We start from the raw sequence: 72,089 nt of genomic DNA, 5'->3' as shown, positions 1-72,089 counted from the left end.
TGCCCATAACCGTAAGGCTCTCCAGAGGGTAGTGAGGTCTGCACAACGCATCACCGGGGGAAAACTACCTGCCCTCCAGGACACTTACACCACCCGATGTCACAGGAAGGCCAAAAATATAATCAAGGACAACAACCACCCGAGCCACTGCCTGTTCACCCCGCTATCATCCAGAAGGCAAGGTCAGTACAGGTGCATCAAAGCGGGGACCGAGAGACTGAAAAACAGCTTCTATCTCAAGGCCATCAGACTGTTAAACAGCTATCACTAACATTGAGTGGCTGCTGCCAACATACTGACTCAACTCTAGCCACTTTAATAATGGAAAAACATACGTAATACATTTATCACTAGCCACTTTAAACAATGCCACTTTATATAATGTTTACATACCCTACATTACTCATCTCATATGTATATACTGTACTCTATACCATCTACTGCATCTCGCCTATGCCATTCGGCCGTCACTCATTCATATATTTGTATGTACATATTCGTATTCATTCCTTTACACTTGTGTGTATAAGGTAGTTGTTGTGAAATTGTTAGGTTAGATTACTCGTTGGTTATTACTGCATGGTCGGAACTAGAAGCACAAGCATTTCGCTACACTCACATTAACATCTGCTAACCATGTGTATGTGACAAATAAAATTTGATTTGATTTGGAAGCTCATCACTACGCTAAGGACCCTGGGACTAAACACCTGCCTCTGCAACTGGATCCTGGACTTCCTGACGGGCCACACCCAGGTGGTAAGGGTAGTTAACAACACATATGCCACGCTGATCGTTAACAAGAGGGCCCCTCAGGGGTGCGTGCTCAGTCCTACTCCCTGTTCACTCATGACTGCATGGCCAGGCACAATTCCAACACCATCATTAAGTTTGCCACATCACAGACAACGATGAGACAGCCAATTGGGACGAGGTCAGAGACCTGTCAGTGTGGTGCCAGGACAACAACCTCTCTCTCAACATGATAAAGACAAAGGAAGATGATTATGGACTACAGGAAAAGGAGGACCGAGCACGCCCCCATTCTCATCAACGGGGCTGTAGTGGAGCAAGTTGAGAGCTTCAAGTTCCTTGGTGGCCACATCACCAACAAACTATCATGGTCCAAATAGACCAAGACTGTCGTGAAGAGAGCACAACAAAGCCTATCCCCCCTCAGGTGACTGAAAATATTTAGCATGGGTCCTCAGATCCTCAAAAAGTTCTACAGCTGCACCATCGAGAGCATCTTGACTGGTTGCATCACTGCCTGGTATGGCAACTGCTCAGCCTCTGAACGCAAGGCACTACAGAGGGTAGTGCGTATGGCCCAGTACATCACTGGGGCTAAGCTTCCTGTCACCCAGGACCTCTATACCAGGCGGTGTCAGAGGAAGACCCTAAAAATTGTCAAAGACTCCAGCCACCCTAGTCATAGAATGTTCTCTCTGCTACCGCACAGCAAGCAGTACCGGAGCGCCAAGTCTAGGTCCAAGGGGCTCCTTAACAGCTTCTACCCCACAAGCCATAAGACTCCTGAACAGCTAATCAAAGGGCTACCCAGACCCGAGGACCCCTCTTTGACGCTGCTGCTACTCTCTGTTTATAATCTATGCATAGTCACTTTAACTCTACCTACATGTACATACATATTACCTCAATTACCTCAACTAACTGCTGCCCCAGCACATTGACTCTGTACCGGTACCCCTGTATATAGCCTCCACATTGACTCTGTACCGGTACCCCCTGTATATAGCCTCCACATTGACTCTGTACCGGTACCCCCCCTGTATATAGCCTCCACATTGACTCTGTACTGGTACCCCCTGTATATAGCCTCCACATTGACTCTGTACCGGTACCCCCCCTGTATATAGCCTCCACATTGACTCTGTACCGGTACCCCCTGTATATAGCCTCCACATTGACTCTGTACCGGTACCCCCTGTATATAGCCTCCACATTGACTCTGTACCGGTACCCCCTGTATATAGCCTCCACATTGACTCTGTACTGGTACCCCCTGTATATAGCCTCCACATTGACTCTGTACCGGTACCCCCTGTATATAGCCTCCACATTGACTCTGTACTGGTACCCCCTGTATATAGCCTCCACATTGACTCTGTACCGGTACCCCCTGTATATAGCCTCCACATTGACTCTGTACCGGTACCCCCTGTATATAGCCTCCACATTGACTCTGTACCGGTACCTCCTGTATATAGCCTCCACATTGACTCTGTACCGGTACCCCCTGTATATAGCCTCCACATTGACTCTGTACCGGTACCCCCCCTGTATATAGCCTCCACATTGACTCTGTACCGGTACCCCCTGTATATAGCCTCCACATTGACTCTGTACCGGTACCCCCTGTATATAGCCTCCACATTGGCTCTGTACCGGTACCCCCTGTATATAGCCTCCACATTGACTCTGTACTGGTACCCCCTGTATATAGCCTCCACATTGACTCTGTACCGGTACCCCCTGTATATAGCCTCCACATTGACTCTGTACTGGTACCCCCTGTATATAGCCTCCACATTGACTCTGTACCGGTACCCCCTGTATATAGCCTCCACATTGACTCTGTACCGGTACCCCCTGTATATAGCCTCCACATTGACTCTGTACCGGTACCCCCCCCTGTATATAGCCTCCACATTGACTCTGTACCATAATACCCTGTATATAGCCTCCACATTGACTCTGTACCGGTACCCCCTGTATATAGCCTCCACATTGACTCTGTACCGGTACCCCCTGTATATAGCCTCCACATTGACTCTGTACCGGTACCCTCTGTATATAGCCTCCACATTGACTCTGTACCGGTACCCCCCCTGTATAGAGCCTCGCTACTGTTATTTTACTGCTGCTCTTTAATTACTTGTTATTTAAATTTTTTACTTGTCAATTTTTTACTCAACACTTATTTTTCTTAAAACTGCATTGTTGCTTTAGGGCTTGTAAGTAGTAAGGATTTCACTGTAAGGTCTACCTACACCTGTTGTAACAAATAAATGTTGATTTGATTTGAAACCACATGTTTGACTTGCGGTTCCATCTATTCCATTCCAGCCATTATAATGAGCCTGTCCTTAATGCTCCTCCCACCAGCCTCCTCTGTATATCACATATCCTGTTTACACATGTGAGGCTAAAAAGGAATTTTAATAAGTCTGTATTTACTCTTTGCCTACCATATGTGATGTCCTCCAGTGTTTGAAATCTAAGATCAGTCATGGAGGGAAAGGTTAGAAGGGTTGTGGGGGGGGTTAGGGAGGTTTTTGGATTCCGTGGATACCTAATACTCTGCGTACTCCAGAGCAGGCGTAAAGAAAAGGAGTACTATTCAATTAGATACCAAAATAAGACCGCTGTTTGTTTTAATCAGTCTGGTGACACAGAGAGCTTTTGAAAGCAGAGGGGGAAGAGAGTCTGGAGAGAGAGAGGGGGGAGAGGGGAGGCTGGGGTGAACAACCCCCCAGGGCTGGGCTAGATAGGGGAGACTGGGCCTGAGACTCAAGGGAAAGGGGGGGGGGGGGGGGGGGGGTCAGGGTGAGTGGCGGTCTGGGGGGTGGCTGGCCAAGGAGAGTTCACAGCCAGGGAACTCTCCTTGGGGTAGCCACTCACTCACACAACTAAATATGTGTTGAGTCTACCGCTCTTATGCTGAGCTCATCTTAGGAGAAGTGATGGTCACGGGGACAAGTGAAGACTGGGGAAACAGTGAAAGAAAGCAACAGTATTAATCAATCAACAACAACATTCGTGTTATTGTTTGTTTTTAAAAGAGCATCAGATCATTGCAGTCCAATGTAAGTGAAAGGATACAGTACGTGAAATCGTATATACGCACAGAATATCAACTGCCTCCTCATAGTCTGTGTGTCGGGTTACCAAAGGTTGTCCTTGTCTCAATCGCAAGATAAGTAGAGCCAACAGTGAGAGGCCTGGTAACTGAAGGTGGGTAAGCCTGGCTATGCTATTCTATGCTGTTATAAGCTATGGGTAAACTACACTGTACTTTGCTGTAATAAGCTATGGGTAAACTGTACTATGCTACACTGTGATAAGCTATGGGTAAACTATACTAAATTGTGATAAGCTATTTGTAAACTTTACTGTACTATACTAAACTCAGCAAAAAAAGAAACGTCCTCCCACTGTCAACTGCGTTTATTTTCAGCAAACTTAACATGTATGAACACAACAAGAATCAACAACTGAGACATAAACTTAACAACTTCCACAGACATGTGCCCACAGAAATGGAATGATGTGTCCCAGAACAAAGGGGGCGGTCAAAATCAAAAGTAACAGTGGGTATCTGGTGTGGCCACCAGCTGCATTAAGAACTGCAGTGCATCTCCTCCTCATGGACTGCACCAGGTTTTCCAGTTCTTGCTGTGAGATGTTACCCCACTCTTCCACCAAGGCACCTGCAAGTTCACGGACGTTTCTGGGGGGAAAGGCCCTAGCCCCCACCCTCCGATCCAACAGGTCCCAGCCGTGCTCAATGGGATTGAGATCCGGGCTCTTCGCTGGCCATGTCAGAACACTGACATTGTCATGCAGGAAATCACGCACAGAACGAGCAGTATGGCTGGTGGCATTGTCATGCTGGAGGGTCATGTCAGGATGAGCCTGCAGGAAGGGTACCACATGAGGGAGGATGATGTCTTCCCTGCTCAGTAAAAATGATGCTGTGACACATCGCCCCAGACCATAACGGACCCTCCACCTCCAAATCGATCCCGCTCCAGAGTACAGGCCTCGGTGTAACGCTCATTCCTTTGACGGTAAACGCGAATCTGACCCATGATTCATCACCCCTGGTGAGACAAAATCGCAACTCGTCTGTGAAGAGCACTTTTTGCCAGTCCTGTCTGGTCCAGCGACGGTGGGTTTGTGCCCATATGCGATGTTGTTGCCTTCCAACAGGACTACACGCCCTCAGTCTATTGCGGACTGTCTCAGTACTAATGGAGATATTGTGCGTTCCTGATGTAACTCGAGCAGTTGTTGTTGCCATCCTGTACCTGTCCCACAGGTGTGATGTTCGGATGTACCGATCCTGTGCAGGTGTTGTTACACGTGATCTGCCACTGCAAGGACGATCAGCTGTCCGTCCTGTCTCCCTGTAGCTCTGTCTTAGGCGTCTCACAGTACGGACATTGCAATTTAATGGACACATCTGCAGTCCTCATGTCTCCTTGCAGCATGCCTCAGGCACGTTCACGCAGATGAGCAGGGACCCTGGACATTTTTCTTTTGGTGTTTTTCAGAGTCAGTAGAAAGGCCTCTTTAGTGTCCTAAGTTTTCCTAACTGTGATCTTAATTGCCTTTATCTTTGAAAGACAGGGTCCTGAAAAAAGGGGTGTTTCTTTTTTTGCTTATTTTAAATTATACTACACTATACTGTGATAAGCTACACTGACAGAGACAACATAATACATCTGGCCCTGAAAACCGATCTCTGTTATTTTCATTACAATCACGCTATCTCTTCCTCCAATGCGTTGTGTTCAGTTATCCAGTCACACTGTTCTCTGTAGCCTCAGCTTGACAAACTAGAAGAGGCACTGAGGGCATGACTATGAGTTGTGTTGGCGACGTCTCCATCCCAGAAAGGAGATGGTCACAGGTATCACCATCCATTGTTGCTGATTCTGTGTCTCTCTCTCTGCGTGTGTCTCTCTCTCTCTCTCTGCGTCTCTGTGTCTCTCTCTCTCTGTGTCTCTCTCTCTCTGTCTCTCTCTCTCTATGTGTGTCTCTGTCTCTCTCTCTCTCTATGTGTGTCTCTGTCTCTCTCTCTCTCTGTGTCTCTCTCTCTCTCTGTGTCTCTGTGTCTCTGTCTCTTTCTCTGTGTGTCTCTCTCTGTGTCTCTCTCTCTCTGTGTCTCTCTATGTGTCTCTCTCTCCGTCTCTCTCTCTGTCTCTCTGTCTCTTTCTCTGTGTGTCTCTCTCTGTGTCTCTCTCTCTCTGTGTCTCTCTCTCTCTCTCTCTCTCTCTCAAAATCAAATAAAAGTTTATTGGTCACAAACACAGATTTGCAGATGTTATCGAATAAAATAAACGTTTATTGGTCACGTACACAAATGTGCAGATGTTATCGCAGGATCAGCGTTTCTAACAGTGCAGTAATATCTAGCAATAAAAAACAAACAACACACACATTATCCAGAAAAATGAAAATAGTTACAAGGGACATAAATCTGATTTTCTGGGTCTTGGCGAGGATGGAGTCTCGCGTGTGTGTGTGTGTGTGTGTGTGTGTGTGTGTGTGTGTGTGTGTGCGTGCGTGCGTGTGTGTGCACGCACACGCACGCCTCAAAGTCCCAATGCAGTTTACCATTTCCTTCTCACTCGCCTACATCCCCCCCGATCAGCCAAGCTAAAAAGCAGAACTATGATTTCAGATGCAGTATACACCCCTTACTGGAGAATAGAGTCACAGAGCTAGGATTAAAGATGCAGTATACACCCCTTTACTGGAGAATAGAGCCACAGAGCTAGGATTAAAGATGCAGTATACACCCCTTACTGGAGAATAGAGTCACAGAGATAGGATTAAAGATGCAGTATACTCCCCTTACTGGAGAATAGAGCCACAGAGCTAGGATTAAAGATGCAGTATACTCTCCTTACTGAGAATAGAGTCACAGAGCTAGGATTAAAGATGCAGTATACTCCCCTTACTGAGAATAGAGTCACAGAGATAGGATTAAAGATGCAGTATACTCCCCTTACTGAGAATAGAGTCACAGAGATAGGATTCAATATGCAGTATACTCCTCTTACTGAGAATAGAGTCACAGAGATAGGATTAAAGATGCAGTATACTCCCCTTACTGAGAATAGAGTCACAGAGATAGGATTCAATATGCAGTATACTCCCCTTACTGATAATAGAGTCACAGAGATAGGATTAAAGATGCAGTATACTCCCCTTACTGAGAATAGAGTCACAGAGATAGGATTCAATATGCAGTATACTCCCCTTACTGATAATAGAGTCACAGAGATAGGATTAAAGATGCAGTATACTCCCCTTACTGAGAATAGAGTCACAGAGATAGGATTAAAGATGCAGTATACTCCCCTTACTGATAATAGAGTCACAGAGCTAGGATTAAAGATACAGTATACTCCCCTTACTGGAGAATAGAGTCACAGAGATAGGATTAAAGATGCAGAATACTCCCCTTACTGGAGAATAGAGTCACAGAGCTAGGATTAAAGATGCAGTATACTCCCCTTATGAGAATAGAGTCACAGAGCTAGGATTAAAGATGCAGTATACTCCCCTTACTGAGAATAGAGTCACAGAGCTAGGATTAAAGATGCAGTATACTCCCCTTACTGAGAATAGAGTCACAGAGATAGGATTAAAGATGCAGTATACTATCCTTACTGAGAATAGAGTCACAGAGATAGGATTAAAGATGCAGTATACACCCCTTTACTGGAGAATAGAGTCACAGAGCTAGGATTAAAGATGCAGTATACTCCCCTTACTGGAGAATAGAGCCACAGAGTTAGGATTAAAGATGCAGTATACTCTCCTTACTGAGAATAGAGTCACAGAGCTAGGATTAAAGATGCAGTATACTCCCCTTACTGATAATAGAGTCACAGAGATAGGATTAAAGATGCAGTATTCTCCCCTTACTGAGAATAGAGCCACAGAGATAGGATTAAAGATGCAGTATACTCCCCTTACTGGAGAATAGAGTCACAGAGATAGGATTAAAGATGCAGTATACTCCCCTTACTGAGAATAGAGTCACAGAGATAGGATTAAATATGCAGTATACTCCCCTTACTGAGAATAGAGTCACAGAGATAGGATTAAAGATGCAGTATACTCCCCTTACTGATAATAGAGTCACAGAGCTAGGATTAAAGATGCAGTATACTCCCCTTACTGGAGAATAGAGTCACAGAGATAGGATTAAAGATGCAGTATACTCCCCTTACTGGAGAATAGAGTCACAGAGCTAGGATTAAAGATGCAGTATACTCCCCTTACTGGAGAATAGAGTCACAGAGCTAGGATTAAAGATGCAGTATACTCCCCTTACTGAGAATAGAGTCACAGAGATAGGATTAAAGATGCAGAATACTCCCCTTACTGGAGAATAGAGTCACAGAGCTTGGATTAATGATGCAGTATACTCCCCTTACTGAGAATAGAGTCACAGAGCTAGGATTAAAGATGCAGTATACTCCCCTTACTGAGAATAGAGTCACAGAGATAGGATTAAAGATGCAGTATACTCCCCTTACTGAGAATAGAGTCACAGAGATAGGATTAAAGATGCAGTATACTATCCTTACTGAGAATAGAGTCACAGAGATAGGATTAAAGATGCAGTATACTCCCCTTACTGGGAATAGAGCCACAGCTCAGTGCAACTATATGTTTCAACCAGTCACTTCCCAAAGATGCTGTGGTGGAGCGTCATGAGTCTGGCAAACGATACTATCGGAGTCTGGCAAACGATACTATCGGAGTCTGGCAAGCGATACTAACGGAGTCTGGCAAGCAATACTAACGGAGTCTGGCAATCGATACTAACGGAGTCTGGCAAACGATACAAATGGAGTCTGGCAAGCGATAGTAAGGGAGTCTGGCAAGCGATACTGAAGGAGTCTGGCAAGCTATACTGATGGAGTCTGGCAAGCGATACTAACGGAGTCTGGCAAACGATACTAACGGAGTCTGGCTAGCGATACTATCAGAGTCTTGCAAGCGATACTGACGGAGTCTGGCAAGCGATACTGACGGAGTCTGGCATGCTATACTAACAGAGTCTGGCAAGCGATACTATCAGAGTCTGGCAAACGATACTATCAGAGTCTGGCATGCGATACTGACGGAGTCTGGCAAACGATACTGACGGAGTCTGGCAAACGATACTGACGGAGTCTGGCAAACAATACTGACGGAGTCTGGCATGCTATACTGACAGAGTCCTCTATTTTCTAACTGAAACACAAAAGAAAGGATAAAAACAGTGGATTATTTTACTCCTCCTCGAGCATCGGCCACATTCCATGAAATACTGATGTTTTTAAGCTGTCACAGCATAGAGGTTAGGTTGATGTGTTTGTTGAAAGGTCTTCAAATGCATGGAGTGGAGTGGGCATCACAACTTTCCTATTTGCAGCTGCTTTATATTCTACAATGTGCAGCGTCCTTCTAAACAGTTTATTCTTTATTCAACCACTTCAGTACCCCAAGGTCTTTCTCTTCTCTGGAAAAAGCAGAGTTCTCACAACATGTTCTCTTCTCTGGTGAGGTCACTTAGTCTGATTCGTTTTGCTCTCTTTTCCTCCCCAGCTGAGTCCTAAGATGTGGCTTTTCATTACAGTGGGATGCAATTTCCTGTAACCCTGCTATCTCAGAGCGGTGTGGGGATATGTAGAGGAGGGTGTAGGGATATGTAGAGGGTGTGAGGATATGTAGAGGAGGGTGTGAGGATATGTAGAGGAGGGTGTGAGGATATGTAGAGGAGGGTGTAGGGATATGTAGAGGAGGGTGTGAGGATATGTAGAGGAGGGTGTGAGGATATGTAGAGGAGGGTGTGAGGATATGTAGAGGAGGGTGTGAGGATATGTAGTGGAGGGTGTAGGGATATGTAGAGGAGGGTGTGAGGATATGTAGAGGAGGGTGTGAGGATATGTAGAGGAGGGTGTGAGGATATGTAGAGGAGGGTGTAGGGATATGTAGAGGGTGTGAGGATATGTAGAGGAGGGTGTGAGGATATGTAGAGGAGGGTGTGAGGATATGTAGAGGAGGGTGTGAGGATATGTAAAGGAGGGTGTGGGGACATGTAAAGAAGGGTGTGATGATATGTAGAGGAGGGTGTGAGGATATGTAGAGGAGGGTGTGAGGATATGTAGAGGAGGGTGTGAGAATATGTAGAGGAGGGTGTGGGGACATGTAAAGAAGGGTGTGGGGATATGTAGAGGCGGGTGTGGGGATATGTAGAGGAGGGTGTAGGGATATGTAGAGGGTGTGAGGATATGTAGAGGAGGGTGTGAGGATATGTAGAGGAGGGTGTAGGGATATGTAGAGGGTGTGGGGATATGTAGAGGAGGGTGTGGGGTTATGTAGAGGAGGGTGTGAGGATATGTAGAGGAGGGTGAGGGGATATGTAGAGGAGGGTGTAGGGATATGTAGAGGGTGTGAGGATATGTAGAGGGTGTGAGGATATGTAGAGGAGGGTGTGAGGATATGTAGAGGAGGGTGTAGGGATATGTAGAGGAGGGTGTAGGGATATGTAGAAGAGGGTGTAGGGATATGTAGAGGGGGGTGTGAGGATATGTAGAGGAGGGTGTAGGGACATGTAGAGGAGGGTGTGGGGATATGTAGAGGGTGTGAGGATATGTAGAGGAGGGTGTGAGGATATGTAGAGGAGGGTGTAGGGATATGTAGAGGGTGTCAAGATATGTAGAGGAGGGTGTGGGGATATGTAGAGGAGGGTGTAGGGATATGTAGAGGGTGTGAGGATATGTAGAGGAGGGTGTAGGGATATGTAGAGGAGGGTGTGAGGAAATGTAGAGGAGGGTGTGAGGATATGTAGAGGAGGGTGTGAGGATATGTAGAGGAGGGTGTGAGGATATGTAAAGGAGGGTGTGGGGACATGTAAAGAAGGGTGTGAGGATATGTAGAGGAGGGTGTGAGCATATGTAGAGGAGGGTGTGAGGATATGTAGAGGAGGGTGTGGGGACATGTAAAGAAGGGTGTGGGGATATGTAGAGGAGGGTGTGGGGATATGTAGAGGAGGGTGTAGGGATATGTAGAGGGTGTGAGAATATGTAGAGGAGGATGTGAGGATATGTAGAGGAGGGTGTAGGGATATGTAGAGGGTGTATGGATATGTAGAGGAAGGTTTGAGGATATGTAGAGGAGGGTGTGGGATATGTAGAGAAGGGTGTAGGGATATGTAGAGGGTGTGAGGATATGTAGAGGAGGGTGTGAGGATATGTAGAGGAGGGTGTGAGGATATGTAGAGGAGGGTGTGAGGATATGTAGAGGAGGGTGTGAGGATATGTAGAGGAGGGTGTAGGGATATGTAGAGGAGGGTGTAGGGACATGTAGAGGAGGGTGTGGGGATATGTAGAGGGTCTGAGGATATGTAGAGGAGGGTGTATGGATATGTAGAGGGTGTGAGGATATGTAGAGGAGGGTGTAGGGATATGTAGAGGAGGGTGTGAGGATATGTAGAGGAGGGTGTGAGGATATGTAGAGGAGGGTGTGGGGATATGTAGAGGAGGGTGTAGGGATATGTAGAGGGTGTGAGGATATGTAGAGGAGGGTGTAGGGATATGTAGAGGAGGGTGTGAGGAAATGTAGAGGAGGGTGTGAGGATATGTAGAGGAGGGTGTGAGGATATGTAGAGGAGGGTGTGAGGATATGTAAAGGAGGGTGTGGGGACATGTAAAGAAGGGTGTGAGGATATGTAGAGGAGGGTGTGAGCATATGTAGAGGAGGGTGTGAGGATATGTAGAGGAGGGTGTGGGGACATGTAAAGAAGGGTGTGGGGATATGTAGAGGAGGGTGTGGTGATATGTAGAGGAGGGTGTAGGGATATGTAGAGGGTGTGAGAATATGTAGAGGAGGATGTGAGGATATGTAGAGGAGGGTGTAGGGATATGTAGAGGGTGTATGGATATGTAGAGGAAGGTGTGAGGATATGTAGAGGAGGGTGTGGGGATATGTAGAGAAGGGTGTAGGGATATGTAGAGGGTGTGAGGATATGTAGAGGAGGGTGTGAGGATATGTAGAGGAGGGTGTGAGGATATGTAGAGGAGGGTGTGAGGATATGTAGAGGAGGGTATGAGGATATGTAGAGGAGGGTGTAGGGATATGTAGAGGAGGGTGTAGGGACATGTAGAGGAGGGTGTGGGGATATGTAGAGGGTCTGAGGATATGTAGAGGAGGGTGTAGGGATATGTAGAGGGTGTGAGGATATGTAGAGGAGGGTGTGAGGATATGTAGAGGAGGGTGTGAGGATATGTAGAGGAGGGTGTGAGGATATGTAGAGGAGGGTATGAGGATATGTAGAGGAGGGTGTAGGGATATGTAGAGGAGGGTGTAGGGACATGTAGAGGAGGGTGTGGGGATATGTAGAGGGTCTGAGGATATGTAGAGGAGGGTGTAGGGATATGTAGAGGGTGTGAGGATATGTAGAGGAGGGTGTAGGGATATGTAGAGGAGGGTGTGAGGATATGTAGAGGAGGGTGTGAGGATATGTAGAGGAGGGTGTGGGGACATGTAAAGAAGGGTGTGAGGATATGTAGAGGAGGGTGTGAGCATATGTAGAGGAGGGTGTGGGGACATGTAAAGAAGGGTGTGGGGATATGTAGAGGAGGGTGTAGGGATATGTAGAGGGTGTGAGGATATGTAGAGGAGGGTGTGAGGATATGTAGAGGAGGGTGTGGGGACATGTAAAGAAGGGTGTCAGGATATGTAGAGGAGGGTGTGAGGATATGTAGAGGAGGGTGTGGGGATGTGTAGAGGAGGGTGTGGGGATATGTAGAGGAGGGTGTGGGGATATGTAGAGGAGGGTGTAGGGATATGTAGAGGGTGTGAGGATATGTAGAGGAGGGTGTGGGGATATGTAGAGGAGGGTGTGGGGATATGTAGAGGAGGGTGTGAGGATATGTAGAGGAGGGTGTGGGGATATGTAGAGGAGGGTGTAGGGATATGTAGAGGGTGTGAGGATATGTAGAGGAGGGTGTGAGGATATGTAGAGGAAGGTGTGGGGATATGTAGAGGAGGGTGTGGGGATATGTAGAGGGTGTGAGGATATGTAGAGGAGGGTGTGAGGATATGTAAAGGAGGGTGTGGGGACATGTAAAGAAGGGTGTGAGGATATGTAGAGGAGGGTGTGAGCATATGTAGAGGAGGGTGTGAGGATATGTAGAGGAGGGTGTGGGGACATGTACAGAAGGGTGTGGGGATATGTAGAGGAGGGTGTGGGGATATGTAGAGGAGGGTGTAGTGATATGTAGAGGAGGGTGTGGGGATACGTAGAGGGTGTGAGGATATGTAGAGGAGGGTGTGAGGATATGTAGAGGAGGGTGTGGGGATATGTAGAGGAGGGTATGAGGATATGTAGAGGAGGGTGTAGGGATATGTAGAGGAGGGTGTAGGGACATGTAGAGGAGGGTGTGGGGATATGTAGAGGGTCTGAGGATATGTAGAGGAGGGTGTAGGGATATGTAGAGGGTGTGAGGATATGTAGAGGATGGTGTAGGGATATGTAGAGGAGGGTGTGAGGATATGTAGAGGAGGGTGTGAGGATATGTAGAGGAGGGTGTGGGGACATGTAAAGAAGGGTGTGAGGATATGTAGAGGAGGGTGTGAGCATATGTAGAGGAGGTTGTGGGGACATGTAAAGAAGGGTGTGGGGATATGTAGAGGAGGGTGTGGGGACATGTAGAGGAGGGTGTAGGGATATGTAGAGGGTGTGAGGATATGTAGAGGAGGGTGTGAGGATATGTAGAGGAGGGTGTGGGGACATGTAAAGAAGGGTGTCAGGATATGTAGAGGAGGGTGTGAGGATATGTAGAGGAGGGTGTGGGGATATGTAGAGGAGGGTGTGGGGATATGTAGAGGAGGGTGTGGGGATATGTAGAGGAGGGTGTAGGGATATGTAGAGGGTGTGAGGATATGTAGAGGAGGGTGTGGGGATATGTAGAGGAGGGTGTGGGGATATGTAGAGGAGGGTGTGAGGATATGTAGAGGAGGGTGTGGGGATATGTAGAGGAGGGTGTAGGGATATGTAGAGGGTGTGAGGATATGTAGAGGAGGGTGTGAGGATATGTAGAGGAAGGTGTGGGGATATGTAGAGGAGGGTGTAGGGATATGTAGAGGGTGTGAGGATATGTAGAGGAGGGTGTGAGGATATGTAAAGGAGGGTGTGGGGACATGTAAAGAAGGGTGTGAGGATATGTAGAGGAGGGTGTGAGCATATGTAGAGGAGGGTGTGAGGATATGTAGAGGAGGGTGTGGGGACATGTACAGAAGGGTGTGGGGATATGTAGAGGAGGGTGTGGGGATATGTAGAGGAGGGTGTAGGGATATGTAGAGGAGGGTGTGGGGATACGTAGAGGGTGTGAGGATATGTAGAGGAGGGTGTGAGGATATGTAGAGAAGGGTGTGGGGACATGTAAAGAAGGGTGTGGGGATATGTAGAGGAGGGTGTGGGGATATGTAGAGGAGGGTGTAGGGATATGTAGAGGGTGTGAGGATATGTAGAGGAGGGTGTAGGGATATGTAGAGGGTGTGAGGATATGTAGAGGAGGGTGTGAGGATATGTAGAGGAGGGTGTAGGGAAATGTAGAGGGTGTGGGGATATGTAGAGGAGGGTGTGGGGATATGTAGAGGAGGGTGTAGGGATATGTAGAGGGTGTGAGGATATGTAGAGGAGGGTGTAGGGATATGTAGAGGAGGGTGTAGGGATATGTAGAAGAGGGTGTAGGGATATGTAGAGAGGGGTGTGAGGATATGTAGAGGAGGGTGTAGGGACATGTAGAGGAGGGTGTGGGGATATGTAGAGGAGGGTGTGAGGATATGTAGAGGAGGGTGTAGGGATATGTAGAGGGTGTGGGGATATGTAGAGGAGGGTGTGGGGATATGTAGAGGAGGGTGTAGGGATATGTAGAGGGTGTGAGGATATGTAGAGGAGGGTGTGGGGACATGTAAAGAAGGGTGTGGGGATATGTAGAGGAGGGTGTGGGGATATGTAGAGGAGGGTGTAGGGATATGTAGAGGGTGTGAGAATATGTAGAGGAGGATGTGAGGATATGTAGAGGAGGGTGTAGGGATATGTAGAGGGTGTATGGATATGTAGAGGAAGGTTTGAGGATATGTAGAGGAGGGTGTGGGATATGTAGAGAAGGGTGTAGGGATATGTAGAGGGTGTGAGGATATGTAGAGGAGGGTGTGAGGATATGTAGAGGAGGGTGTGAGGATATGTAGAGGAGGGTGTGAGGATATGTAGAGGAGGGTGTAGGGATATGTAGAGGAGGGTGTAGGGACATGTAGAGGAGGGTGTGGGGATATGTAGAGGGTCTGAGGATATGTAGAGGAGGGTGTATGGATATGTAGAGGGTGTGAGGATATGTAGAGGAGGGTGTAGGGATATGTAGAGGAGGGTGTGAGGATATGTAGAGGAGGGTGTGAGGATATGTAGAGGAGGGTGTGGGGATATGTAGAGAAGGGTGTAGGGATATGTAGAGGGTGTGAGGATATGTAGAGGAGGGTGTGAGGATATGTAGAGGAGGGTGTGAGGATATGTAGAGGAGGGTGTGAGGATATGTAGAGGAGGGTATGAGGATATGTAGAGGAGGGTGTAGGGATATGTAGAGGAGGGTGTAGGGACATGTAGAGGAGGGTGTGGGGATATGTAGAGGGTCTGAGGATATGTAGAGGAGGGTGTAGGGATATGTAGAGGGTGTGAGGATATGTAGAGGAGGGTGTGAGGATATGTAGAGGAGGGTGTGAGGATATGTAGAGGAGGGTGTGAGGATATGTAGAGGAGGGAATGAGGATATGTAGAGGAGGGTGTAGGGATATGTAGAGGAGGGTGTAGGGACATGTAGAGGAGGGTGTGGGGATATGTAGAGGGTCTGAGGATATGTAGAGGAGGGTGTAGGGATATGTAGAGGGTGTGAGGATATGTAGAGGAGGGTGTAGGGATATGTAGAGGAGGGTGTGAGGATATGTAGAGGAGGGTGTGAGGATATGTAGAGGAGGGTGTGGGGACATGTAAAGAAGGGTGTGAGGATATGTAGAGGAGGGTGTGAGCATATGTAGAGGAGGGTGTGGGGACATGTAAAGAAGGGTGTGGGGATATGTAGAGGAGGGTGTGGGGACATGTAGAGGAGGGTGTAGGGATATGTAGAGGGTGTGAGGATATGTAGAGGAGGGTGTGAGGATATGTAGAGGAGGGTGTGGGGACATGTAAAGAAGGGTGTCAGGATATGTAGAGGAGGGTGTGAGGATATGTAGAGGGGGGTGTGGGGATATGTAGAGGAGGGTGTGGGGATATGTAGAGGAGGGTGTGGGGATATGTAGAGGAGGGTGTAGGGATATGTAGAGGGTGTGAGGATATGTAGAGGAGGGTGTGAGGATATGTAGAGGAGGGTGTGGGGATATGTAGAGGAGGGTGTGAGGATATGTAGAGGAGGGTGTGGGGATATGTAGAGGAGGGTGTAGGGATATGTAGAGGGTGTGAGGATATGTAGAGGAGGGTGTGAGGATATGTAGAGGAAGGTGTGGGGATATGTAGAGGAGGGTGTAGGGATATGTAGAGGGTGTGAGGATATGTAGAGGAGGGTGTGAGGATATGTAAAGGAGGGTGTGGGGACATGTAAAGAAGGGTGTGAGGATATGTAGAAGAGGGTGTGAGCATATGTAGAGGAGGGTGTGAGGATATGTAGAGGAGGGTGTGGGGACATGTACAGAAGGGTGTGGGGATATGTAGAGGAGGGTGTGGGGATATGTAGAGGAGGGTGTAGGGATATGTAGAGGAGGGTGTGGGGATACGTAGAGGGTGTGAGGATATGTAGAGGAGGGTGTGAGGATATGTAGAGGAGGGTGTGGGGACATGTAAAGAAGGGTGTGGGGATATGTAGAGGAGGGTGTGGGGATATGTAGAGGAGGGTGTAGGGATATGTAGAGGGTGTGAGGATATGTAGAGGAGGGTGTAGGGATATGTAGAGGGTGTGAGGATATGTAGAGGAGGGTGTGATGATATGTAGAGGAGGGTGTAGGGAAATATAGAGGGTGTGGGGATATGTAGAGGAGGGTGTGGGGATATGTAGAGGAGGGTGTAGGGATATCTAGAGGGTGTGAGGATATGTAGAGGAGGGTGTAGGGATATGTAGAGGAGGGTGTAGGGATATGTAGAAGAGGGTGTAGGGATATGTAGAGGGGGGTGTGAGGATATGTAGAGGAGGGTGTAGGGACATGTAGAGGAGGGTGTGGGGATATGTAGAGGGTGTGAGGATATGTAGAGGAGGGTGTGAGGATATGTAGAGGAGGGTGTAGGGATATGTAGAGGGTGTGGGGATATGTAGAGGAGGGTGTGGGGATATGTAGAGGAGGTTGTAGGGATATGTAGAGGGTGTGAGGATATGTAGAGGAGGGTGTAGGGATATGTAGAGGGTGTGAGGATATGTAGAGGAGGGTGTAGGGATATGTAGAGGAGGGTGTGAGGAAATGTAGAGGAGGGTGTGCGGATATGTAGAGGAGGGTGTGAGGATATGTAGAGGAGGGTGTGAGGATATGTAAAGGAGGGTGTGGGGACATGTAAAGAAGGGTGTGAGGATATGTAGAGGAGGGTGTGAGCATATGTAGAGGAGGGTGTGAGGATATGTAGAGGAGGGTGTGGGGACATGTAAAGAAGGGTGTGGGGATATGTAGAGGAGGGTGTGGGGATATGTAGAGGAGGGTGTAGGGATATGTAGAGGGTGTGAGAATATGTAGAGGAGGGTGTGAGGATATGTAGAGGAGGGTGTAGGGATATGTGGAGGGTGTATGGATATGTAGAGGAAGGTGTGAGGATATGTAGAGGAGGGTGTGGGGATATGTAGAGAAGGGTGTATGGATATGTAGAGGGTGTGAGGATATGTAGAGGAGGGTGAGAGGATATGTAGAGGAGGGTGTGAGGATATGTAGAGGAGGGTGTGAGGATATGTAGAGGAGGGTATGAGGATATGTAGAGGAGGGTGTAGGGATATGTAGAGGAGGGTGTAGGGACATGTAGAGGAGGGTGTGGGGATATGTAGAGGGTATGAGGATATGTAGAGGAGGGTGTAGGGATATGTAGAGGGTGTGAGGATATGTAGAGGAGGGTGTAGGGATATGTAGAGGGTGTGGGGATATGTAGAGGAGGGTGTGGGAATATGTAGAGGAGGGTGTGAGGATATGTAGAGGAGGGTGTGGGGATATGTAGAGGAGGGTGTAGGGATATGTAGAGGGTGTGAGGATATGTAGAGGAGGGTGTGAGGATATGTAGAGGAGGGTGTGGGGATATGTAGAGGAGGGTGTAGGGATATGTAGAGAGTGTGAGGATATGTAGAGGAGGGTGTGAGGATATGTAAAGGAGGGTGTGGGGACATGTAAAGAAGGGTGTGAGGATATGTAGAGGAGGGTGTGAGCATATGTAGAGGAGGGTGTGGGGATATGTAGAGGAGGGTGTGGGGACATGTAAAGAAGGGTGTGGGGATATGTAGAGGAGGGTGTGGGGATATGTAGAGGAGGGTGTAGGGATATGTAGAGGAGGGTGTGGGGATATGTAGAGGGTGTGAGGATATGTAGAGGAGGGTGTGAGGATATGTAGAGGAGGGTGTGGGGACATGTAAAGAAGGGTTTGGGGATATGTAGAGGAGGGTGTGGGGATATGTAGAGGAGGGTGTAGGGATATGTAGAGGGTGTGAGGATATGTAGAGGAGGGTGTAGGGATATGTAGAGGGTGTGAGGATATGTAGAGGAGGGTGTGAGGATATGTAGAGGATGGTGTAGGGATATGTAGAGGGTGTGGGGATATGTAGAGGAGGTTGTGGGGATATGTAGAGGAGGGTGTAGGGATATGTAGATGGTGTGAGGATATGTAGAGGAGGGTGTAGGGATATGTAGAGGAGGGTGTGAGGAAATGTAGAGGAGGGTGTGAGGATATGTAGAGGAGGGTGTGAGGATATGTAGAGGAGGGTGTGAGGATATGTAAAGGAGGGTGTGGGGACATGTAAAGAAGGGTGTGAGGATATGTAGAGGAGGGTGTGAGCATATGTAGAGGAGGGTGTGAGGATATGTAGAGGAGGGTGTGGGGACATGTAAAGAAGGGTGTGGGGATATGTAGAGGAGGGTGTGGGGATATGTAGAGGAGGGTGTAGGGATATGTAGAGGGTGTGAGAATATGTAGAGGAGGGTGTGAGGATATGTAGAGGAGGGTGTAGGGATATGTAGAGGGTGTGAGGATATGTAGAGGAGGGTGTGAGGATATGTAGAGGAGGGTGTGAGGATATGTAGAGGAGGGTGTGAGGATGTGTAGAGGAGGGTATGAGGATATGTAGAGGAGGGTGTAGGGATATGTAGAGGAGGGTGTAGGGACATGTAGAGGAGGGTGTGGGGATATGTAGAGGGTGTGAGGATATGTAGAGGAGGGTGTAGGGATATGTAGAGGGTGTGAGGATATGTAGAGGAGGGTGTAGGGATATGTAGAGGAGGGTGTGAGGATATGTAGAGGAGGGTGTGAGGATATGTAGAGGAGGGTGTGAGGATATGTAGAGGAGGGTGTGGGGACATGTAAAGAAAGGTGTGAGGATATGTAGAGGAGGGTGTGAGCATATGTAGAGGAGGGTGTGGGGACATGTAAAGAAGGGTGTTGGGATATGTAGAGGAGGGTGTGGGGACATGTAGAGGAGGGTGTGGGGATATGTAGAGGAGGGTGTAGGGATATGTAGAGGGTGTGAGAATATGTAGAGGAGGGTGTGAGGATATGTAGAGGAGGGTGTAGGGATATGTAGAGGGTGTGAGGATATGTAGAGGAGGGTGTGAGGATATGTAGAGGAGGGTGTGAGGATATGTAGAGGAGGGTGTGAGGATGTGTAGAGGAGGGTATGAGGATATGTAGAGGAGGGTGTAGGGATATGTAGAGGAGGGTGTAGGGACGTATAGAGGAGGGTGTGGGGATATGTAGAGGGTGTGAGGATATGTAGAGGAGGGTGTAGGGATATGTAGAGGGTGTGAGGATATGTAGAGGAGGGTGTAGGGATATGTAGAGGAGGGTGTGAGGATATGTAGAGGAGGGTGTGAGGATATGTAGAGGAGGGTGTGAGGATATGTAGAGGAGGGTGTGGGGACATGTAAAGAAGGGTGTGAGGATATGTAGAGGAGGGTGTGAGCATATGTAGAGGAGGGTGTGGGGACATGTAAAGAAGGGTGTTGGGATATGTAGAGGAGGGTGTGGGGACATGTAGAGGAGGGTGTAGGGATATGTAGAGGGTGTGAGGATATGTAGAGGAGGGTGTGGGGATATGTAGAGGAGGGTGTGGGGATATGTAGAGGAGGGTGTGGGGATATGTAGAGGAGGGTGTAGGGATGTGTAGAGGGTGTGAGGATATGTAGAGGAGGGTGTAGGGATATGTAGAGGGTGTGGGGATATGTAGAGGAGGGTGTGGGGATATGTAGAGGAGGGTGTGAGGATATTTAGAGGAGGGTGTGGGGATATGTAGAGGAGGGTGTAGGGATATGTAGAGGGTGTGAGGATATGTAGAGGAGGGTGTGAGTATATGTAGAGGAGGGTGTGGGGATATGTAGAGGAGGGTGTAGGGATATGTAGAGGGTGTGAGGATATGTAGAGGAGGGTGTGAGGATATGTAAAGGAGGGTGTGGGGACATGTAAAGAAGGGTTTGAGGATATGTAGAGGAGGGTGTGAGCATATGTAGAGGAGGGTGTGAGGATATGTAGAGGAGGGTGTGGGGACATGTAAAGAAGGGTGTGGGGATATGTAGAGGAGGGTGTGGGGATATGTAGAGGAGGGTGTAGGGATATGTAGAGGGTGTGAGGATATGTAGAGGAGGGTGTGAGGATATGTAGAGGAGGGTGTGGGGACATGTAAAGAAGGGTGTGAGGATATGTAGAGGAGGGTGTGAGGATATGTAGAGGAAGGTGTGGGGACATGTAAAGAAGGGTGTGGGGATATGTAGAGGAGGGTGTGGGGATGTGTAGAGGAGAGTGTAGGGATAGGTAGAGGGTGTGAGGATTTGTAGAGGAGGGTGTAGGGATATGTAGAGGGTGTGAAGATATGTAGAGGAGGGTGTGAGGATATGTAGAGGAGGGTGTGAGGATACGTAGAGGAGGGTGTAGGGATATGTTAAGGGTGTGAGGATGTGTAGAGGTTGGTGTGGGGATATGTAGAGAAGGGTATAGGGATATGTAGAGGAGGGTGTGAGGATATGTAGAGGAGGGTGTGAGTATATGTAGAGGAGGGTGTAGGGATATGTTAAGGGTGTGAGGATATGTAGAGAAGGGTGTGAGGATATGTAGAGGAGGGTATGAGGATATGTAGAGGAGGGTGTAGGGATATGTAGAGGAGGGTGTAGGGATATGTAGAGGAGGGTGTAGGGATATGTAGAGGGTGTGGGGATATGTAGAGGAGGGTGTGAGGATATGTAGAGGAGGGTGTGGGGACATGTAAAGAAGGGTGTGAGGATATGTAGAGGAGGGTGTGAGGATATGTAGTGGAGGGTGTGGGGACATGTAAAGAAGGGTGTGGGGATATGTAGAGGAGGGTGTGGGGATGTGTAGAGGAGAGTGTAGGGATATGTAGAGGGTGTGAGGATATGTAGAGGAGGGTGTGAAGATATGTAGAGGACGGTGTGAGGATATGTAGAGGGTGTGAGGATATGTATAGGAGGGTGTAGGGATATGTAGCGGAGGGTGGGAGGATATGTAGAAGAGGGTATGAGGATATGTAGAGGAGGGTGTAGGGATATGTAGAGGAGGGTTTAGTGATATGTAGAGGAGGGTGTAGGGATATGTAGAGGAGGGTGTGAGGATATGTAGAGGAGGGTGTGGGGATATGTATAGGGTGTGAGGCTATGTAGAGGAGGGTGTAGGGACATGTAAATAAGGGTGTGAGGATATGTAGAGGAGGGTGTGAGGATATGTAGAGGAGGGTGTGAGGATATGTAGAGGAGGGTGTGGGGATATGAAGAGGAGGGTGTAGGGATATGTAGAGGAGGGTGTGAGGATATGTAGAGGAGGGTGTGGGGATATGTATAGGGTGTGAGGCTATGTAGAGGAGGGTGTAGGGACATGTAAATAAGGGTGTGAGGATATGTAGAGGAGGGTGTGAGGATATGTAGAGGAGGGTGTGAGGATATGTAGAGGAGGGTGTGGGGATATGAAGAGGAGGGTGTAGGGATATGTAGAGGAGGGTGTGAGGATATGTAGAGGAGGGTGTGGGGATATGTAGAGGAGGGTGTGAGGATATGTAGAGGAGGGTGTGAGGATATGTAGAGGAGGGTGTGAGGATATATAGAGGAGGGTGTGAAGATATGTAGAGGAGGGTGTAGGGATATGTAGAGAAGGGTGTGGGGACATTTAGAGGATGGCCCGGCCTTTGACTAAGATAACCAACAAACACACAAAGGCCAACTCCAGTTACTCAGTTCATCCTGTGACCAGAAGAGTGTCCACGTGTACATGTATATTTACGTTTATTAGATAACAATGACATAGAGAGAGGGCCAGATTAATCCAAGACTAAACATTGGAGACCATGTTGGGGGGCAGGAAGGCCATTCTAGCCAGTGTCTGGGTGGCTGTTGTGGGATCATGCCCCCTGTGCCCGGGCCCTCAGGCTCCAGCAGCAGGATGGGCTTAAGGCCTACAGCAGCATCCGTAAAGATGACCCCCACTATCCCACCCTGTCGAGCTGGGCTTACACAGCTGCCTCTGATTGGCTAAGAACAAAGGCCTGTGTTAGCTGCCCCACGTTTGCCTTGTAGCTACACAGAGCTACACTCTTAATCCAAACCCCGGGCACGGTCCAAACCCAGGCCCAAACCCAGGCCCACCAAGGCCCAAACCCAGGCCCACCAAGGCCCAAACCCAGGCCCACCAAGGCCCAAACCAAGGCCCAAACCCAGGCCCAAACCCAGGCCCACCAAGGCCCAAACCCAGGCCTGAGTCCAAACCCAGGCCCAAACCCAGGCCCACCCAGGCCCAAACCAAGGCCCAAACACAGGGCCAGGCTCAGGCCAGAGGCTATTGGGCTGTTCATTCTCCAAATACTAACCATCCTATCCCCTCTCTCCAAATACTAACCATCCTATTCCCTCTCTCCCGAGCTGGCTCTCTGCCTCTGCCCCAAAACAAACATCACTGAATGTTTTTTAAACAATGTGGAACTTCTCTGTTGAAAAGAGAGAACTTGTTTTGGTTTTATTCTTGGCTGTGTAGACTGAGCACCTCCAAACACGTCAGGTAGAAGGAATGAGAAGCCATGAAATAAATAGTTATTCTCATAATATTATAATGTGTATCCATCACGTCAGAGAAATTAGAAATTAGGAATTATTACAACACTAATGATCACCAAGCCTCCTATAAAGGGCCGGCCAAGCATCTGATAGCGTCTCTGTCCGAGTCTGTAAAAGGAGGAAGAAGAAGAAGTCATTAGCATAATAAAACCCTTTCCTTTGGGCCTTGGTTAGACTCTTATAGTGAACTGCACTGTCTTCCGTGTTCAGTTTCAGTTCTGCAGACAGAGGGATACACGAGAGCCCATAGCCATATGGGTCCTGGTCAAAATTAGTGCACTATATTGGGTATAGGGTGCCATTTAGGACCTTGTCGTGGACTCCTACAAGGAATCACATTTAATAAGCCACTCAGCCTACTTCCTATCACATTTCCCATTTATAATTCTAATCTGTCTGTTAGGAAAATCTCTGAAGTGAAAGCAGGCTGTTAAAAGCAGAAGTCATGTTCAGTGTGTCTTTTCCCCCAAATTCAAATATAATGGTAATTTTACAACTGTATTAGGCCTGCCGCTGCTTTGTATCCCACCCTTACTTTCTCGATTGCAACAGTGGCTAAAGACAAGCAAGTGGAATTGTGTGTTAAATCGATCAATTTCCACTCACTTTTATAATTTGTATCATAGCTTTAGAGGCCACAACTAGACTGGAACATTATTAATTATGAAGAGAGAACGTGCGTAAAAACGTCACTTTTGGAGATGGCTGTCAACCATCCGGTGTAAAAAAGCCCCGTTTCAAAGATGAATTCTCATTATGTGAGCGACATAACAATGGCAGGCTACCCGAGAACTCGTTTGCGTCTGGAGTGTTCTCAAGTGAAGCGCTGGAACCAGACCGCGGGTCACGAGCATGATGTTTGGCTGTCTACCATCGCTGCATTTCACTGGCCTATTATGAAAATATCACCCCTAAATATTGAAGACAAATTCAACGACACTAGTAAAGGCATAACAATCGAATGGTTAAATGAGATGTTGTCTAACAGTCTATGTTTCTCCCCTAAAATAATTGCAAAATAAGTAGCCTAGACTATGAAATTGTACATATAGTAGGGCTAAGTACACTGCAGTGGGTATTGCAATATTGTCACACTGCCGGATAATTACACAGAAATAAGACCTTTAAATATTTTAACTCTTGACTTGCAGCCTATTCAACAAGTTAATGTATTAGTGTATTTTATGCTATTTTGATTTCTAGGAATATTTTATGTTCTATCCACCAATAAAGTACATTTTTATAATGAAGTGATGACGGTTCGATATTTAGATAGAAATTAGAAACTTATTTGGAAACATTTAAGCGCTTCTAATATAATTTTCTATGTATAATCTTCAAATTAATAATTTCTGAAATTACTGTAAGCATTTGAGTGTATTAAAAATGTACACTTACATTTTTGTTTTTAAATAAGGCAACTGCAAAAAAAAAAAGCAACTCAACAAAAAATATAATATCTCTCAATACTGTCCTCAGTTGAACTTCGTTTGCTCTCTATGTCCTTTAAAGCTGTCATTGTTTTCATCATCAGTTATTTACAGCCATCGTTGTTAAGTTACTGGTGTCCTAACGGCGACAGAAAACTGGCATGGATGTCATGTAGCGCTCTGAAGACACTGACTGCTCATCTGTTCTGCCGCGACAATCTAAAGAGACTCTCTGTTCGTCTCACCCATGACTGGATGAATCGGCCAAAGATGGTCTCCCGAAAATAATGTTCAATTTGTATTGTGAAATATCTCGTCTGAAAAGCTAGTGACACTGGAGCCAGAAACGGATAGATTAATACATTATTTGGAATTTTTTGATTTGTCAAAGTTTCTTTTATCACGGTGGAGTTTTTGATAGCCTATATTTTCAAAATGACTATACTGTATATTTATTATAACCTACTATTCATTAGTATTTATTATACTTTTTGTTGGTTATAATTTTACTTCAGAATGTCTTAGAATACTTTTATGTTACATTTTAGTAGACACACATCCCGCTGTATTTTAGGATGGTATTTGGTGGTAACAGACATTATTAATGCTATTTTTTAAAAGCTACTGTTTTTTATGTTATGATTCGTTTTTGTTATATTCATCCAGAATGTAAGACAGCTGAAACACATTGACTTATAAGATATAAAGCACCTCGCACTGTGCCTTATCGTACCAAGAAAAACACACGCAAGGAAGATATCCATCTATCATTTCAATCTCAATAATTCAGTTAAATTGCGATTTTTTTTTGGGGGGGGGGGGGGTCATGTAATCAGATCATTTTTAGATCGTAATTTATTAGAAACACAATATAGCATGCTTATTGGTCACTTCTACATGAGGATGATGATGTTTCCTACGGGTGTTGTAATCGTATCCGTAAATTGACAGTTGGTTGTCGGATCGGACTATACTCGTGATCCGGGGTTGAAGTGTTTTAATATGCCTAAATATATATTCGCTAAATAACTCTCTGCAACAACAATAAAAACTGCAGATTAGGAGCAGCGGGCAGTCAAGTTTGCTGTCACTCAGTCAGAATGCGGATCGGCGTTTCATATTTTTTCTCTACGCTTAGCCGGGTTGTTAGATATTATGCATATTGATAGCTTGATAGCAAACGGCCCCGCCATGTGATATATTATAACTGCTGCAATCTAAACCATCAGACCGAAAACTTGCGAGGAAAAGGGATTGGATGAAATGAAGAACCCAAATCGACAGAGAAATACAACTTCACTCTATCCAATCAGAACAGCAGGATCAAGTTGAGTTATTTAGATCACGTAGAACCGCGCACATGACTGACTCAAAGACAGTACAGTATGCTTTAGGAAGTCTGTGACTGACTGATGTGAGAAAGACGCTTGCTGACTGACACACGAAAAGATCCTTGATAATTACAAAAATAATCGGATCATAATCATTGCCCATATCCTTTAGGATACTCGTTTATGTCCGACTACTCAGCACACCTCTAATGCTTCTTCTCCTTTTCGTTTTTCGCTATTCTTCTAAAAGTGATTTGGACTTTCTGCATTTAGTGGCTTCCTTCCACAGGTGCTGTTCTCAGTGCTCTGTCCCCATGTGTAACGGCTTAAGATGTCCTACCAGGGTCTTGTATTTGGGGCGTGACACCAGGAGGGTAGAATAAGAGGAACAGAGAGAAGGTTCCTGGCTTGAGGCCTAGGATGCCTAATCAAAATACCATGCATCCTCCCTCTCCCCCCCACACACACACACACACTGCTCCGGCTCTACTTCACGGTCATTGTTTGTTCGTTCCTCTGACCACCTCTAATTCAATCATGTCTCTCGGGTCATGGGGACATCGCCAGCAGTTCCATTCACTATAAACACATTTAGAGAGCCTTTATTTTTAGCACTGGTGTGCATCCCCTCAGTACTCCCTGTATTCCAGCTAACTGCAGCTACCCGGATGGTTCTGCTAAGGTGAGAGGTTTTCTCTGTCTGGCTTGTCCTTCATTAGGAGTTAGATACTGTTTCTCTGTCTGGCCTGTCCTTCATTAGGAGTTAGATACTGTTTCTGTCTGGCCTGTTCTTCATTAGGAGCTAGAGAGAGTTTCTCTGTGTGGCCTGTACGTCATTAGGAGTTAGAGAGCGTTTCTCTGTCTGGCTTGTCCTTCATTAGGAGTTATATACCGTTTCTCTGTCTGGCCTGTCCTTCATTAGGAGTTAGATACTGTTTCTGTCTGGCCTGTCCTTCATTAGGAGGTAGAGAGAGTTTCTCTGTGTGGCCTGTACTTCATTAGGAGTTAGAGAGCATTTCTCTGTCTGGCCTGTCCTTCATTAAGAGTTAGATATCGTTTCTCTGTCTGGCCTGTCCTCCATTAGGAGTTAGAGAGGGTTTCTCTGTGTGGCCTGTCCTTTATTAGGAGTTAGATACTGTTTCTCTGTGTGGCTTGTCCTTCATTAGGAGTTATATACCGTTTCTCTGTCTGGCCTGTCTTTCATTAGGAGTTAGATACTGTTTCTCTGTCTGGCCTGTCCTTCATTAGGAGTTAGACACTGTTTATGTCTGGCCTGTCCTTCATTAGGAGCTAGAGAGAGTTTCTCTGTGTGGCCTGTACTTCATTAGGAGTTAGAGAGCGTTTCTCTGTCTGGCCTGTCCTTCATTAGGAGTTAGATATTGTTTCTCTGTCTGGCCTGTCCTTCATTTGGGAGTTTGAGAGGGTTTCTCTGTGTGGCCTGTCCTTCATTAGGAGTTAGAGAGGGTTCTCTGTCTGGCCTGTCCTTCATTAGGAGTTAGAGAGGGTTTCTCTGTGTGGCCTGTCCTTTATTAGGAGTTAGATACTGTTTCTCTGTGTGGCTTGTCCTTCATTAGGAGTTATATACCGTTTCTCTGTCTGGCCTGTCTTTCATTAGGAGTTAGATACTGTTTCTCTGTCTGGCCTGTCCTTCATTAGGAGTTAGATACTGTTTTTGTCTGGCCTGTCCTTCATTAGGAGGTAGAGAGAGTTTCTCTGTGTGGCCTGTACTTCATTAGGAGTTAGATACGGTTTCTCTGTCTGGCCTGTCCTTCATTAGGAGTTAGATATCGTTTCTCTGTCTGGCCTGTCCTTCATTAGGAGTTTGAGAGGGTTTCTCTGTCTGGCCTGTCCTTCATTAAGAGTTAGATATCGTTTCTCTGTCTGGCCTGTACTTCATTAGGAGTTAGATGCTGTTTCTCTGTCTGGCCTGTCCTTCATTAGGAGTTAGATACTATTTCTGTCTGGCCTGTCCTTCATTGGGAGCTAGAGAGGGTTTCTCTGTGTGGCCTGTTCTTCATTAGGAGTTAGAGAGCGTTATCTGTCTGGCCTGTCCTTCATTAGGAGTTAGATATCGTTTCTCTGTCTGGTCTGTCCTTCATTAGGAGTTAGAGAGCGTTTCTCTGTCTGGCCTGTCCTTCATTATGAGTTAGATATCGTTTCTCTGTTTGGCCTGTCCTTCATTAGGAGTTAGATACTGTTTCTCTGTCTGGCCTGTTCTTCATTAGGAGTTAGATACTGTTTATCTGTGTGGCCTGTCCTTCATTAGGAGTTAAATACTGTTTCTGTCTGGCCTGTCCTCCATTAGGAGTTAGAGAGCGTTCTCTGTCTGGCCTGTCCTTCATCAGTAGTTAGAGAGCGTTACTCTGTCTGGCCTGTCCATCATTAGGAGTTAGATACTGTTTCTCTGTCTGGCCTGTCCTTCATTAGGAGTTAGAGAGGGTTCTCTGTCTGGCCTGTCCTTCATTCAGAGTTAGAGAGCGTTTCTCTGTCTGGCCTGTCCTTCATTAGGAGTTAGTGCAGAGTAGAGAGGCAGAGGGACATTGATCAGACTGACTGATAAAGCTTTCATAACCCTCTGGTCCTCCACACACAGCACTTGACTACAGTTCTATGCTACAGTTCTACGATGCTGTTCTATGATGCTGTTCTACGACACTGTTCTACGATGCTGTTCTATGATGCTGTTCTATGATGCTGTTCTATGATGCTGTTCTATGCTGCTGTTCTATGATGCTGTTCTATGATGCTGTTCTATGCTGCTGTTCTATGATGCTGTTCTATGATGCTGTTCTATGATGCTGTTCTATGATGCTGTTCTATGCTACTGTTCTATGATGCTGTTCTATGATGCTGTCCTATGCTACTGTTCTATGATGCTGTTCTATGATGCTGGCGCAAAAGTTTTCGATCGTTTACATGGAACAAGAAGTGCAGTCTGAGAGTATGGTTTAGGAACTCTGTGACTGACACAGCTCTTTCCATAGCTTAGAGTGGACTTTGGTGGGTTTTACCAGGGGGCAAATCAGAAATGTCACCCTATTTCCTAACTAGGATTATTTTTGCCAGAGACGGTACCATCACAACCCAGCATTGATTTACTGGCAGAATCTGCTCAGACAAAAACAAACTGTAACTCATCTCTCAAATGTAGTCATCTGTGGATGGATCCATTCACTTGTTCACTGGACCTCAGTGTGTTTGGCCTCAAATGAGGTCAAAGAGAGGACAGAACACCCCCAATTCCCCACACAAACCCAACTACAACTCCTATTTCCCAGCCTGCACCACTCTTCCTGTCTGAGTGCTGACCCAGGGGTCGGCAGCTGTCAGTCACGTCCCTCAGCTGGCTTCCCGAGCCTCTCCTTTCCCGAGCCTCTGGCCACAGACTGGGCTCTGTGAGGGGACCTTTGAAGGAAAGGCCCAGGTCGCTCACATGGGATCATCTCTGTGCATTCATGGTGTGTAATTGAATTATCCCTCCCTCCTCTTTCTCATGTTTCCTTCCCCCATTCAAACCCTAACCCCAGGTTGGACCGACCGTCACCCTGGTCTGTAGTGAGAGGAAGGGTTTCAGGGGCTGACAGCCAGACAAAGACAGACACATGTCGACAATGTGTATACTCAGGCCCTGACAGAGTTTGGATGTAATAGTGGGAGTCTTGTGTGGCGATCGACTGACGAGCTGCTTGTCAACTCTCCATCTACATGCTGTTGAAGGATCACCCAGCGTGCCCATGGAAGGAAGAGGTCAGCTCTTTGGCTTTTCTTTACTTTGTCATTCATATGATACAATAATCCTGTTTTAAAGTCATGCCTTCTATACTACTCTTCCATAACCACAGAATATGTTACGTCTGACCTTCTCCTTTACGCTTCGACTGTATCATGATCATAACTTTCCAGGGCCACAATTCTGAACATATGTTCAAAAGAGAGCAGGGCCACATTATTTGAACAATTGAATTTTAAAAAAAGTAAAAGGCTTTGAGATGTGTGTGTGTGTGTGTGTGTGTGTGTGTGTGTGTGTGTGTGTGTGTGTATGTAAAAACAAAGAGTGAGAGAGAGAGTGAACAACAACAAAAAAGTGAAAGCAAAAAAAAAAGAGAGAGAGAGAGAGAGAGGACATAGGGGGGAAGCAGCCTATGGCCTGGGGCTACTAGGGTGAGAGGGGAGAGGATCAGAAGGTTGGGGTCACCCTTGTTGGCTGTCTGTTATTTGTCTGTGCCCTAAGCCAGGACTAGGACCACAACCATGGAGGGCCAGGCAGGAGGCAGTGGTGAAGCGAAGAGGGTCAGGACTTGGAAGGGAGAGGAGAGGGCAGGGGAGCCCTTATCCAGTATGGGCAGAGAAGGGGGAAGAGGAGGAGTGGGGAGCCCTTATCCAGTAGCAAGCAGAGAAGGGGGAAGAGGAGGAGTGGGGAGCCCTTATCCAGTAGCAAGCAGAGAAGGGGGAAGGGGAGGAGTGGGGAGCCCTTATCCAGTAGCAAGCAGAGAAGGGGGAAGAGGAGGAGTGGGGAGCCCTTATCCAGCAGCAAGCAGAGAAGGGGGAAGAGGAGGAGGGGAGCCCTTATCCAGTCTGGGCAGAGAAGGGGGAAGAGGAGGAGTGGGGAGCCCTTATCCAGTAGCAAGCAGAGAAGGGGGAAGAGGAGGAGGAGGAGTGGGGAGCCCTTATCCTCTATGGGCAGAGAAGGGGGAAGAGGAGGAGTGGGGAGCCCTTATCCAGTAGCAAGCAGAGAAGGAGGAAGAGGAGGAGTGGGGAGCCCTTATCCAGTAGCAAGCAGAGAAGGGGGAAGAGGAGGAGTGGGGAGCCCTTATCCAATAGCAAGCAGAGAAGGGGGAAGAGGAGGAGTGGGGAGCCCTTATCCACTATGGGCAGAGAAGGGGGAAGAGGAGGAGTGGGGAGCCCTTATCCAGTAGCAAGCAGAGAAGGGGGAAGAGGAGGAGGGGAGCCCTTATCCAGTCTGGGCAGAGAAGGGGGAAGAGGAGGAGTGGGGAGCCCTTATCCAGTAGCAAGCAGAGAAGGAGGAAGAGGAGGAGTGGGGAGCCCTTATCCAGTAGCAAGCAGAGAAGGGGGAAGAGGAGGAGTGGGGAGCCCTTATCCAGTAGCAAGCAGAGAAGGGGGAAGAGGAGGAGGAGGAGTGGGGAGCCCTTATCCTCTATGGGCAGAGAAGGGGGAAGAGGAGGAGTGGGGAGCCCTTATCCAGTAGCAAGCAGAGAAGGAGGAAGAGGAGGAGTGGGGAGCCCTTATCCAGTAGCAAGCAGAGAAGGGGGAAGAGGAGGAGTGGGGAGCCCTTATCCAGTAGCAAGCAGAGAAGGGGGAAGAGGAGGAGTGGGGAGCCCTTATCCAGTAGCAAGCAGAGAAGGGGGAAGAGGAGGAGTGGGGAGCCCTTATCCAGTAGCAACCAGAGAAGGGGGAAGAGGAGGAGTGGGGAGCCCTTATCCACTATGAGCAGAGAAGGGGTAAGAGGAGGAGTGGGGAGCCCTTATCCAGTAGCAAGCAGAGAAGGGGGAAGAGGAGGAGTGGGGAGCCCTTATCCAGTCTGGGCAGAGAAGGGGGAAGAGGAGGAGTGGGGAGCCCTTATCCAGCAGCAAGCAGAGAAGGGGGAAGAGGAGGAGTGGGGAGCCCTTATCCAGTAGCAAGCAGAGAAGGAGGAAGAGGAGGAGTGGGGAGCCCTTATCCAGTAGCAAGCAGAGAAGGGGGAAGAGGAGGAGTGGGGAGCCCTTATCCAGTATGGGCAGAGAATGGGGAAGGGGAGGAGTGGGGAGCCCTTATCCAGTAGCAAGCAGAGAAGGGGGAAGGAGAGGAGGGGAGCCCTTATCCAGTACAGGCAGAGAAGGGGGAAGGAGAGGAGGGGAGCCCTTATCCAGTACAGGCACAGAAGGGGGAAGGAGAGGAGGGGATCCCTTATCCAGTACAGGCAGAGAAGGGGGAAGGAGAGGAGGGGAGCCCTTATCCAGTACAGGCAGAGAAGGGGGGAGGAGAGGAGGGGAGCCCTTATCCAGTACAGGCAGAGAAGGAGGAAGGAGAGGAGGGGAGCCCTTATCCAGTACAGGCAGAGAAGGGGGAAGGAGAGGAGGGGAGCCCTTATCCAGTAGCAGGCAGAGAAGGGGGAAGGGGCAGTAGAAGGGAGCCCTGGGACTCCCAGCAGGCTGAACTGATTTCCTGTGTGGGGTCATGTTAAGGCCAGGTTCAGATCAGAGGACTGACCAGGGCTTTAGGCTTTAGGACCCCAACATAGACTCATGAGTTAGACATTGAATGGAATAGAGTAGCTCACCTCCTCATATTAAGTCAAGTGGTGTTTTCATCATGGACCAATGGGTAAAGATGCATCTGTATGTATAGTATATACACTATATATACAAAAGTATGTGGACATCCCTTAAAATTAGTGGATTTGTCTATTTCAGCCACACCAGTTGCTGACAGGTGTTTAAAATCGAGCGAACACTCAAGCAATCTCCATAGACAAACATTGGCGGTAGAATGGCCTTACTGAAGAGCTCAGTGACTTTTAATGTGGCACCGTCATACCTTTCCAACAATTCAGATCGTCAAATTTCTGCCCTGCTAGAGCTGCCACGGTCAACTGTAAGTGCTGTTATTGTGAAGTGGAGACATCTAGGAGCAACAACGGCTCAACCGCAAAAGTGGTAGGCCACACAAGCTCACAGAACAGGAACAGAACAGTCCTGAAGCATGTAAAAACCGTCTGTCCTCGGTTGCAACACTCACTACCGAGTTCCAAACTGCCTCTGGAAGAAACGTCAGCACAATAACTGTTCTTCGGGAGCTTCATCAAATGAGTTTCCATGGCCGAGCAGCCGCAAACAAGCCTAAAATCAGCATGCAAAATTCCAAGCGTTGGCTGGTGTGGTGTAGCTCTTGCCGCCGTTGGACTCTGGAGCAGTGGTAACGCGTTCTCTGGAGTGATGAATCACGCTTCACCATCTGGCAGTCCGACAGACGAATCTGGGCTTGGCGGATGCCAGGAGAATGCTACCTGCCCCAATGCATAGTGCCAACTGTAAAGTTTAGTGGAGGAGGAATAATGGTCTGGGGCTGTTTTTCATGGTTCGGGCCCCTTAGCAAGACGATTCTTTGCTTCCAACTTTGTGGCAACAGTTTGGGGAAGGCCCTTTCCTGTTTTAGCATGACAATGCCACAGTGCACAAAGCGAGGTTCATACAGAAACGGTTTGTCGAGATCGTTGTGGAAGAACTAGACTGGCCTGCACAGAGCCCTGACCTCAACCACATCGAACACCTGAATTGGGATGAATTAGAACACAGACTGCGAGCTAGGCCTAATTGACCAACATCAGTGCCAACCTCACTAATACTCTTGTGGCTGAATGGAAGCAAGTCCCCTGCAGCAATGTTCCAACATCTAGTGGAAAACCTTCCCAGAAGAGTGGAGGCAGTTATAGCAGCGAAGGGGGAACAACTCCTTATTAATGCCCATGATTTTGGAATGAGATGTTCGACGAGCAGGTGTCCACATACTTTTGGTCATTTGGTGTGCCTCTGGCTCAGGTGGGATTCCCTGCTACATATAGAAATAGAGATCACGCTATGGTAACCCCTGTCCATAGTTACCCCTGCCCATAGCAACCCCTGGCTATAGTAACCCTTATCTGTAGTAACCCCTGCTCATAGCAACACCTGTCCATAGTAACTCCTCTCCATAGTAACCCCTATCTGTTGTAACCCCTTCCCATAGCAACCCCTTTCCATAGTAACCCCTATCTGTAGTAACCCCTGCCCATAGCAACCCCTGTCCATAGTAACCCCTATCTGTAGCAACCCCTGCCCATAGCAACCCCTGTCCATAGTAACCCCTGCCCATAGTAAACCCTGCCCATAGCAACCCCTGTCCATAGTAACCCATATCTGTAGTAACCCTGTCCATAGTAACCCCTGTCCATAGTAACCCCTATCTGTAGTAACCCCTGTCCATAGTAACCCCTGCCCATAGTAACCCCTGTCCATAGTAACCCCTATCTGTAGTAACCCCTGTCCATAGTAACCCCTATCTTTAGTAACCCCTGTTCATAGTAACCCCTGTCCATAGTAACCCCTGTCCATAGTAACCCCTATCTGTAGTAGCCCCTGTCCATAGTAACCCCTGTCCATAGTAACCCCTGGCTATAGTAACCCCCGTCCATAGTAACCCCTGGCTATAGTAACCCCTGTCCATAGTAACCCTGTCCGTAGTAACCCCTGTCCATAGTAACCCCTGTCCATAGTAACCCCTGTCCATAGTAACCCCTGGCTATAGTAACCCCTATCTGTAGTAACCCCTGCCCATAGTAACCCCTGTCCATAGTAACCCATATCTGTAGTAACCCCTGTCCATAGTAACACCTGGCTATACTAACCCCTGGCTATAGTAACCCCTGTCCATAGTAACCCCTGTCCATAGTAACCACTGCCCATAGTAACCTCTGTCCATAGTAACCCCTGTCCATAGTAACCCCAATCTGTAGTAACCCCTGTCCATAGTAACCCCAATCTGTAGTAACCCCTGTCCATAGTAACCACTGTCCGTAGTAACCCCTGTCCATAGTAACCCCTGTCCATAGTAACCCCTGTCCATAGTAACCCCTATCTGTAGTAACTCCTGTCCGTAGTAACCCCTGTCCATAGTAACCCCTATATGTAGTAACCCCTGTCCGTAGTAACCCCTGTCCGTAGTAAGCCCTGTCCATAGTAACCCCTGTCCATAGTAACCCCTATCTGTAGTAACCCCTGTCCGTAGTAACCCCTGTCCATAGTAACCCCTGTCCATAGTAACCCATATCTGTAGTAACCCCTGTCCATAGTAACCCCTGTCCATAGTAACCCCTGTCCATAGTAACCCCTATCCATAGTAACCCCTGTCCATAGTAACCCCTGTCCATAGTAACCCCTGTCCATAGTAACCCCTGTCCATAGTAACCCCTATCCATAGTAACCCCTGTCCATAGTAACCCCTGTCCATAGTAACCCCTGTCCATAGTAACCCCTATATGTAGTAACCCCTGTCCGTAGTAAGCCCTGTCCATAGTAACCCCTGTCCATAGTAACCGCTATCTGTAGTAACCCTTATCTGTAGTAACCCCTGTCCATAGTAACCCCTGTCCATAGTAACCCCTGTCCATAGTAACCCCTATCTGTAGTAACCCCTGTCCGTAGTAACCCCTGTCCATAGTAACCCCTGTCCATAGTAACCCATATCTGTAGTAACCCCTGTCCATAGTAACCCCTGTCCATAGTAAGCCCTGTCCATAGTAACCCCTATCCATAGTAACCCCTGTCCATAGTAACCCCTGTCCATAGTAACCCCTGTCCATAGTAACCCCTGTCCATAGTAACCCCTATATGTAGTAACCCCTGTCCGTAGTAAGCCCTGTCCATAGTAACCCCTGTCCATAGTAACCGCTATCTGTAGTAACCCTTATCTGTAGTAACCCCTGTCCATAGTAACCCCTGTCCATAGTAACCCCTGTCCATAGTAACCCCTATCTGTAGTAACCCCTGTCCATAGTAACCCCTGTCCATAGTAACCCCTATCTGTAGTAACCCCTGGCTATAGTAACCCCTATCTGTAGTAACCCCTGCCCATAGTAACCCCTGTCCATAGTAACCCCTATCTGTAGTAACACCTGGCTATACTAACCCCTGGCTATAGTAACCCCTGTCCATAGTAACCCCTGTCCATAGTAACCACTGCCCATAGTAACCTCTGTCCATAGTAACCCCTGTCCATAGTAACCCCAATCTGTAGTAACCCCTGTCCATAGTAACCCCAATCTGTAGTAACCCCTGTCCATAGTAACCACTGTCCGTAGTAACCCCTGTCCATAGTAACCCCTGTCCATAGTAACCCCTGTCCATAGTAACCCCTATCTGTAGTAACTCCTGTCCGTAGTAACCCCTGTCCATAGTAACCCCTATATGTAGTAACCCCTGTCCGTAGTAACCCCTGTCCGTAGTAAGCCCTGTCCATAGTAACCCCTGTCCATAGTAACCCCTATCTGTAGTAACCCCTGTCCGTAGTAACCCCTGTCCATAGTAACCCCTGTCCATAGTAACCCATATCTGTAGTAACCCCTGTCCATAGTAACCCCTGTCCATAGTAACCCCTGTCCATAGTAACCCCTATCCATAGTAACCCCTGTCCATAGTAACCCCTGTCCATAGTAACCCCTGTCCATAGTAACCCCTGTCCATAGTAACCCCTATCCATAGTAACCCCTGTCCATAGTAACCCCTGTCCATAGTAACCCCTGTCCATAGTAACCCCTATATGTAGTAACCCCTGTCCGTAGTAAGCCCTGTCCATAGTAACCCCTGTCCATAGTAACCGCTATCTGTAGTAACCCTTATCTGTAGTAACCCCTGTCCATAGTAACCCCTGTCCATAGTAACCCCTGTCCATAGTAACCCCTATCTGTAGTAACCCCTGTCCGTAGTAACCCCTGTCCATAGTAACCCCTGTCCATAGTAACCCATATCTGTAGTAACCCCTGTCCATAGTAACCCCTGTCCATAGTAAGCCCTGTCCATAGTAACCCCTATCCATAGTAACCCCTGTCCATAGTAACCCCTGTCCATAGTAACCCCTGTCCATAGTAACCCCTGTCCATAGTAACCCCTATATGTAGTAACCCCTGTCCGTAGTAAGCCCTGTCCATAGTAACCCCTGTCCATAGTAACCGCTATCTGTAGTAACCCTTATCTGTAGTAACCCCTGTCCATAGTAACCCCTGTCCATAGTAACCCCTGTCCATAGTAACCCCTATCTGTAGTAACCCCTGTCCATAGTAACCCCTGTCCATAGTAACCCCTATCTGTAGTAACCCCTGTCCATAGTAACCCCTGTCCGTAGTAAAACCTACCCATAGTAACCCCTGTCCATAGTAACCCCTATCTGTAGTAACCCCTGTCCATAGTAAACCCTGTCCATAGTAACCCCTATCTGTAGTAACCCCTGTCCATAGTAAGCCCTATCTGTAGTAATCCCTGTCCATAGTAACCCCTGCCCATAGTAACCCCTATCTGTAGTAACCCCTGTCCATAGTAACCCCTGTCCATAGTAACCCCTGTCCATAGTAACCCCTATCTGTAGTAACCCCTATCTGTAGTAACCCCTGTCCGTAGTAACCCCTACCCATAGTAACCCCTGTCCATAGTAACCCCTGTCCGTAGTAACCCCTATCTGTAGTAACCCCTGCCCATAGCAACCCCTGTCCATAGTAACCCCTGTCCATAGTAACCCCTATCTGTAGTAACCCCTGTCCATAGTAACCCCTGTCCATAGTAACCCTGGCTATAATAACCCCTGGCTATGCTAACCCCTGGCTATAGTAACCCCTGTTCATAGCAACCCCTGCCCATAGCAACCCCTGTCCATAGTAACCCCTGTCCATAGTAACCCATATCTGTAGTAACCCCTGTCCATAGTAACCCCTGTCCATAGTAACCCCTGTCCATAGTAACCCCTGTCCATAGTAACCCCTGTCCATAGTAACCCCTGTCCATAGTAACCCCTATATGTAGTAACCCCTGTCCGTAGTAAGCCCTGTCCATAGTAACCCCTGTCCATAGTAACCGCTATCTGTAGTAACCCTTATCTGTAGTAACCCCTGTCCATAGTAACCCCTGTCCATAGTAACCCCTTTCCATAGTAACCCCTATCTGTAGTAACCCCTGTCCATAGTAACCCCTGTCCATAGTAACCCCTATCTGTAGTAACCCCTGTCCATAGTAACCCCTGTCCGTAGTAAAACCTACCCATAGTAACCCCTGCCCATAGTAACCCCTATCTGTAGTAACCCCTGTCCATAGTAAACCCTGTCCATAGTAACCCCTATCTGTAGTAACCCCTGTCCATAGTAAGCCCTATCTGTAGTAATCCCTGTCCATAGTAACCCCTGCCCATAGTAACCCCTATCTGTAGTAACCCCTGTCCATAGTAACCCCTGTCCATAGTAACCCCTGTCCATAGTAACCCCTATCTGTAGTAACCCCTATCTGTAGTAACCCCTGTCCGTAGTAACCCCTACCCATAGTAACCCCTGTCCATAGTAACCCCTGTCCGTAGTAACCCCTATCTGTAGTAACCCCTGCCCATAGCAACCCCTGTCCATAGTAACCCCTGTCCATAGTAACCCCTATCTGTAGTAACCCCTGTCCATAGTAACCCCTGTCCATAGTAACCCTGGCTATAATAACCCCTGGCTATACTAACCCCTGGCTATAGTAACCCCTGTTCATAGCAACCCCTGCCCATAGCAACCCCTGTCCATAGTAACCCCTGTCCATAGTAACCACTATCTGTAGTAACCCCTGCCCATAGCAACCCCTGTCCATAGTAACCCCTGTCCATAGTAACCCCTGGCTATAGTAACCCCTGTTCATAGCAACCCCTGCCCATAGCAACCCCTGTCCATAGTAACCACTATCTGTAGTAACCCCTGCCCATAGCAACCCCTGTCCATAGTAACCCCTGTCCATAGTAACCACTATCTGTAGTAACCCCTGCCCATAGCAACCCCTGTCCATAGTAACCCCTGTCCATAGTAACCCCTGACCATAGTAACCCCTGACCATAGTAACCCCTGTCTATATTAACCCCTGCCCATAGCAACCCCTGTCCATCGTAACCCCTGTCCATAGTAACCACTATCTGTAGTAACCCCTGCCCATAGCAACCCCTGTCCATAGTAACCCCTGTCCATAGTAACCCCTGGCTATAGTAACCCCTGTTCATAGCAACCCCTGCCCATAGCAACCCCTGTCCATAGTAACCACTATCTGTAGTAACCCCTGCCCATAGCAACCCCTGTCCATAGTAACCCCTGTCCATAGTAACCACTATCTGTAGTAACCCCTGCCCATAGCAACCCCTGTCCATAGTAACCCCTGTCCATAGTAACCCCTGACCATAGTAACCCCTGACCATAGTAACCCCTGTCTATATTAACCCCTGTCATAGGCCAACCCAGTAGACAGGGGTGGAACTCACATCAAGCAGCAAATAATATAAAGCCCTTGATCCTCACCAACATCCTCTCTTCCTACTTTTCCCTCACTCCTCTCTCTTCGGGCAAGATTCATGAAAACCCTGTTGTTACCTGCGGGGAAATACCCAAGAGATCATAGCAGCACAGGCATGTTCCTCGTCTTACTCCAAATATCTGGCATGTATTTACTGAGCTGAGGTTTGAGTTCCAGAGCTCTCTGTGGCCTCAGGCTGAGTGGACATGGTTGTCATGACATTTAAGCAGCAACATTCTAACCTCGTCCTCCTAATTTCCCTATAACGATACAGAGAAAATGTAGACTTATAATTGGTACACAGCTTATGAATTTGATGAATTGTAAATGTTATGTGGTCTTTATGAGTTTGATGGATTGTAGCTGGAGTGCATTCGGAAAGTATTCAGACGCCTTGACTTTTTCCACATTTTGTTAAATTACAGCCTAATTATAAAATTGATTAAATTCAATGTTTTCCTCGTCAATCTACACACAATACCCCATAATGAAACTACAATCGAAATCTTTGCTAATTTATTCAAAATAAAAAATGTATCCTTGAGATGTTTCAACAACTTGATTAGAGTCCACCTGTGGTAAATACAATTGATTAGACATGATTTGGAAAGGCACACACTTGTCTATATAAGGTCCCACAGTTGACAGTGCATGTCAGAGCAAAAACCAAGCTATGAGGTCGAAGGAATTGTCCGTACAGCTCCGAGACAGGATTGTGATCTGGGGAAGGGTACCAGAAAATATCTGCAGTATTTTATTTTATTTAACCTTTATTTAGCTAGGCATTGAAGGTCCCCAAGAACACAGTGGCCTTCATCATTCTTAAATGGAAGAAGTTAGGAACCTCCAAGACTCTTCCTAGAGCTGGCCGCCTGGCCAAACTGAGCAATCAGGGGAGAAGGGCCTTGGTCAGGGAGGTGACCAAGAACCCGATGGTCACTCTGACAGAGCTATAGAGTTCCTCTGTGGAGATTGGAGAACCTTCCAGAAGGACAACCATCTCTGCAGCACTCCACCAATCAGGCCTTTATGGTAGAGTGGCCAGATGGAAGCCACTCCTCAGTAAAAGGCACAAGGCAGCCCGCTTGAAGTTTACCAAAAGGCACCTAAAGACTCTTAAACCATGAGAAACATGATTCTCTGGTCTGATAAAACTAAGATTGAACTCTTTGGCCTGAATGCCAAGTGTCACATCTGGAGGAAACCTGGCACCATCCCTACCGTGAAGCATGGTGGTGGCAGCATCATGCTGTGGGGATGTTTATCAGTGGCAGGGACTGGGAAACTACTCAGGATCAATGGAAAATATGAACGGAGCAAAGTACAGAGAGATCCTTGCCCCCCCAAAAATTGTCAAAGACTCCAGTCACCCGAGTCATAAACTGTTCTCTCTGCTACCGCACGGAAAGCGGTCCCGGAGCGCAGAATCTAGATCCAAAAGGTGACTTAACAGCTTCTACCCCAAAGCAATAAGACTGCTGAACAATTCATCAAATGGCCACTCTCAGCCGCTAGGCCACCTGAAACCCATATGAATTGAATCATTTTCTGACTGCGAACCTTTTTGTTTCACAGTAAATGATAGGGTTCCATACCCCACCCTACCATTACAAATACAGGTCTTCATCACTGAAAACTGCTGAGTTTGATATCATTTTTTTTAAAGTTTACAAACAGCGTTTCAAACAATTTTATAATTTCTTGCAAAAGTATATATAAAAAAAATATTTAAAAAAATTGTACCTTTAATTTCAATTATCTAAAAACGTTTTAACTCAGATTTGTCTCATTTTCGCATATGTTGTAATTTAGACCCTAATTTACATGATCTGTTGTGGACGTTATCGGTTGAAATACAGCACAGTCTTGAATACATTGTGGGTGTCATTTAAATCATAGAAACAGAACTCATAGAATGGACCTATCCCTTCAGACTACTACAATTTAGCTGGTACATCATTGACATTTAAATGTAATTCAATAGGTTTCTTATGGAGGGTTGACCATTCCATTTAAAACAATGGATATTCCCACTCAAGTCGACATTCTCAGATGTGTGAACCTACAACCGTCTTTGTGGTACCATTTGAAAGTTTAAATTTAAAATTGTATTTCAATTTTAGTACATTTATCAGCAAAAACATCACACCCACCCTGTATTCAAGGGCATGTCGAGTCTCAACCGAGCGTGATGTCAAATGTACACGTTTTTAGATCATGTGTTTAGATCATATTTAATGTCATAGACATTAAAAGGTAAAGGTATTGTGTGTGTTCACCATTTATTCATCATTACTCCCATATTAACAAACCATTTACTAATCATTAGTAAATGTATTTTTTCAGTCCTTCATCTAAAGTGGGTGCTATTTATATTTTAGAAATACTTTCTAAATGTTTTGAGGGACCAATGTCTGTCCATTGTATGAGTTATTCTTTTATTTGTATCTTTTATTTTTATTGGCCAGTCTGAGATATGGATTTTTCTTTGCAACTCTGCCTAGAAGGCCAGCATCCCGGAGTCGCCTCTTCACTGTAGACATTAAGACTGGTGTTTTGCGTGTACTATTTAATGAAGCTGCTGTTGAGGACTTGTGAGGCGTCTGTTTCTCAAACTAGACACTCTAATGTACTTGTCCTCTTGCTCAGTTGTGCACTGGGGCCTCCCACTCCTCTTTCTATTCTGGTTAGAGACAGTTTGCGCTGTTCTGTGAAGGATGTAGTACAGATCTGTACGAGATCTTCAGTTTCTTGGCAATTTGTCGCATGGAATAGCCTTCATTTCTCAGAACAAGAATAGACTGACGAGTTTCTGGCCATTTTGAGCCTGTTAACGAACCCACAAATGCTGATGCTCCAGATACTCAACTAGTTTAAAGGCCAGTTTTATTGCTTCTTTAATCAGAACAACAGGTTTCAGCTGTGCTAACATAATTGCAAAAGAGGTTTCTAATGATCAACTGGCCTTTTAAAATAATAAACTTGGATTAGCTAACACAACGTGCCATTGGAACACAGGAGTGATGGTTGCTGATAATAGCGCTCTGTACGCCTATGTAGATATTCCATTAAAAATCTGCCATTTCCAGCTACATTAGTCATTTACAACATTAACAATGTATACACTGTATTTGTGATCAATGTTATGTTATTCTAATGTACAAAAATGCGTGCTGTACTTTCAAAAACAAGGACATTGTGAAGTGACCCCAAACCTTTGAACGGTAGTGTGTATATATTATACATGAAGGAAACAAATAATTTAATTAATTTTAGAATAAGACTGTAACGTAACAAAATGTGGAAAAATTCACCCCATAATGACAAATCAAAAACAGGTTTTTAGACATTTATTACAAAAATAGCTAATTTACATGAGTATTCACACCCTTTACTAAGTACTTTGTTGAAGCACCTTTGGCAGCGATTACATCATAGTCTTCTTGGGTATGACGCTACAAGCTTGGCACACCTGTATTTTGGGAGTTTCTCCCATTAATCTCTGCAGATCCTCTCAAGCTCTGTCATGTTGGATTTTATTTTTATTTGTATTTAACCTTTTATTTAACTAGGCAAGTCAGTTAAGAACAAATTCTTAATTACAATGACGGCCTAACAAAAGGCAAAAGACCGCCTGCGGATACGGGGGCCTGGGATTAAAAGGAAAAAAAAATATATATATAAATATAGGACAAAACACACATCATGACAAGAGAGACAACACAACACTACATGAAGAGAGACCTAAGACAACAACATAGCAAGGCAGCAACACATGACAACATAGCATGGTAGCAACACAACATGACAACAACATGGTAGCAACACAACATGACAACAGCACAAAACATGGTACAATAATTTACTGGGCACTAAGGGCAAGAAGGTAGAGACAACAATACATCACACAAAGCAGCCAAAACTATCAGTAAGAGTGTCCATGATTGAGTCTTTGAATTAAGAAATTTAGATAAAAACGGTCCAGTTTGAGTGTTTGTTGAGGCTCGTTCCAGTCGCTAGCTGCAGCGAACTGAAAAGAGGAGCGACCCGGGGATGTGTGTGCTTTGGGGACCTTTAACAGAATGTGACTGGCAGAACGGGTGTTGTATGCGGAGGATGAGGGCTGCAGTAGATATCTCAGATAGGGGGGAGTGAGGCCTAAGAGGGTTTTATAAATAAGCAACAACCAGTCGGTCTTTTAACGGGTATAAAGAGATGACCAGTTTACAGAGGAGTATAGAGTGCAGTGATGTGTCCTATAAGGAGCGTTGGTGGCAAATCTGATGGCCAAATGGTAAAGAACATCTAGCCGCTCGAGAGCACCCTTACCTGCTGATCTATAAATTATGTATCTGTAATCTAGCATGGGTAGGATGGTCATCTGAATCAGGGTTAGTTTGGCAGCTTTGGTGAAAGAGGAGCGATTATAGAGGAAACCAAGTCTAGATTTGATATGTGCTGAGAGAAGGACAGTGTACCGTCGCAGCCATACTCCCAAGTACTTGTGTGAGGTGACTACCTCAAGCTCTAAACCCTCAGAGTTAGTAATTACACCTGTGGGGGGAGGGGCATTCTTCTTACCAAACCACATGACCTTTGTCTTTGAGGTGTTCAGAACAAGGTTAAGGGCAGAGAAAGCTTGTTGGACACTAAGAACGCTTTGTTGTAGAGCATTTAATACAAAATCCGGGGAGGGGCCAGCTGAGTATAAGACTGTGTCATCTGCATATAAATGGATGAGAGAGCTTCCTACTGCCTGAGCTATGTTGTTGATGTAAATTGAGAAGAGCGTTGGGCCTTAGATCGAGCCTTGGGGTGCTCCCTTGGTGACAGGCAGTGGCTGAGACAGCAGATTTTCTGACTTTATACACTGCACTCTTTGAGAGAAGTAGTTAGCAAACCAGGCCAAAGACCCCTCAGAGACACCAATACTCCTTAGCCGGCCCACAAGAATGGAATGGTCTACCGTATTCAAAGCTTTGGCCAAACAAAATAGCAGCACAACATTGCTTAGAATCAAGGACAATGGTGACATCATTGTGGAACTTTAAGGTTGCAGTGACACATCCATAACCTGAGCAGAAACCAGAATGCATACCAGAGAGAATACTATAGACATCAAGAAAGCCAGTCAGTTGATTATTGACAAGTTTTTCCAACAGTTAGGAACAGCTTGATCTTCCCCTATCAAAATAAAGGACGAACTAGGCTTGGCGATGATAGGGGCAGCAACCTTAAAGGAGAAAGGGTCTTCTGACCCAGAAGTTTTATTGGGGTCAAGTTTAAGGAGCTCCTTTAGCACCTCGGACTCAGAATTCAGAATGGGGAGTATCGCTGCACAGCTATTTTCAGGTGTCTCCAGAGATGATTGATGATCGGGCCACTCAAGGACATTCATAGACTTGTCCCAAAGCCAATCCTGCATTGTCTTGGCTGTGTGCTTAGGGTCGTTGTCCTGTTGGAAGGTGAACCTTCATCCCAATCTGAGGTCCTGAGCGCTCTGGAGCAGGTTTTCATCAAGGATCTCTCTCTCTGTAATTTGCTCTGTTCATCTTTCCCTCGGTCCTGACTAGTCTCCCAGTCCCTGCCGCTGAAAAACATCCCCACAATGTGATGCTGCAACCACCATGCTTCACTGTAGGGATGGTGCCAGGTTTCCTCCAGACATGATGCTTGGCATTCAGGCCAAAGAGTTCAATCTTAGTTTCATCAGACCAGAGAATCTTGTTTCTCATGGTTTAAGAGTCTTTAGGTGCCTTTTGGTAAACTTCAAGCGGGCTGTCATGTGCCTTTTACTGAGGAGTGGCTTCCTGGCCACTCTACCATAAAGGCCTGATTGGTGAAATGCTGAAATCTAGAGCTCTGTCAGAGTGACCATCGGGTTCTTGGTCACCTGCCTGACCAAGGCCCTTCTACCCCAATTGCTCAGTTTGGCCGGGCGGCCAGCTCTAGGAAGAGTCTTGGTGGTTCCAAACATCTTTCATTTAAAAATGGAGGTCACTGTGTTCTTGGGGACCTTCAACGCTGCAGACATGTTTTGGTACCCTTTCCCAGATCTGTGCTTTGACACAATCCTGTCTCGGAGCTCTACAGACAATTCCTTCGACCTCATGACTTGGTTTCATGAAGGCGCTGTGTGTGTGTGTGTGTGTGTGTGTGTGTGTGTGTGTGTGTGTGTGTGTGTGTGTGAGAATAACTTGCTTACTAACATTTACAAATGTGGGAGTAATGATTCATAAATGCCTTATACATGGTTTATTATGGACCCTTAAAATAAAGTATTTCCAAAATATGTTTTTTTTAAATTAAAACCCTTTTTTCCCCCAATAAATTATTAAATAGTTTGACAACCCTGTTTGTAAGCTTTCAAATGATATCAAACTCAACCGTTTATCTTTGTCAGTCATGAAGACATGGAAGTATCATGGTACGGTGGGGTATGCAAAAAAAATGGGTCAACTTTGAGCACCTCTTATCTCCTGAAATCGTACGGAATGACCCCAAGACAACACTCTCTAGCCTCTACGTGCTCTCTTGTCTTGACCGAAAATAACATAATCGGAGTCATGTTGCACATTAATTAATTGCATTAAAGTCAAAGAACACAAGTCAGGCAGATCATAAAGCAGCTGGTATTCTCCACTTGTTATGTAGGCATGTCTTTGTAATTTATGTCAGCAACTTCTAGAACCAGCTTGCACTGTGGCTTTGGGTCATGATGGCTCCTTTTGGGTCACGATCACCCCCTTTGGGATCACGATCACTCCTTTTGGGTCCGGAGAGTAAAATCATAACATGCACGTGTTTGTTTGTGAATGTTTCATGGACATCTAATTTTGTTCTGAAATGACCAACTTGGGAATGTGGCTGGCAGTAGATCCACAGATATCCCACTGGGCACAGACATTAACGTCCATTCCATGTTGGTTCAACGTGGAAACAGCGTTGATTCGACCGGTGTGTGCCCAGTGGGCTGTTGTTGGAAGCTGTGCTGTAGAGTGAATTTAGGCATATGTTAGTAATACAGTAGCCTACTATAAACTATAAACTATAAAACGAGTTCTGCAATGGTAGGCATTTCCTCTAACTGCACACGTCATGCAATGTCTGTATGTTACAGTGAAGTGATATAGCTTCCCTTCTCTGTTGACAGTTTAGACTTTTGGAACGCCACACTAAATGAAAACGGTACTTATGTCCCCTATATACCCAAATGGCCCGGTTGTTTACACACTTGTCCATCAGGTTTGGCTCCATGCGGTCTCCCATATGTATCCAAAAGATTATGAGAGGTCTTCAAAACCAACGTTGCCATTTCTGAGCTCCGTAAGTGCACCGTGTTTAGAGATGGCGCAGATTGGAGATCCCGTGTCAATATCAACAGTCAGATTCCTTTAATCTTACAGGCTACATCTTTCTGCAGAGTAGTCAAACTTTGTATGTTTTATATTTAAAGAGTGAAAATTTGAATCAGAGAATGTGTGTATTTCTGTCTTGTTTGCTCATGCGACAACTTTATTTAGCCTATTCTGTAGCTAATAATTTGAGGAAAAATAAATAATAGGTTGACCCAGGACTGCCCGCCATAAAACGTTTGAATTTAATGAGAGTGCTTAAAGGTCTATTTTTATAGTCACATTATGTTAGTCACAGTAAAGTAGTAATGTTTTCAGTATTTCCGATAACTTTAACGTTGTTGTCAAAACCTCAAGTTCCGAGCACTATTTACTAGAAGCTGACGTTATTTGAGGTTCATTCTATTCACCTGGAAATATACTTCTGAGTAGTGAAAAGTTCATTTAAAAGCCAACTGGGAAGCATTGAAGTTTTACAGTGTCTTAAATTGGTTACCCTTTTCTGTTCATTTCAAATGGAGCTCAAAAGGTTGTAGGCCTAGATTCCCTGAGAAAAAAATAATCATTCCCTTGCAATCTGATTTATTTTCTGTGAAATCACAACTTCGGTCATTTTACACTCCAATTCATTAATGTTTAAGGTAATGGCGATGCCCACCTGCACTATATTTAGCCTCGAAAATAGGCCCAAAAAAACGCTTTTATTTATTTATTATGAAGTAGACTATTTAGGCCTACTGATCCGACAACTATTTAACGAAAATTCCTTTTTTATTTTTTTATTAAATGTCGTTATTTTTTATGTTGGTACTATACGACCTCTACCTGTTCAGCCTTTTGTGGCTGGCGATTCGCGATATTTGGCTTTTGGTACTGTGTCCTCTGCAACGGATTAACGCCTAATGAATAAAAAAACTATTTTTATTTTACATTTCTGATAATGTTCCATTGACATGTATAAAATGTGTAGGTGTTTTCTAATGTATCGTTTCCCAGTTGAGCTCTAACTGAAGCATTGCGATGATCGTACCAGATGCATTGTTATATTTCTAGTCAACTTTTTAAGTTTTACAAACAAACACGAAGAGAGAAGTTCGCTAACTCTATTCAAATCTTACCTTAATAACATTGGAATTATTCCACAATTCTGACGACGGATCAGCTCTTAGAGAGATATTACCATCTATGGCTGCAGATAGGCTGTTGAGGCGGCGTATTACGCTTAACCAATACTAATGCACTAAAATCACAGATTGGACACATTATTGTTGTCATCTTGTCACACGTCATGAAACACATTGAGGCAAAAAAAACACAGACTGTAGCTTAGTAAAAAAATACAACTCAATTGATTGAACATGAAATTGATTTCAATATGATTGAAATAGGCTGTATAGGCGCATGTAGCCTACATGTATATTTTAATTACAGTCGTCACGGTTTTCAGTTGAATCATTTTTTATCCTTAATTTGTTAGTAACACTTGCAAATACTTGGGCAACTTTGTATTTGTTTTCAACTTCGTGCTGAAGTTATACGGTTCTAACGATCATAATGCTACATAAGGCTGTGGGAAACGAGTCCCTGGTTAATTTCATTCGATATTGTACGTGGTTATTCTGAATATCTTCAGTTGTCAGTTTCTATTGACCTCTGACCTCTGAAATAATCAACTGCTTGTTTGTTTCGACGTTTTATTTTATTTGAAATTATCAAATGCAACGGAGTAATTGCATAACTTGTCCTTCTGCTCTATTTGATTTCATGCAATTGTATTTAGTTGTTGTTTGTTTTTAACTCAAGACTGTCTCAAGAATTGGAAAATAAGATGTTTTGAAAATAAATGGAAACAAGCAAATGCCACAAGAAAGCAAGACATATCCATATCGAATATGACACACACACACACATTAATACCATTACCAAACTAAAACACGTAGTAAACAGATAATAAATGCCACACTGTCTTCCCGCCAAGACGATCCGACAAGCAGAGGTTGTAGATGGCCAAAACGTTCTCCCCGTCCAGACTTTCCAAAGGCTGTTGGGATATAGCAGTGGTAAAAAAAAATGTATTTCTGTACCCGTTTTCCTGGTGTTAAATGCATTATTCAAGGCAGCCGGTCCAGCAGTATAATGACAAACTCTGTTGCTATTGCTTGAAAGGGTCTATGAAGTCTAATCGATAGGAGAAAATAAAAGCTAGCGCAAAACTAAGATATCTCGTCTATTCAGTAGATTTTAGGTGATGTTCATCTTCAACCAAAATGCCTTAGTTGAGTTTCGTTGTGGATATTCAAAATGTAGCCAACAACATTTAAGAAAAAATGCCTAACAGATGGCCCACTAATGTTTTTAATATGTATCGGCAGTGTTCTACTGAAATGATGCGTATTCTAACATTTCAAGTAGAATGCATTTGAGAAAGAACTTAAAAAAGAGCTTGACATTCAACGTTGTGCATGAATTGTAGCCAACAGATTATGATGCAATATAATTACAAGATATCCATAGATATCCCCCCACATTCCCTGAATTTAATCACAAAGAATTACTGTTATATTGACATTAATCCGGCCAGTTGGGTCTAAAATAATATAATCTGTAAAACAAAGTGAAAAAAATGAGGGCACCAATACATTTCCTCGGGCGCATTTGGCCATTTGGTACTGAACATAACAAAACGCCTTCATGTTTGTTTAATGTGCCTTGCGTAAAATGCTCTCTATGTCCCTGCCCGAATTAGTCATCTGCTTGTTTTTGTAACAAAATGAAAGAGGATTTAAATGGTTAATTGTAGCGACAGGAATCACACGTGATTGAATTCTTGGCGGATCATATCAGCCCACTGTCCCGCTTGGTCCTCCCTGTTTCACGGGTCTTTGTTCATGATCTCCTAAATCCCACCCACTTGAAACGAAGAAAAGAGTAAGAAAAAACTCGCGCTCGCACAGAAACCTTGCTTTCACTGTAACCGGGACCAGAGTAGAGTCGTTAAAGTGCATCCCGGACTGACCTCATGATGGAGGCGGACAGTTGTTTATCTTTCTCTTCGCAGCCAAACCGGACAACACTGAATAGCTCTCCCGGTTTGGATCAGAATAGTTCTGGAGGTTCGTTCCTTCCCTGCGATGAACTACAGAAAAGTACACATCTTCCTCTCGCTCACCGTCTGAGTCTCCGGGATCAGGGTGACTTCTACAGCTCAAGCTCCATGGGACGGTTTAACGACGGCGCGCCCGCGGACTTTACGCACGGGGCAGCCTCCACGAATCCTCGCGCCTTGCCCAACAAACACAGCAAATACATGGAAAATATTAATCAGGACCAAAAGATTTTATCAGTAAGCGGGAAGGGCTCGTTTTATGACAATTACTCGGAGGGTAAGTGGAGTTTTTATTAAAACAATCGAAATCACGGCCATCAGTGTGTGAGGCTACGAAAATAGTAATACTTATCATAATAATCGTTATTATTATTAATATTATTATAACGTAGGCTATTTACCAAAATAATATAGGCCTAACTGAATAATGTCATGAGTCTATTGCCTGTGGAAACCGTTTGACTTATCAAACATTGGCCAAAATCCATCGTGATAAAGATAATGGAGATCAACATTTCTGTAGGTGGCTACCTCAAATTGTTTCAAGTTTGACTTTATAGTGTGGTGACTCGGATAAATATATTTTCAGAGTTTCTTTGGCGCTGCACAGCCTGCGTATTTTTCAAGGCCTTGGACAAAAACGTCTCCAATGATCGTAATTAATTTTCTCTAAATGTCTGATTTTAATTGTTCACCTACAATTGTATTACTATTCAGCTTGTTTGAATAGATTATGATAGTGTTCCAAAGTGTTCCACAGCAGGCCCGGATCAAAGAAATCTCCCCCCAAAACGGAATTACTTTGTAGTATAGATCTGAATGCTGCTACGGCTTACTTAGTCCACACGTGATAATACTAGGCTGGCATATTGAATTAGGCCTATATTCTGTTCCTTGCGAGCTCTTTTTCAGAACTTTATTTATTTTTTTGGTGCACATAATCTCCCCATTGTTGCCTATAAAATGTTGAAACACCATGGCATGTTATAAGCCTAGACGACTACAAAATGATATAGCCCACGTAATTGTCTAGGCCTACTCAAATTAATGTGCAACTATATCTAAAAATGTATTTTAGCCTTTAGGCTACCTTAGTTTTGTCACCAAGTGTAGGCTATCACAATGTAAAAATCACTTGGTAAAAGTGGACGCACATCACTGGTGATAAATATGTCATCGGGTTTTATCTGCACTTGACACTGGTAGTCACAATTAGTTTTGATGTAAAGTGCGAGCGGGCCAAAGGTCAGAAAGTGACTGAGCCGTCTAGGTGCGTGATTACGGCGTCCGTGCAGGAAGCTTCCACCCGTGCGGTATAAACACGTCAACCCCGTGCAGCCTTCACAAAATACATTCATACATTTAAATAATAATAATAATACAGCTAGAGTTTATTTGAAATTGATCATGTTTCTTATCTGAAAGTTCTGTTTTTGTTTCTGAATAGCTAAGTAAAGTTGCACCAATCCAAATTAGATTCTCAAGATGTTCTTTATGCAAAATTTGACTCCGTGTCATTTTGTTGTTTACGTCAAACTTTTTAGATTACATTTTCTTTTTCAATATCATCACATTTAACCACATTAGAACATTCTCAAAATAATTTTAAAATATATTCAATTCATTAATACCATTGAATTCAAAATTAGAACTAGATTAACTTAAAGATATAAAAACTGAAAATGCAAATGAGATAAAACTTTGGCCAACTCAGATGTTTTGATAATGTAATGTGAGATTTGATCAACAAAAAAATATATATATTTGGCTTGAAGCATGCAACAATACAGCAGTCCAAGTTTGAAACACTCGATTAAACTTGTATAATATCCCATGAACTCCAGTCTTAGGATATGACATGGTTCTTCAGTATTATTTATTGAAGTTTTGAAATCCATCCTCTAAAGTTGCCAATGAAGGCATGTGAGTCCTGATAAGGACTTAGTGATGTATGTGTTCAGAATAACATTCATATCAGTCTGATTCATGTTGTTGCCAAAGACAGCCATATGATGGAGCGGAGAACCTCCATCTCGACAGTTTATCTTCATCTGAAATCTAGATAACAGGTCTGATGTCAAATTGACTGGATGATATTCTATTTCCACAGGCTTTGACTGGTCTTGAATGATTTATTTTCTTAGATTCTTCAGATATTAGCAAACACAACCCACCCACGCACACTCACTTGACCACATACGCAGGCGTGCATCCACACACAGGAACGCACACACTAGTGCGTATGCACGCCGAGCACGCACGCACATGCATGCACACAAAGTTTAAAAAAATTAAAAACACCTAAATGAAAGAGTTTATTAAAATTTTCAAAATAGGGGTTGTTGACTATATAATACTGCGGTTCCTGAGACCCCCAAATATTGGTATGATTAGAATACTTTTTTTGGGACAAGAGCAATTCCATTTGTTGTCAGTCTGTGAACTCTAAAGCAGTTTAACCTGAGTGTTGGTTTTCTGGGTCAGATTTGAGTGGAGATGTGGGCCACATGACAGTTGCTTGCTGTCCAACATTCTGGGGCACAGTCAGACTCACACACCTTCAAAGGCAGACTAGTCTTCCTGTTTTGTCTATCGGTGCTTGGGTGGGGGGAGGGTTAGGGTTTAAGGATGGTAGAGCAGTGGGATGGTATACCACATAGCCTAAAAATGTTATAGAAATAAATTGATATATTGAGATAGGGGGATGATCAATTGATCAGGTATTCCTAACCTGAGATCTCATGCATGTTGACACTTCTTGACCCTTCACAGTCAAAAAATAATAATTTACAAATGCAAAATGATTCAAAAGAAAACATTTGACATTTGTAAAAGTACAATTACAAAAATGCACAACTTGTTACTAACGCTTCAAGACTTCAATCTCATTATCTAATCTGCATAAGAAGTCCATTATAAAATACTGTCCAACCCAATCCAATGCTCCCGAAATTTTACATTTTTCATTTACAGAACAAGAGGCCAGGGAGAGAACAGCTGAAATTTCCACGTGACGTCAGTATATACTCACATTGGTCCATTTGGACTTTATCTCGACTGCACAGTTTTGTAATGCATTTCACATACTGTGCATCTCCAATTACACTGGACCATAGGGAAAGAGGATGTGGGCTCTTGGTAAAAGCCAGCGGTGGAAAAAAAAATAATTTTGTTATACTTGAGTAAAAGTAAAGATTCCTTCATAGAAAATGAATCAAGTAAAAGTGAAAGTCACCCAGTAAAATACTACTTGAATTAAACGTCTAACAGTATTTGGTTTTAAATATACTTGAGTATCAAAATGTAAATGAAATTGCCAAAATATACTTAAGTATCTAAAGTAAAAAATAATTTCAAATTCCTTATATTAAGCAAACCAGACGCCACACTTTTATTTTATTTTTTTAAATGTATGGCTAGCCAGGGGCATGCTCCGACAACATTTATAAACAAAGGATTTGTGTTTTCGTGAGTCCACTCGATAAGAGGCAGTAGATGACCAGGGATGTTTTCTTGATTAGTGCGTGAATTGGACCATTTTCCTGTCCTGCTAAGCATTAAACATTTAAGGAGTACTTTAACGTGTCAGGGAAAATGTATGGAGTAAAAAAAGTACATACTTTTTTTTTTAGGAATGTAAGGAAGTAAAATAAATAGTTGTCAAAAAATATAAATAGTAAAGTAAAGTACAGATACCCCCAAAAAACGACTTAAGTAGTATTTTCAAGTACTTTTACTTAAATACTTTACACCACTGGTAAAAGCTACACTACAGAATGTCTGACGTCTTTTTAAATACTTATTCTTAGATTGTAAAATCTTAATAACCTCTTTCCAATCTCTTGGCATGATGAATTATAATGTGTGGTTGGATCTAAATAGACATCAGGGGGTTACATCCAAAATGGCATCCTTTTCCCTATATAGTGCACTACATTTGACCAGAGTCCTAAGGGTCCCTATTCCCTATATAGTGCACTACATTTGACCAGAGTCTTAAGGGTCCCTATCCCCTATATAGTGCACTACTTTTGACCAGAGTCCTAAGGGTCCCTATTCCCTATATAGTGCACTACATTTGACCAGAGTACAAAGGGTCCCTATCCCCTATATAGTGCACTACATTTGACCAGAGTCCTAAGGGTCCCTATCCCCTATATAGTGCACTACATTTGACCAGAGTCCTAAGGGTCCCTATTCCCTATATAGTGCACTACATTTGACCTGAGTCTTAAGGGTCCCGGTCAACAGTAATGCACTACATTGGGTAAAGGGTTTCCATTTTGTAGACGCAGGACAGGAATGTTGTGTTACGGTGAAAGAAAAGCCCTCTGTTTTGGGACAGAAATTGAATTAGGTTGATGTTAAATGACTGCTCTCGAATGGTCCCTGTGTGAGGCTTTAGGACATGTATATTACTTTAGGACATAGGGAGAGTGCAGATACTGAAGGAGAGTGATTCTCTTCTGGGACCGCAGAGTTAGACATACTGTAACAAGGCAACAGTAAACATGTCGTCCCTACGAATGATGCCCCCCCCGCGCGTGTGACTAACAAATTTAACTTAATAACTATTACTGTAATGTAGCAACGTACTAACGGACGGAGACAGATCCACAGTCCCCTCCCTGTTTTCATTGTGAGGGACAATTAACATGAACAATAACATCCATACATCTATCTACAGTCCAGTCATCCAAACACACCCAGAGTAAAACATTATGGTACAGTCCAGTCATCCAAACACGCCCAGAGTAAAACATTATGGTACAGTCCAGTCATCCAAACACGCCCAGAGTAAAACATTATGGTACAGTCCAGTCATCCAAACACACCCAGAGTAAAACATTATGGTACAGTCCAGTCATCCAAACACGCCCAGAGTAAAACATTATGGTACAGTCCAGTCATCCAAACACGCCCAGAGTAAAACATTATGGTACAGTCCAGTCATCCAAACACGCCCAGAGTAAAATATTATGGTACAGTCCAGTCATCCAAACACACCCAGAGTAAAACATTATGGTACAGTCCAGTCATCCAAACACGCCCAGAGTAAAACATTATGGTACAGTCCAGTCATCCAAACACGCTCAGAGTAAAACATTATGGTACAGTCCAGTCATCCAAACACACCCAGAGTAAAACATTATGGTACAGTCCAGTCATCCAAACACGCCCAGAGTAAAACATTATGGTACAGTCCAGTCATCCAAACACGCCCAGAGTAAAACATTATGGTACAGTCCAGTCATCCAAACACACCCAGAGTAAAACATTATGGTACAGTCCAGTCATCCAAACACGCCCAGAGTAAAACATTATGGTACAGTCCAGTCATCCAAACACACTCAGAGTAAAACATTATGGTACAGTTCAGTCATCCAAACACGCCCAGAGTAAAACATGATGGTACAGTCCAGTCATCCAAACACGCCCAGAGTAAAACATTATGGTACAGTCCAGTCATCCAAACACACTCAGAGTAAAACATTATGGTACAGTCCAGTCATCCAAACACGCCCAGAGTAAAACATTATGGTACAGTCCAGTCATCCAAACACACCCAGAGTAAAACATTATGGTACAGTCCAGTCATCCAAACACGCCCAGAGTAAAACATTATGGTACAGTCCAGTCATCCAAACACACTCAGAGTAAAACATTATGGTACAGTTCAGTCATCCAAACACGCCCAGAGTAAAACATGATGGTACAGTCCAGTCATCCAAACACGCCCAGAGTAAAACATTATGGTACAGTCCAGTCATCCAAACACACTCAGAGTAAAACATTATGGTACAGTCCAGTCATCCAAACACGCCCAGAGTAAAACATTATGGTACAGTCCAGTCATCCAAACACGCCCAGAGTAAAATATTATGGTACAGTCCAGTCATCCAAACACACCCAGAGTAAAACATTATGGTACAGTCCAGTCATCCAAACACGCCCAGAGTAAAATATTATGGTACAGTCCAGTCATCCAAACACACCCAGAGTAAAACATTATGGTACAGTCCAGTCATCCAAACATGCCCAGAGTAAAACATTATGGTACAGTCCAGTCATCCAAACACACCCAGAGTAAAACATGATGGTACAGTCCAGTCATCCAAACACGCCCAGAGTAAAATATTATGGTACAGTCCAGTCATCCAAACACACCCAGAGTAAAACATTATGGTACAGTCCAGTCATCCAAACACACCCAGAGTAAAATATTATGGTACAGTCCAGTCATCCAAACACACCCAGAGTAAAACATTATGGTACAGTCCAGTCATCCAAACATGCCCAGAGTAAAACATTATGGTACAGTCCAGTCATCCAAACACACCCAGAGTAAAACATTATGGTACAGTCCAGTCATCCAAACACACTCAGAGTAAAACATTATGGTACAGTCCAGTCATCCAAACACACCTGGAGTAAAACATTATGGTACAGTCCAGTCATCCAAACACACCTGGAGTAAAACATTATGGTACAGTCCAGTCATCCAAACACGCCCAGAGTAAAACATTATGGTACAGTCCAGTCATCCAAACACACCCGGAGTAAAACATTATGGTACAGTCCAGTCATCCAAACACACCCAGAGTAAAACATTATGGTACAGTCCAGTCATCCAAACACACTCAGAGTAAAACATTATGGTACAGTCCAGTCATCCAAACACACCTGGAGTAAAACATTATGGTACAGTCCAGTCATCCAAACACACCTGGAGTAAAACATTATGGTACAGTCCAGTCATCCAAACACGCCCAGAGTAAAACATGATGGTACAGTCCAGTCATCCACTCATCATGGAATCCATAAGGTGTCGAAAGCGTTCCACAGAGATGCTGGTCCATGTTGACTCCATTGATGTTGACTCCATTGCTTCCCACAGTGTGATGTTGGTTGGATGTCCTTTGGGTGGTGGACCATTCTTGACACAAATGGGAAACTGTTGAGCGTGAAAAACCCAGCAGCGTTGCAATTCTAGACACAAACCGGTGCGCCTGGCACCTTCTACCATAGCCCGTTCAAAGGAACTTAAAACTTTTGTCGCGCCCATTCACCTTCTGAATGGCACACATACACAATCCATGTCTCATTTGTCTCAAGGCTTAAAAATCCTTCTTTAACCTGTCTCTTCTCTTCATCTACACTGGAGTGAATTCACCTGGTCAGTCTATGTCATGGAAAGAGCAGCTGTTGATGATGTTTTGTAGACTCAGTGTAGATTGCCATTTCATTGGTTTGTTATTTTATACACACAATCGTACTTTCTATCAAATATGGGTCAAATGGGGGTCAAATTTCTAACTTTCTAAATGGTTTAATACATTTGGGACTCACACATCAGAGTTTGTTTTCTGCTCAGTGATTCAAGACCTTCATTTAAGGAAGGGTGTTGACAGCGAATCAAAACAAACCGTGTTGCAGTAGGCTGGAATGTTGTGTCTGGTCAAATCTGACTAAACCATCATTTATTTCTAACTAAAGTTGATTTCCAACACTATCTCATTTGTTCATGTAGTAAAACGATACCACAAGCAGATCACTTTAGTGTTTTACCATAATACTACAGTTACCTCTCATGTCGACGTTTCTCATCAGGCCTTCATACCTCGTATTGGGGGAGGAGGAGCTGGGAGACCCCTGAGACAACATGGGAAGGTTCTCGTTCAGATCTTAGTCGTATCTACCGGAGAAAAGACAAGCCTGCGTGGCTGCATCCTGTTTATTATTTTCCAGAATGTTACGTTGCTGCCTCTTACAGTTAATGAATTCAGTTTATTATTATGGAGAATATTGCGTTTGCTGCCAGTGGACATTAATGAACCACCCCTAGTCAGCCTTAGGTTAGCGGTGTAATCTGAGCATCTCTGTGTGACAATATTACCACGGGTAGACATCTGAGCCTTGCTTAAACACAGAAATGTACTTTGTGCGCGCGCACACACACACGCACGCACGCGCGCGCACACACACACACACACACACACTTTGTTTTGAACATGTAACCACCATTCTCTCTTTCCCTCCCTGTATGCTCCTCCCTCAGCCAGAGAGAAGGCGGGTCCCAAGCCCATTGGCTATCCCGTGATTGGCTCAGACTGCTGCATCAAGCTGAAGGAGCCAACCAACGGTCTCCAACCAGGGGACTCCATAGCAGACTCCATCGACCTATCGGGCAAGAACAAGAAACGTCGTAACCGCACCACGTTCAGTACCTTCCAGTTGGAGGAGCTGGAGAAAGTGTTTCAGAAGACTCACTACCCTGACGTTTACGCCCGGGAACAGCTGGCCCTCAGGACCGAACTCACAGAGGCCCGTGTACAGGTAGAAGAATGCCACGCTACACAGAAAATACAAAGTCCCCTCTACCCATGCTGCTATAGTAGCTAACAGAGTTTGCAATAGTATTAGATATTTGTCACCCCCCCAGATGAATCAGTATCCCAGGGCCTATTTCTATGTTCTATTGTAACAAATTGAAGCCAAATTCTTTCAGGCAGGTAGGAACGTGGCAAGGCAGGGATCCTATATAATGGTAGAGAAAAATCATCTCTCCAATCTCTTCCTTAGTCTCTCTCTTGATTCGTCAGGTGTGGTTCCAGAACCGCCGGGCCAAGTGGAGGAAGAGAGAACGCTATGGGAAGATCCAGGAGGTGCGAAACCACTTTGCTGCTACGTATGATATCTCGACGTACCAGGTACACCCTGACACATAGATCTTTGGTCACGACATACGATATCTCCCTCCTGCCTCCCTCCAATAGGTACTAGATAACATACACACTGACACAAAGATCTTTGGTCATGACATACGATATCTCCCTCCTGCCTCCCTCGAATAGGTACTAGATAACATACACACTGACACAAAGATCTTTGGTCACGACATACAATATATCTACGCACAGGGGTGCAACTTTGGTTTTTAGAAGTGCAGTGGGAACATAATTATTATTTATATTTTTTATATATTTTTATATCCAGTCGGATAAACACTCCAAACAGCCAACCCGATCGCTCGGAGGCGTCCGCATGGTCCTAAAGCACACCGTCGCCTCTTTTTGTATCACATTCCAATGACAAAGCTGGGCGGGACAAAAAAATTGCAATTTCAGAATGTCCCCCCCCCCCCCAGTGAAAGTTGCGCCCCTGTCTCTACGTACCAGGTACACCCTGACACATAGATCGTTGGTCACTACATACGATATCTCCCTCCTGCCTCCCTCCAATAGGTACTAGATAGCATACACACTGACACATAGATCATAGTGGTCACTAGCTATAACCCTTCTATCATTATCATCACAGACTAATTAGAATCCTTTAAACCAATCAATCAACCAATCAAACCAATCAATAATGATATAGACCCCATACATTGAATTACCAAGCATTGGCATTTAAATTTCAAATAGCATGATGGGAATTACCTTTATGCAGCCTGTCAGTGGAGCGTCGTCATTGGTCTCTAATCAGACTGCTCTCTTCCTTTGTAGATGCAGAGCAACCTGTGGCCAGGTGCAGGAGGGGGGTCCGGCGGGGGCTGTGTCCTGGGCCCTGACACCATGTCTTCCTCCTGTATGAGCCCTTACCCCCATCCCCACAGCAACCTCCCCTCTGTGGGCTTCATGGGCATGCCCCCGTCCTCCAGCCACCCACACCACCCTCACCATCACCCCCAACACCACCCTGGCATCAACGGCCTCTACTCCCTCCACAGCTTCCCTGGGGCCCTCGGGGGCCACTCCTTTGAGCCGGGGCCTGAGACAGAGTATAAGTCATCCACTCTGTTGGCCATGCGGATGAAGGCTAAGGACCCTGGGAGTCTTCTATCCAGGCCTACATGACCACCACAGTGTCAGGGTCAGATCCCTACTATGTATTGACTGAGCTAATGCATTCACACACACATTCAAACTCAATCTTGTATGCTAGCAACCCGATGGATAGTTATGGCCACATGTATTTGTGTTCCTGCATGTTGAAATGACAGCAGAAGTCAAAACTCTACACGCATGCACGCACACACACACACACACACACACACACACACACACACACACACACACACACACACACACACACACACACACACGTATAATTAACCTTGTGGGGACACATAATTCAGTCCCATTCAGAATCCTATTTTCCCTAACCCCTATCCCTAAACCTAACCCTTACCTTAACCCCAAAACCTAACCGTAACCCCAAACTAACCCTAGCTCCTAACCCTGGTCGAAAACTAGCTCCCAACCCGAAAACGAACCCTCGCTCCTAACGCTAAACCAAATTCTAACCCTAACACTGATTGGCTCAAACCTTGACCGGAAACCACCTAGAAATAGCATTTGACCTTGTGGGGACTAACAAAATGTCCCCAGTTTGTAAAAATGTTGTTTTATTTAAAATATTCCTGTGGGGACTTTTGGTCCCCGCAAGTATAGTTAAACACACACACACACACACACACACACACACACACACACACACACACACACACACACTCACACTCACACACACACACACACACACACACACACACACACACACACACACACACACACACTCACACTCACACTCACACTCACACTCACACTCACACTCACACTCACACTCACACTCACACTCACTCACACACACACACACACTTTCAACATACACCTTCGCTACTTTCCTCCAAATAATGTAACATTGCCGTAAACCCACAGACTTCAGACCATGACAGGACCGACCATTTGTTTGAGTTTGTTAGGCCACCATCAGGCACAAAACCTGCCATTTTGCAGACATTTTTATTGAATCCAGATCTGAGCATTATCACAAACATAGTGAGACCAAAGAATATAAAAACAATATTATTTAAATATGTAAGATGTAGATGTTAATAAAGTACAGTACCAGTCAAAAGTTTGGACACACCTACTCAATTCAAGGGTTTTTCTTTATTTTTACTATTTTCTACATTGTCAGAATACTAGTGAAGACATCAAAACTATGAAATAACACATATGGAATCATGTAGTAACCAAAAAAGTGTTAAACAAATCAAAATATATTTTATATTTGAGATTCTTCAAAGACCCACCACCCTTTGCCTTGATGACAGCTTTGCACACTCTTGGCATTCTCTCAACCAGCTTCATGAGGTAGTCACCTGGAAATCATTTCAATTAACAGGTGTGCCTTGTTAAAAGTTAATTTGTGGAATTTCTTTCCTTCTTAATGCATTTGAGCCAATCAGTTGTGTTGTAACAAGGTAGTGTGGTATACAGAAGATAGCCCTATTTGGTAAAATACCAAGTCCATGTTATGGAAAGAACAGCGCAAAGAGAAACAACAGTCCACCATTACTTTAATTAGACATGAAGGTCAGTCAATCCAGAAAATGTCAAGAACTTTGAACGTTTCTTCAAGAGCAGTTGCAAAAACCATCAAGCGCTATGATGAAACTGGCTCTCATGAGGACCGCCAAAGGAAAGGAAGACCAGAGTTACCTCTGCTGCAGAGGATAAGTTCATTAGAGTTAGAAATTGCCTCAGACATTGCAGCCCAAATAAATGCTTCAGAGTTCAAGTAACAGACACATCAACTTCAACTGCTCAGAGGAGACTGAATCAGGCCATGGTTGAATTTCTGCAAAGAAACCACTACTAAAGGACATCAATAATAAGAAGAGACTTGCTTGGGCCAAGAAATAAGAGCAATGGACATTAGACCGGTGGAAATCTGTCGATTTGGAGTCCAAATGTGAGATTTTTGTTTCCAACCACCGTGTCTTTGTGAGACGCAGAGTAGGTGAACGGATCATCTCCCATGTGTGGTTTCCACCATGAAGCATGGAGGAGGAGGTGTGATGGTGTGGGGGTGGTTTGCTGATGACACTGTCTGTGATTTATTTAGAATTCAAGGCCCACTTAACCAGTGTGGCTACCACAGCATTCTGCAGTGATACACCATCCCATCTGGTTTGCGCTTAGTGGGTCTATCATTTGTTTTTCAACAGGACAAAGACCCCAAACACACCACCAGGCTGTGTAAGGGCTATTTGACCAAGGAGAGTGCTGGAGTGCTGCATCAGATGACCTGGCTTCCACAATCACCCGACCTCAAACCATTTGAGATGGTTTGGGATGAGTTGGACCGCCAAGTGAAGGAAAAGCAGCCAACAAGTGCTCAGCATACGTGGGAACTCCTTCAAGACCGTTGAAAAAGCATTCCTCACGAAGCTGGTTGAGAGAATGCCAAGAGTGTGCAAAACTGTCATCAAGGCAAAGGGTGGCTACTTTGAAGAATTTAAAATCTAAAATATATTTTTTATATGTTTAACACTTTTTTTTTGGTTACTACATGATTCCATATTTGTTACTTCATAGTATTGATGTCTATCATTCTACAATGTTGAAAATTGTAAAAATAAATAAATAAAAACCCATGATTGAGTGGGTGTGTCCAAACTTTTGACTGGTAATGTATGTGATGTATGTTGTACTTTATTGATCCACAATAAAGGGTTTCATCTGTTTACTGCCTCCAATCGTCAGAGGGAAAATGTTTCCGCTAATGTAGGTTATGGGCAGAGGTAGATTTGAACAACTACTTTGGCTACGACCTTTACTGACTGTGGTGTGATCAGACTATACAACATCCAGGACTACAACAGCTGTCAGTCGGTTGAGGTGTGCTGTGGTGTGTGTGTGTGTGTGTGTGTGTGTGTGTGTGTGTGTGTGTGTGTGTGTGTGTGTGTGTGTGTGTGTGTGTGTGTGTGTGTGTGTGTGTGTGTGTGTGTGTGTGTGTGTGTGTGTAGCAGTATAGCTGCATAGCTGGCCTCACTTCAAGAGACCTTTGGCTGGCACCCCATGCATCAGTTTAAAGTGGCAGGTCCATTAATGAAAAACTAACTGAGCGACCGCACTAAGCCGCTGATGATGAAGTGTAGGGTGGCTATAGGGCCTCCTATAGTCCCTACTCTGCATCGAAAAGGCAAGGTTTTTGCTAAAACAGTAAAATAATCCTGCAGCAACAATTATAATTAATGAACATTTTGTAGGGGTTGATATACAGTCTTTTTTCGTGAAAGAAGTCTGAAATGTCAAAGTCCAAATGATAAAACTTCAGAAGTCGTTTTTAAACCTTAAATACACAACAAGTTTTACATTTCCTGCTTTGCAGAAAATTTCAAATGCAACAGGGTGATCAAATTAATATCCAGCATTTCACGTCTGTCAAATAAGGGATGAGCTATACAGTGCCTTCAGAAAGTATTCACACCCCTTGACTTTTTCCACATTTTGTTGTGTTACAGCCTGAATTTAAAATTGATTTTGATGTAGATTTTTTTTGGTCACTGTCCTACACACAATACCCTATAATGATTATGTTTTGGGCAAATTAATAATAAATGAAAAGCTGGGTTTGTTAGCGCAAACCTAAATCAATTCAGGAGTAAAAAAGTCACATAAGTTGCATGGACTCTGTGTGCAAAAATAATGTTTACATGATTATCTGTAAGGTCCCTCAGTCGAACTGTGCATTTCAAACACAGATTCAACCACAAAGACCAGGCAGGTTTTCCAATGCCTTGCGAAGAAGGGCACCTATTGGTAGATGGGTAAAAAAATAAAAATAGCTGGCATTGAATACCCCCTTTGAGCATGGTGAAGTTATTTATTACACTTCAGGTGGTGTATCAATACACTCAGTCACTACAAAGATACAGGCGTCCATCCTAACTGAGTTCCCGGAGAGGAAGGAAACAGCTCAGGGATTTCACCATGAGGCCAATGGTGACTTTAAAACAGTTACAGAGTTTAATGGCTGTGAAAGGAGAAAAGTGAGGATGGATCAACAACATTGTAGTTACTCTACAATACCAACATAAATGACAGAGTGAAAAGAAGGAAGCCTGTGGAGATTAAAAATATTCCATCATGCATCTTGTTTCCATTAAGGGACTAAAGTAGTACTGCAGAAAATGTGGCAAAGTCATTTTTTGTTGTTGTCCTGAATGCAAAGTGTTGTGTTTGGATGCAAAAACCTAAAACACAAGGCCAAATCTACACTATAGTTTCTACCAAGAAGCCAGTGAATGTTCCTGAGTGGCTATTTTGACATCTAATGGCAAGACTTGAAAATGACTGTCTAACAATGATCAACAACTAATTTGACAGAGTTTGAAGAATAAAACATTTTAAAAAATGGGCAAATGTTGCATAATCCAGGTGTGGAAAGCTCTAAGACTCATAGTCATAATCACTGCCAAAGGTGCTTATATAAAGTCATGACTCAGGGATGTACGGTGCATTCGGAAAGTATTTAGACCCCTTGACATTTTCCACATTTTGTTACGTTACAGCCTTATTCTAAAATGGATTAAATAAAAAAAAATGTCCTCATCAATCTACACACAATACCCCATAATGACATCATAATACCCCATAATGACATCATAATACCCCATAATGACAAGGCAAAAACATGTTTTTAGAAATGTTTGATAATTTATTAAAAATAAATAACAGAAATACCTTATTTACATAAATATTCAGACCCTTCGCTATAAGACTCGAAATTGAGTTCAGGTGCATCCTGTTTCCATTGATCATCCTTGAAATGTTTCTACAACAGGATTGGAGTTCACCTGTGGTAAATTAAATTGTTTGGACATGATTTGGAAAGGCACACACCTGTCTATATAAGGTCCCACAGTTGACAGTGTATGTCAGAGCAAAAACCAAGCCATGAGGTCAAAGGAATTGTGCTTAGAGCGCCGAGCCAGAATTGTATCGAGGCATAGTTGTGGGGAAGGGTACCAAAAAATGTCTGCAGCATTGAAGGTCACACAATGGCCTTTATCATTCTTAAATTGAACAAGTTTGGAACCACCAAGACTTAATAGAGCTGGCCGCCTGGCCAAACTGAGCAATCGGGGGGGCAGGGTCTTGGTCAGGGAGGTGACCAAGAACACGATGGTCACTGAGAGTACTTCTGTGGGGATAGGAGAACCTTTCAGATGGACAACCATCTCTGCAGCATTCCACCAATCAGGCCTTTATGGTAGAGTGGCCAGACGGAAGCCACTAGGCACATGACAGTTGAAGTTTGCCAAAAGGCACCTAAAGACTCTTAGACCATGAGAAACAAGATTCTCTGGTCTGATGAAACCAAGATTGAACTCTTTGGCCTGAATGTCAAACTAGTCACGTCTTGAGGAAACCTGGAACCATCCCTACGGTGAAGCAAGGTGGTGGCAGCATCATGCTGTGGGGAGGTTTTTCAGAGGCAGGGACTGGGAGACTAGTCAGGGTCGAGGGAAAGATGAACGGAGCAAAGTACAGAAAGATCCTTGATGATAACCTGCTCCAGAGCGCTCAGGACCTCAGACTGGGGCGAAGGTTCACCTTCCACCAGGACAACGACCCTAAGCACACAGCCAAGACAATGCAGGATTGGCTTCATGACAAGTTTCTTAATGTCCTTGATTCTGGACTTGAACCCGATCAAACATCTCTGGAGAGACCTGCAAATAACTGTGCAGCGATGCTCCCCATCCAACAAGACAAAGCTTGAGTGGATCTGCAGAGAAGAATGGGAGAAACTCCCCAAATACAGGTGTTCCAAGCATATAGCGTCATACCCAAGAAGACTTGAGGCTGTAATCGCTGGCAAAAGTTCTTCAACAAATTACTGAGTAAAGGTCTGAATACTTGATATTTCATTTTTTTTTCTAATAAATTAGCAAAAAAAAATTGAAAATGTGTTTTTGCTTTGTCATTATGGGGTATTATGTGTAGATTTATGGGGGGGGGGGGGGACGATTTAATCAATTTTAGAATAAGGCTGTAACGTAACAAAATGTGGAAAAAGTTAAGGGGTCTGAATACTTTCTGAATGCACTGTGTGAGATAGCACATTTATTGAAAATTAAATACAGAACTAACATTTTTAAATACATGTTTTCATGAAGTCATTATGGGGAATTGTGTGCAGATCGGTGAGAAAGAAACACAATTTAATGAATACATTTTGAATTCAGGCTGTAACACAACAAACATGTGGAAGGTGCATGAATACTTTCTGAAGGCCCCGTAAGTCTCACTGAAGAAATTGGGATTATAATTCCCCGGTCCTTTTATCTATATCACAATGAGTATTTTATGGAGAGGTGATTCATTATTCTTTACTGATAGGCTCTTGCCTTGACACAGCGGTGGTGTGCCGTGATTCCCCACATTACAAAATGGGTTTCAATGACCCAGAGTTACTGTAACTCAATGGTGAACGTGCATATAGATGTGACGTCATTGTTTTTAGCACTATCCACAGAGTTTTTAAACTACGGCGTGCGCCAAGGTTCAATTCACCAATAAATTGGGATTATGTATACTGTGCTAATGACTATAGAGAAAAGAGTAGGTGGGAATGTACAACGAGGCATTTGTTGTAAGTTCAGCCGCCATTTCAATTCACCGCTGCTATTGGGGTCTCTTTAGACCATTGGGAAGAGTGCCCCCTACTGGCCTTCTGACAACACATCCAGCACCATCTCCCATCCAAGGATCAACCATGCCCACTCTGCAGGGCAGATTAATTTAAGAGTCAATAAAGCCAGCAGTGGGAAGCAGGCGGATGGTGGGGCTGCTGGCTACTATTGATTGGAGGAAGATGAAGATTCATGAGAGAGAACTTAATTTTTTGTCTGTGTCTACTGTCTTCACATCATTGGATGGTGCTGCTCTGATATGTAGAGTTACGTGCCACCACCCAATCTGGTAAACATAACAAGATGCCCACTCCGTGTCAGCTAGCCTTACACGATAATCTGGGTGATTTTCGTTAAACCATCATCTCTGGGTTAAAAACAAAAATTATTTACTGTGAAAGATAGATCATTCAAAGCTACTTTTGATTCCCCAAGTGGTTAGATTGCTATGGGCAAATATTTGGTACACACTCTTTACATTCTATCTACTCTCCCTCTAGTAACTTCAGTACTATAACAGCAATGCTGGAACTGATTAGCTGCCAGCCAGTCCCCTCCCGGCCTCCCCTGATCTGTGTCGTGTTTTGTGCAAGACGACATGTGGTTCCAATAGAGGAGCTGAGCAGACTGGAGGGAGTGTAAAGCTAACCCGTCAGAGACACTTTCCACACCCACATACAGCCTTCAAATTCCAGCCAGACCCTAGGAGACAGCCGCAGGGCCATATTCATTAGGCACCAAACTGAAGAAAGCAGACCGAAACAGAGAGGGACGACTACCTGAACTAAGACAACGCTCATTTTCGTTTTCTGTTGCAGACTGTTTTAAAACGTTTTCCGTTGTGCGCCCCCACTGAATATACCCTGGCACTCACTCTCCAGCTACACAACCCAAGCACTGATTAAACATACGATTAAGTAGAATAGATAAGAGGAGCCTTCAGAACAGATCAGGAACTAAGGAGAATGATGGACGGCGTGTGGAAAGCAAGCTGAGGAAATAGTGTATAATGGCTTATAGGACATTATCACAATGAATGAGTCATTTGGTCCCTCAAAGTAGCATTTACTGTAATGTTTAATGCAGAGGTATCAGACTCTCAAAATAGACGTATTAAACTTTAAAATCAGACAGAGTAAATGTTTAACCATTACATAGGGAGATACAGTGAAATTGACGTGTCTAAAATTGAACAGTACACTGCTTTACCTCAGACGGTTGTAAAAACAGCAGTCATATAGTAAGTACCGCAAATGTTTTGTCGTATAAGAACAGTAGTTCATCAACTGTCCCTGTTCATTGCAAATCTTGAGACAAAATTATTAAAACATCTCTCTAAAGCCTGGTCAGTCACAGTGAAATGGAACTATTTTAACCTGGAAAATAGTGTGTACAGTACATTGAATTGGCTACCTAAATTGTATTCCAAGTAGACTAAGGAGCTTGTGTCTATTAACTCAGTAAACCAGGCTATAATATGCCGGCCTGCCCTGCGTTGCTGTTTATCATTGGTGCATGAGAGTCATCCATCAAAAACACTACAGAGGGGCAAACGGCTTAGGTCCGAGGTGTGTAACAACCGTTCCATCTCTGACACACACACACACACACACACACACACTCTTTATCCAGGGTCATTGGGTGAGGGCTGTCACTGGCGCCTGTACATCCATATATTAACCTCATTACCCAAAAGAAAAGACATCTGAACGTGTCATTAAATCTGCAAAGTTGTCGTCCCGACCATAGTTTTAAAAAGTACACCGAGCTTTTGATCTATGCCAGAGATGTACCTTGACTGCAAGAGTAGTTCCCGAATCATAAACCAGAGAAGCAGTTTCTGTGCTTCTATTTTGAACAACTCACGCATCAGGCTCATGCCCATAAATCCAGGCCGTGTACTCATAAAAGCCTCTCAGAATAGGAGTGCAAATCTAATCTGTTTTAGCGTTATTATACGTGAGCGATAATCAATGAGGCGCTATGAGTTCCCTGGAAAATAATGAACTGAAGTGGAAGTTGTTGTTCCACGAAGCACTAGCGGAGTGGTACTAACCTTCCACGGAGTGGCATTATTTTCCAGAGAACTCATAGAGCCAGGAGTTGATTGTCCCCTGTTACACCATGCTAGAAATGTGTTCATTTGCCGCTAGAAATGTGTTCAACATCCATTAAAGTAGATAGCAAGTTTACTAGTTAGCTACAGTAGTTGCCTTGGTAACCAAATAAACAGACTTGACTATTAGCTAACCAGGCCATCAGTCCTAGCTTGCTATTATGAAAATTGAATTCAACAACACCAATAATGTTTTCAATTCGACGTTTGCTTTCAAAGGCAGCTCAATAGACCATGTAAGGGTGAACTATAGCCATTGAATTGTACCGTGCTGATATACAGTGCGTTGTAGGGAAATAATGCACGCTCTAGAATGTCCTTCAAGCCAATCAGAAATGACTATTCAACAATGCCATGGTATAATTTTTGATAATAATTAATAAAATATAAGATAGGGGGAACTGATCCTAGATCAGCACTCCTACTCTGAGACGCTTGCTGTGATTAAATGGCATTAACAGTTTTGTACCTATACTGTAAGTCCACAATTGGCAGCCTGCAGCGCAGGCCTAATCCCTACTGTAACTGTAAACATGAGAGGTAATACAATTAGGGTGAGAGAGCTCAGCTATACGTGTCAGGTTGCATTGGCTTGCTTTCACAGGAGAAAGGAAACATGAAAAAAATACTATAGTATTACTATATTTATATTGCTGTAGTGTTCACTGTAGTATTTACAGTTAACTATAGTATTAATACTGTAGTAAAAGAAAACTGTTGTATATGCACTATGTTAATTAATTGTAGTATACTGTAGTGTTTTTGTGGACTGTAGAATACTGTCGTATGTACTGTAGTGTTTTTGTGGACTGTAGAATACTGTCGTATGTACTGTAGTGTTTTTGTGGACTGTAGAATACTGTCGTATTTACTGTAGTGTTTTTGCAGACATTACTGTAGTATTTGCTATAGTGTTTTTATCTCGTTATCTTTGACATAAACGTGTAGACCTTCTCCTCGAGGAAATCTACTGGAGAAATACTAAAAGAGCACATTTTCTCAAATCTGTAGGCAACACAATATGGTCCATACTTGACATGTAAGTTTCTCACTTATGGGTGGCATAAATCGAGATATGGGGCGAGAGGAATGAGCAGCATATATGCTAATTAAATACTGTGGTATTTACTATAGTTAAAAAAGTGTTGTGTTTTTGAAGATTACTGTAATATTTACTACAGTGGGTTTTTTTTCAGAAACTACTGTAGTATTTACTATTGTATTCTATAGTATACTACAATATTCTATAGTAAGTACTTCACGATCAAGGGATACTACAGTGTGTAGTATAGTATTCTACAGTACACTACATCATTCTATAGTCTGTAATGCAGTATTCTAGTAAACTGTAGTATTTTTTCATGTGGGGAGAGCGGAGGGAAGTGGGATAGATTTAGCACCAAATCTAAAGCCAATATGTAGACATGCTGTATGTCAAACTTGAAAAAACAAACACTGAGAACCAGAGTTAACACATAGGCCGACCTAATTAGTTCAATCAATCACACCCCAAACATTTCTTCAAAACAGTATGGTCACAAAATGGTTGCCCTCAGAAATAGACTTGATCAGTAACAACACAGTATTAACTATAGGCCTATCAGTGACAAATATCTAATCTGAACAGGTGTATTGGGGGAGGGGCTTAAATACCTGTTGACCTGTTCCCCCTAGTTAGGGTCCCAGGGTAAACACTGACCCAAACTAAGATTACTAGGTCTGTCGCCGGCTGCTGATACCGAGACTCATAGGCTGTCTTACAAAATGTTCGACCAAAAGCACTTAGGATTGGTTTGAGAGGGAATTTCTCAAAATAACAGACAACAAAATGTTTATTCTGAAAAACGGAACAGGGTGTGTTCATAAATTCAATCTGGAGTGCCAGAGTGTGCTCAGAGTGCGCTCTGGGTGTTCGTAAATTCTGACCCTCTGGCTGAGGAGTAGGGTGGATTGGAGCGTTCTGACCTCACAATGACAGTCAAGCACCCAAAGCTAATTGGCTAATGTTGGCTAGCTTGCTAGCTACTTCCAGACACAAAGAGCACTTAACTCTGACCATTTTACTCGTCCTAGGAGAGCTGGTTAGGCTGTTTTCATGTTATCCAGAGCATTGGTGACTAACTGTGCTGCTGGCAACAATTTAATTATGCTTTTTTGACGATGTTTACTTACAACAGCCATATTCAGCAGGTGTTGGTATTGAGTGTTGGTAAATTCATTAGTTATTCTGCGCTCTGGCACACTCAAATGAGTGCTCTGAAATCGTAATAGACAGCCAAGGTGAATTTGCGAACTCACCCACTGTATACAGTAGCTCATGAATTTGCTCATCAAGACACTACTGCATGGTTACAAGACACTACTGCATGGTTACAAGACACTACTGCATGGTTACAAGACACTACTGCATGGTTACAAATAGCTTGTGGCTTTTGTACGCAACTCAGATGGTGCCATCCTGTGGCGAGATTGCAAAAGTGCAGCTTAAGATAGAGGTCAAAACAAATCAAAGTTTATTGGTTGTGTACACAGATTTGCAGATGTTATCGCAGGTGCAGTGAAATGCTTGTGTTTCTATCTTCAACAGTCCAGTAATAATACCCTAGCAAAACATTTTTACAAAACAATACACACCTAATCCAAAAAAGTCAAAAGAAGGAAATATCAGAACGAGCAACGTCAGAGTCCGGAATATTATATAGCATGGCATTGTTGAAGAATCGTTTCTGATTGGCTTGAATGGCATTCTAGAGCAGGGTTTCCTAAACTCGTTCTTGGGACTCGCCTGGGTGCACATTTAGGTTTTTGCCCTTAATTTGATCAATTGTGTAGTTGGCTGACAGCCGTGGTATATCAGACCGTATACCACAGGTATGACCCAAAAAATATTTGTACTGCTCTAATGACGTTGGAAAACAGTTCATAATAGCAATAAGGCACCTCAGGGGTTTGTGGTATATGGCCAATATACCACGGCTAAGGGCTGTGTCCAGGCCCTGATGGTTTGGTTAGCTAAACCAGTAAGTCTGTAATTTGGTTACCAAGACCACTACTGTAGTAATCTAGTAAACTTACTAGCTACTTCAGTGGTTGTTTAACACATTTCTAGAGGCAAATGAACACATTTATAGCAGCAAATGTGTTAAATTATAGCCATGGTATAAAAGGGACAATCAACTCCTGGCTCTATGCGTTCTCTGCAAAATGATGCAACTCCTTGGAAGGTTAGTTCCACTCCGCTAGAGCGGGGTGGAACACACCTTCCACCTTGTTCCTTAATTTCCATAGAACACATAGCCCCTTGTTGATGATCCCTTACTGCAGAGATTCCCAAACTCGGTCCTGGGGCCCTCCCTGGGTGCACATTTTGGTTTTTGCCCTAGCACTACACAGAGGATTCAAATCACCAACTCATCATCAAGCTTTGATTGTTTTTTTTCTTCCCCCCTCTTCAACTCTTGACCCAAACTGCTACAGACCTATATCTATCCTACCCTGCCTTTCTAAGGTCTTTGAAAGCCAAATCAACAAACAGATTACCGACCATTTCGAATCCCACCATATCTTCTCCTCTATGCAATCTGGTTTCAGAGCTGGTCATGGGTGCACCTCAGCCATGACCATACACACAACTAACTACCACCACCAAGTTCAATGCCAGATACTTTTCCCCCCAGAAGGTCTGAGTGGCAGTTGGAGGTGCCATTGTGATCATGAAGATGGTTTGCCTAAGACTACCACAATTACATTGTATAAATGTGTTTAAATTGTAAAATAATGACTAGTTAGGCTATAAGAAATACATTTTAATTTTTATCAATGGGTTAAGGCAAAGCAGAGATGACACACAAAACACGTTTCATTTCACCCATACAACAGTAACCTATTATTAATGTACAGAATGTTTACAATATCATAAACAATAGTGTTTTACATGTTCCAAATTACATTTAATATATATTCATACGGGTTTTGTCATGACAACAAGGTGAAGGTGCTCTTTACTCAAATGGCACAACCAGAATCATTCCGATTGAGCAAAGTGCAGCACATGACAACCGTCATGTATAACTGAGGGATGTTTCCTGTCATATCTGGAAAAGGACGAAGTAGAATCTGATGCTGCTGCAA

General features: G+C 44.5%; 1 protein-coding gene across 1 annotated transcript; it reads left to right on the top strand.

Moving 5' to 3' along the window:
* The first annotated feature begins 49,243 nt into the window (after nucleotides 1-49,243).
* On the top strand, nucleotides 49,244-59,210 carry LOC139417403 (homeobox protein aristaless-like 3). The gene is made up of 4 exons (XM_071166676.1): nucleotides 49,244-49,627; nucleotides 57,410-57,687; nucleotides 57,954-58,061; nucleotides 58,860-59,210. Exons 1-4 carry the CDS (start codon nucleotides 49,264-49,266, stop codon nucleotides 59,208-59,210), a joined length of 1,101 nt encoding a protein of 366 aa, XP_071022777.1. The 5' UTR covers nucleotides 49,244-49,263.
* The last annotated feature ends 12,879 nt before the right edge of the window (nucleotides 59,211-72,089 follow it).

This window comes from Oncorhynchus clarkii, chromosome 9, assembly GCF_045791955.1.
Source record: "Oncorhynchus clarkii lewisi isolate Uvic-CL-2024 chromosome 9, UVic_Ocla_1.0, whole genome shotgun sequence".
In the NCBI taxonomy this organism is placed as follows: domain Eukaryota; kingdom Metazoa; phylum Chordata; class Actinopteri; order Salmoniformes; family Salmonidae; genus Oncorhynchus; species Oncorhynchus clarkii.
The sequence above is the reverse complement of the archived record's forward strand: the minus strand, read 5'-3'. Positions and strand labels throughout refer to the sequence as shown.

Excerpts from the sequence above, each read along its gene's own strand:
- LOC139417403 (XM_071166676.1), top strand. The coding sequence starts at position 49,264 with ATGATGGAGGCGGACAGTTGTTTATCTTTCTCTTCGCAGCCAAACCGG. Across the intron at positions 57,688-57,953 it reads TCACAGAGGCCCGTGTACAG|GTGTGGTTCCAGAACCGCCG; the intron begins GTAGAAGAATGC and ends TTGATTCGTCAG. Across the intron at positions 58,062-58,859 it reads ATGATATCTCGACGTACCAG|ATGCAGAGCAACCTGTGGCC; the intron begins GTACACCCTGAC and ends CTTCCTTTGTAG.